This window comes from Colius striatus, chromosome 17, assembly GCF_028858725.1.
Source record: "Colius striatus isolate bColStr4 chromosome 17, bColStr4.1.hap1, whole genome shotgun sequence".
In the NCBI taxonomy this organism is placed as follows: Eukaryota; Metazoa; Chordata; class Aves; order Coliiformes; family Coliidae; genus Colius; species Colius striatus.
This window is the reverse complement of record NC_084775.1, coordinates 10,788,250-10,860,338: the sequence shown is the minus strand read 5'-3', so window position 1 is coordinate 10,860,338 and position 72,089 is coordinate 10,788,250. Positions and strand designations below refer to the sequence as shown.

Sequence of the window (72,089 nt, the reverse complement as noted above, 5' to 3'; positions counted from 1 at the left end):
AAGGGTTTCGATTTTCTAGCTATCTGAGGGCTGGAGAAGAGGATATAAAGAGCCTACATTGCCCAGAAATCAAGCAGGCTGCTCAAAACTCCACTGAAATAGAAAAACAATGGCAAGCTCCTACATACTTAACCTTGTGACATGAAGAAAATGTTTCTTTAATAGTTTTCCTCCTGCAGTAAAAGTTACCATCATGTTGAGAAAAGTAAATGGGTATTACTGAAGGGATTTATTTTTTAAAAAAAGTTAAAAATAAATCAAGTAGTAACAGATTCCTTCATACAGAGAAAACACTCTGAATGCAGTATTTTCTTTATACTGAGGCCTACAATGTTACCTTTTGTTACAGAAATTACAGCTTCTATAAAAGTTGAGTAACTTTCACATGGGAAACAAAGAAAGGAGAAAGAGATATGGAAAGTTATTAAAACAGGATGATAGCTTGAATATTCCTTTTAAATGGTAGCATTTAGTAAACAAATGTGTCTGGGGTGGTTTTTTCTGTTGACCTGAAAGCAAAGTATATTTTTTCCATGGCCTTGTTGACCAAGGCTAAAATTAAGAAATACTGACTACTTCTGTAAATTAACCTAAATAAAGTACTACTAAATTACAGCAGCATTTCTCTAATATAGTGGTTCAAGGGCAAAGAACTGTTAACAGTTGGCAGCTATTGCACACAGCTTCCCATTTTTCTGGAAATATAGCCACATTTTCCTCCTTCCCTTTGGGGGATTAAAGTCATCATGCTAGAAAGCACCTATTACCAAACACTTAGGAAGAAACAGATAACTATGTGACCTGGCCTAGGTGGATCTGCTTTGGCAGCAGGGTTGGACTAGATGATGTCTAAAGGTCCCTTCCAAGCCCTACCATTCTATGATTCCATGATTCTGTGATCCACGGGATTTCTATGCTAAACACAGAAGGAAAACTGAACATTTGTTTCACATGGGAAATATAGAGAATGAATTTGAAAGTTCAAACATTCTTTTGTTTAGCTAATTACTGAGCAGTTCCCCAGCGAACTTTAAAAGGGACAAAGCATCGTGTTCTGAAATACAGTGAAATTTTGAGAAGCATCTTAAAGATCCAAACTTAGAGGTTGGTTTTCAAATTCCACATGCTTTTTCCTCTTCTCAAAAATCTAACTTCTCTCCTCCTTTTCTCAGGAAGAGGCCTGAAAATCCCACAATCCAATGTGTAATTTATAAGTTAATTCAGTTTGGCTGCTAACAGGCCATTTACCAAGAAGTCATAACAAAGTCTTGGGAATATTGCAGCTTGCTGTCCAGACCAGCAGAACTCTCTAGGCACATAACATACAAAAAATAGAGTAGAAAAACTACATTATTCTTTTGACCACATAAGAAACCATGACAGAGGATAAACCCTTTTCCATAGTCTTAGATTTTCCTTTCCACCATCCCTGCACTGAACGTGAAAGCATCAATGCCATTGATCTCCTCATTAGCTTGTGCTGCTGGCCCTGAATAGTGTCCAGCATCAAATTATTCTGTAACAAATCTAAACGTGCAATATATTTCAATTACAGGGCTCCACTGAGCTATTCAGTCCTTCCAACATCACGGAGCTCTGCTGCCTCTTTTTTAAAGTCAGACAAAATAAGTCTCATGGGGTTTATTTTTCCCTTTAGCTTGGAGCAGAGCATTGGCACATGGTAGAGGCAATTTTGCCAACAGGTACCTTTCAAAGACTTCTCACAGCAAGAATGGATGATCCTCACAGCAAAACATTTTAACATTTTCAGACACCACTGCCAAACTCTAAGCTGTTCTTCTTCTGAAACCTAAGGGTATTACTAACCAGGTAAAAAGAATATTAAAAAACTATGTTGCCAAAATATGTCCCATGCCCCTATCTAAACAACTTTTCTGGTAACAAAGATTCAGGCTGAAAATTTATGCAGGAGAAAAAAATCAGGCTTGAAACACTTAAAGCTTGATAGTGCTACAGGTTTTGAAGCTGCAAATTATTTTTTAGGAGAGATTTTTATGCAGCCACATCTATGAGGGCAATTTAACATTTTGTTTATTGTTTTGTAATTTTGGCTAGATCTGAAGTTATTTATAGTTATATTGTACTCAGGCTTCTCTCAGCAATACCTCAATAACATCAGAGATTTTTGCCTAAAGAAGCCAGGTAAAAAATGCCAGAATAATTGCATAGAACTTAATTAAATCCCACACTGCAATCTCACACTAAGTAATCACACCTTGCTAGTTCGACACCCTGGATCATTTTGGAATTTATTATGAGTGGACTTCATAATATCTGAGTAACATATCCTCTTATGGGAGCAAGTGGGTTGTACTGGATTTATAGAGGAACAACACAAATATCATCAAAGGGAAGAGGTATTTTAAGACTTTGGGGGGGGTCAATAAACTGCTTACAAAAAAAGACTAAGATTAAATGCAATGTAGAATCAATGTAGAGGGAGTGAAAAGATTAACATTTTCTGTGGAGTTGGTCAGGTCTCAAAGAAACAATAAACTTACTAGAGTTCCAAAAAGGTGGTTAGAGCAGATTGTCACACATGAGAAAGGCACAGTGCAGAGTTGGTTTTAGCATTACATTTCTGACAGTCTGAGTTTTAAAACTCATGATAGAAAAAAGTCTTCCTTTGGGCTAACAAAACCTCTTTTTTTGCTGAGCATAAACCTTTGAAAAACATTAATCATGTTAACAATAAAAGCAACAGTGAATTTTGTGGAAGTTATATCAAGAACAGATTGTTGTGAGGAGAAAGGAAAGGGCTTCTTTCACGAGCCTGCCCCAACAGAAGCATCCCAGGGGAAAGTCAGCCCCAAATAATCCTGTTCCGAGTACGCATTTGGGACAGGCTTTTGTGGTTAGATTCTGTCTAATGGCAAAATTCTGTGCAGTGGTTTCCTAGACAAAAGTGTTTCTGCAGACAACTACCCATTTGAGAACACAACAGCATTTGTTTCCTGTATTTCCGAAACGCTGTGTTAGACCTTCTGAGGCTTCTTATTGCAGTAAATGGTGCCCATGGAAAACAACACTGATGTGCTTCAAGTATTTCCAATGTGGTTAAAAGACAGAGTTTCTTTTAATAAGCACTGTTTCTTTTTCCAAAGAAACCAGTAGTGACTAGGTAGGCACAAGAAAGTCATCTATAGGGGTTTTTTTGGTGGTTCTGAGGACTAACACTGCAAACAAGGCACTCCATTTCTAGAACACATTCCAAAATCACACTGACATTTTGCAGATCCAATTAGGATTAATTAATCTAGCATGATCCAGAAACAAATCTTATGAAGACAGGTTGGCAGGTCTCACCCAGATAATAACCAAAAAAGCAAGAAGTATATGTACCTTGCTCCAATACAAAGATGATCCCATTCCATCTCTCTTAAATCATGTAGTTTTTTTGAGCACAGTAAATTTAGGTCCCTTCAGCTTTTCTAAGAAGATATTTAGCATGACAGTATTAAGGTCTTTTTTCAGTGTGAGTTCACTGGTATCTAAGCTCAAAATGCAGATTTTATCTTTGGAGGAGTTCTAAAATTTCTCTAATGTCCTATTTACACAGGTTGGTATAAGCTTCTATTTAAGACATTTACTCTGCTGTCAAAGTTCTCTCATAAAGACTTTCAAAGCTTTTTATTCAGCCTCTGTGTTTTAAAACAAAGTCTTCAGTTTAATGTCTGCCTCTTGCTTGAAGTTTGTATCTGTGCTGTGTCTGGTTCATGTCTCTAACCTTCAGTTCCATAACCAAGACCATACGATGTTCATTCAGCTCAAATTCAGTACATTTCCTCGTTTCTATGTTTAAACACAAGACAAACAGAAGTCAAACACAATCAATAATTAATACAGTGTAATCCCTGACAACCTTCTAGCACTCCTTGTCAAGGACCTTTAAATCTGTTCTCAGATTATGAGACAAGACCATAATTCCAGGAGGTAAGTGCTCTTTATTCTCCTGTTGCTAGCAAGGCAGTCGTGCCCTCATGTACATGCAGGTACATACCCATACATGCCATTTAAAATTAAAAGCTTTTCATTGATCCACTCTTTGGCAGAAGAGTACAAATGTGATTGATATAGCTGTATTATTGTCTGTCTTGCTCAATGAAATACCACTAGTCTTTTGAAGATTGCCCTCTCATCTGCTGACAAGAGTGAACTCCCAGGAAATGCAACAGGCAAATGGAAAAAAATTGCACTAAAAAGATGGGGGGAAAAAAAAATGAGGACCCTTATGCAGTGGCAGCTTTCTGTATGACATGTAATTTAACAAGCCTTGCTAATAAAGAGCAACGCAAGCCAAGCCAAAATGCTGGGTAGCAAATGCAATGGTTGCTAGAGATAAAATCTTAAAAGTGAAAAAAGTTCATATTCTGGTTTTATGGCAGTGTAGTCCCCACTCTCTACCCATCCCTGCCTGCATCTCTAAAGAAGACACAGACTCTCTTGAAATTCTCTTACACTTAGTACAAGTCAGTGGAAGAGATGTATGGATTCACGGGATCATGCAGATTACAAAGAACCTGAGAAGCGTCATCAGTCCAACCTCTTGTTTGAAGGAGGGTCACTATGAATTCAGACTAGGCTTACTCAAGGCTTAAGCCAAATTCTTGGGCTGAGTATTGTATGTCTTTCATATTGTTTTATGTCAGAATCTTCTGAAGATACTTCTTCCCAAAACTGAATTTATGGAAACTGCATGAAGTGAACCTTGAAGAGATCAACTTGCCTGTGAAGTGCCCTGGAAAATAAGAAGTTTGCTATGAAATGTCAACCCTGAGCCTCAGAGGGGAGTCCATTACTCCCAATTTTAGAGAACACTGTGTGTGACTGATACTGTATTTCCTTGCTTTTATCATTAGGACAAAGTAGTTTCACAATATAGTGTGTTATGTGTGTAATTAACATTCTCTTTTCAGTTTGTGTGTTATTGTCCATCCTATCTTGAGTTCCTGTCATCAAAATATTGCTGCTTATGCCATAAACTAGATCTGTAAGACATTAATTCTATTTCCCAAGACATATGAAGAACCTATATGATTGCTTTATTTTCCTTTGAAACATGAACTAGCTGTCTGATACAATATTTCAAACCCTTAAGTTCTTAAACGGAAGCCACCAAGGTATTGAAAGTAAATTACTTTTACTGGAAGAAACTCCAGGAACAACTGACTGCTGAGCAGTATTTATTTCCTTTCCAGGTTAACACATTGAGGTGTGCTTTCCTTCAGTCTGACACTTTTAATACAACAAAATATAACCAAGATTGTGCAGATCAGAATAAAAGTAATGCAATGATAATTACTGAGTCTGCCTCAGGTCCATAGTAGTAGAAATCCTTGGGCATACCAAGGAAAATGATCTTTCACTCACCTACTGCTTGTAAAGTTTTTGTTTAACCCATCAGATTGTTCAAGAATCACAATGCCAGTATAATGTAATTGTTTTGAGAAACCACTCAATGTCTTCATTGCAAGAGTAGTCCCATACAAAATCTGAGTGAATAGATTTAGGATTGCAAACAGTTGCAAACCAAGAAGAAAACATTACTAAGTGTCTCATCCTACAACTAGATCAGCGCAGGCACACAGACATGCCTGAGCAGCTGTACTGATACGCAGATCATTTTGGTTGCATAGAGGCAGATATTGGGCTATCTTTGTCTTTGAAGTTTTCACTATTATAAAGCCTACAAAAATAGGAAAAACATCACAAGGCTTGGATTGCTTTTATGTTGAGGCTTCAGCTTACCATGCTGATCAATATTATCTCCTTACGGTGTGGTACTTCCCTTTTGTGTCAAAAGTGCTCACAATATAGAGATAGCAAATATGTTTTGTCTCTGTGTCTTTACCAATAACAGCAGATTTTATTAACTTACCCAGCACTTTGAAGCATTTGTTTTGCCTTCTCCTGTAGATGCAAGCCATATTAATTGAAATGTCTTACGATGTTCAGACTTTCAAGCTAAAAAAAACATAACCATTGCATTAGGCAGAGAGGCATCTTTATGAAGAAGCATCAAAAGATTTTTAAGCAGTTGCCACCAGATTTAGCAGCTCACATTTTTCTCCTCAGAGAAATAATGTTGAGAGTCTTGCATGTAGAATTATGTATTATGAAAAGCAGCACCAAAAAAAGAAACAAGTTGTAAGAATGGACATCAAGAGAAGATCACAGCATGACAGGCAGAACTTTGAAAGAAAGTCAATGAATTTTAGAATAATAACTTGTAATACAGGATGTCTCTTTCATCACTTGATTAGCATTTTCTCATCAGACATCTCTCCGATGGAAGTATTTGAAATAAATCAATGGATCTAAGCACACACCTTTAGGAACAGGTAGGTTTCCCAACTTCATCCACCTACAGAATTGGATGTCCATTATGTATAGCAGAGGCAAGGCTATTTAAACACACGTCAATGAACAGTGGCAGTGAGCTTTTTTTTAAAAAACTTTGGATTCAAGGCTACAAGATTGCTATTATGCTGTTATTGCTATCACTAACAACTTATAAGGAGCAGATCCACTGTGAAGGGACAACAGCTCCACTGGCTTTCCATGTCCCTCACTTGATCCCAGCCAATGTGCAAATGGGGAAGACAAGGGTTTTACTTGAGATGATGCTAAGTTGCACTAGAGAAAAAAACACATGAAGTCACAAATTACATATGACTTTACATTGACTGATTTGAAGGCACAGTGTGTAGCACAATCTGAAAGCTCCAGCTGTTGAGTATAAAACACTTGACATTGCTGAGATATTTGGAAGCCAAACATGGAACACTGAAAGAGAAACTTGAAGATTTTTCATCCAAGAAAATCTGAAGCCTTAGAGGGAAGAACTAACTGGATTTGATTACTCAAACTGGCAATATCAATGTGAAGGCATTTCAGCCTTATTTGACATGTCTATGAATCGTGTGCTCTTACAAAAGATAGTGTCGCTGGAAGTCTTTGCACAATAGTCAGCTTCAAGGTGCAGTGAGCCACAAGCAACATCATGCAGTCTACTGTCCCACTGTGCCATCTGGCACTGGATTAATGTGTCTGTCAGTGACTGCTTTCACACTCCTGACAAGCTATTATTCAGCTACATAACTTGAGGTCAATTGTAGTCTGCTTTGATTTGTAAGCTGTCTATCCAAAATGTACCATTTTTAAAAGTTATACTCTGACTCAAAGAAATGTTTATTTAAAGAAGCATTTTTCAAATGTTTCAGACTTACAAATTTTGCTGCAGTGAGATCTAATTTTAAAAGCATATATGACATGTCCCAGTTACAGCAGTTGCTTATTAAGGACTTCACACAAACTCCTAAGTCCATATGATTATATCATTTCATGCACACTACCAAGGGCTTGATAGCAACATTTCTGCCTATAGGCTTGTTAGACAAACTGTCCATGCACCAGTTGTTCGTACAGTCCAGTAGACTCCATCAGCAATTCTGACTGTAAACCTTGCAGAAGACAACTTCTCTCACCCATACACAAAGGTGCAGTGGCATGGATTTCTGTATGACAGCAATTAATGTTACAGCTCTACCTAGTAAAACTTGAAGTTAATTTTCCATCAAATCTAAGCAAACCAGAATTGCATTCATGGCTCACATCCTACAATGTGGACTGAATGTTCTGCTTTCCATTATGGATCAACAAAACCCCCAGTGACGTGAATAGCAGTCTAGCAAGCAGATGACTCGCTGCACAGATGGATTAATAGACTTAAGAAATTGCTATATGTGAGCATTCACAGGAATTAGAAAGTAATTGTGAGGCAAATAACAAGTAAAAAAAAATCAAAACTAAAAGATAGTAAAGCATAGTCCAATCTGTTCACACACAGTATGATGACAAAGCTGTGGGGGGAGATAATTTTTAGTGGTTTGTACTTTTACTCATTCCTGTGTTTATTCTTACAGATTGTAGGAACCAGTGAACTAAGTTTATTGACATTCTACTACCAGTATTGAAAACAAAACAAGTTCATCACCCAATATAGCTGCTGCCATGGGAGGCTTAGTAGCTCCTCTAATGTGTCCTACCTATCACACCTTTCAAAGTGTTATCTTCAATGACTAATCTTTGGTAAAGCATTGTAAAATTAAGTGCAAAAAAAGGTTAAAAACTTTAGAAAATACTCTATGGAACTGAAGATCACAGAACAGTAAAGAAGCTAATAAACAATACAAACTGCTGGTCCATCTTTTTCCTCTAGGAATGATTAGTAGTCTACCCAGCCCAAATCTTCAGTAATTATTTCTACACAGGAGTGCAGTATCGATTTCTCTAAAGCACACAGAGGGCCAGGAGTGCTATAGCATCATTTGAGAAAGAAGTCTCAGAAAAGCAGTGGCTGCTGAAGAACATTTACTTCATTTTCAAATAAAAAACACCCCACAAAAAAACACAAACAAAAAAAACAAAACAAAACCCCCAAATTGCCAGAGCCATGAAGTTTGCAAATAAGCCTTTTTCCCTAGATTCTTCATTCATTTTATCATTAAATAACAGCCACTAATAATCTATATTTCCTTGTTAGTATTAGTAATAAATATGGCCTCACAATCTATGACAGGTAATGAATGTGTCTTGGGTTAAGCATGCTACTATTTTACATAAGTAACAGAGGCTTTTATACAGGGCTACACCAGGGCAGCTTTGACTTTTGATATCCATATATTTCAAATAATGTAATGTAACAAAAACTCCCAAAAATAAAATTAAAAAAAAGGGCAAAAAAGCAGAAAGCATTTATTTCTTCATATATCAAGTGGAGTTCTCTTCAAGCAGGAGATCAATGACCATCAAGGTTAGCTAGGAATGCTATCACAACATTAGACAAATGGTATTATTCAGAGGAAAAATAAGCTTATTTTCTGTACACATTAAACCTGCTCATCTACGACCTTCTCTTCAATTGCAGAGAGGATTCCTCCCAAAGGCTAAGAGTGAAGTAAATACAAAAAATCTCAAACAAAAAAAAATCAAAGCACATAAAACAATGACAGCTACTATCCAGTAATATACTTTGCAAACAAAATCACAACACATTTCTTATGGAACTTGCGTCATTTATTTCCACAGTAAAAACAAACACAAATCTGTGATAAAAGCTCAAGCATAAAGAATGTTGCTAATTATAAAATGATTACACTTTAAGATAACTTCATTTTCTCTACAAATCTGTTGTAGAGTAACAGAAATTGCCCATTGCACACCTTAATTGAAAACGTTTCACACATAAGCACTTTTGGGAGGGAAAAAGCTGTAAGGAAACAAAGCCACTGCTACAAGAGAATTTGAGAGCACATCTGACATTGAAAGTTAGTGCTACTCATAAGGTGTAAGTTATCCTTTTCAAACACACAGTAATAAAGCACCTTATAAAATATAACAGTGAAGATGGTTTTGAATAAAGAAAATAGAAAGCAAAGAGAAGTGGAAAGGGACAAGCTTTATTTACTGTTTTCCGATTATATTTAAGTGCATTTTTGCTTCTTGCAATCACTCTTAAGAAAGGGGTCTTTCAGCTTAAAGATAGTAACCAGATAAATTAGTCACAGAAATTGGCAGGCTGTGAAATACACACACACAAAACCAAAATAAAACAAAAGAAAAAAACCCTACCAAAGGATACATGGGACTTCTGTGTCACTTGCCAGAATAAGGAAGGTAGTTAACAAATAAAAACACTGTGCTCAAAAGAACAGGGAGGTTTACACCACTTTTTCAAGAGAAAGATGTAAACAGAAACTTTGTACAACTTATACAAGAGGTAAGTAGCACTTTAGATACAAAGTGAACAACTAAGCTATGAATTATAGCAAGCTTATCATTAAAAAGGGCTGGAAATTTCTAACCTCTATGCTGCAGTCAGTCATTAATGCAGCCAGTTACATACTGCAGTCATTAACATACCCATAAATTGTTTACCTAGCTACTGTTATACTGCAATTCTGTATTTAAAATGTGATTCCAATTCAATTGGATTGGAATTACCGTATGTTTTATATGTGGATGCTACAGTGATGGCAGAAGCAGCAATAAAATCTGCTCAGAAAGTCACAATAATTTAGAGAATATCTTCTTCAGTGAATAATTATGCATAATTTCAGTGTTCAAGGAAACCTCACTGGTTCTGTGCATCCTTCCCTAAAGAACACTGCAGCTCTTTTGTTACCAGACACCGCTGAGATAAAGAAGTCTGACGGCAGTGTGGGTTTATGCCAAGTTCCATAATGAACAAACGATAACCAAGGAAAAAAAATTTCTAGATCTTGCCTCCAGCCTGACTAAGCAGAGCAGTTCCTATAAAAATAGCAAACCTACTTCACCAGTTTGAGAGTGCTAATGTTGAGATTAACATAGCGATACTCAAGCTTTCTATTTTTACTATAAAAACCACTGCACTTGTGCTGGTCAACACAATCCTTCATGGTAACTCTCTCATGTGCAGTTTTGTACATGAGAAACATGTACATACAAAAAACTACAGTCCTGTTCTTTTGAGTACATACCAAACCCAACTTACAGCTTCTTAATTACTGAAAAACTGCATGTGTTTCTGTACTGAACTGCTTACCTATCCTGTGCTTTTTCTGCAGGGTCTCTATCTCCAGAGCTTCAGCTTTCATACCTCTCATATGCTTGGAATAATGTTTGATGTGTTCTTTTGGTATGCTGAAAATCCCTTTGTGTTGCTGAAATGTGACAGAAACGGTATTTTCCTTTAAAACCAGCACAATATGTTTTTCTTTCAAATCTACTTGAGAACTGAAAAGTAACGTATTATTATACATTTTTAGCTAGAGATAAAATGCAAAATAATACTAAATGACTGCACTTCCATTAAGATAGAGAGGGGGGGGGGGAAAGGAAGACTGGTATTAGCCTAGGAAAGGCTTGTTTTTAGTTACTTTATTCTTGCTTTCCTACCTATAGGAAAACGAAAATAGAAAGAGTGAGAGGGAGATTAATTTTGTCATTTTTTCTCTGTTACAGCTAGCCTCTCTTCATCACAGCCAGAATAGCTAGGATTTATCAAGGAGCTGAATGAAATGGGCATCTGACCACATAAAGACTTCAAAACAGAAGCCTATAGTAATTTCAGAGTATTTTTTCCTATTAGTAGATATTAAAGTTGAATGTGTCCCTAAATGTGTAAAAAAAAGCACACCCTTTATTATGATTAACAGTTTCCTTCCTGATGATGATATACACATCAAAAACAAAAGGGAAAAAGTTTACTTTTTATGTATACTAGGAGAAAAAGAAGGGATAGGTGTTTTTTGATTACAATGCAAGTTCATAATGCATAATGACAGGCTTTCTTAAATACATTAAAGATCCCTGTATGCAGTCTGCTCATGTTCCTACTTCTTTTCCTCATATATTTAATAACCTGAAAATAACTCCTGCGCTGTAGTCCTGTTCTTCTAGAAACCTCTCTTAATCTGTTTTCTCTTTACAGGATAATTACATGTGAACAAATAGCCTAGAACATTACATGCTGCAATAAACAGCAAGATGCTGCCCCAGGCCTCAGGTTTCATTTTGTCTTCTTTCTCAAAATTAGACACACAGTTTCCCCTTTCCATTTCCTTCCATTATTTTTCAAACCACCAAATTAACACAAATTAGTTTTTAAAGTCTTATCCCCTCCTGTTCTTAATAATTCAGTGGGAACATTATCAACACCTGGTGCCTTATTGTTCCTGGGTGTTCTGGTTGCCTCTTGATTCTTCTACAAATGGCTCAGCTGCCTGGAAAATTGTTTGTTCGCCTTTATCCATTTCACTATTACAGAGATCATTAAAATACTCCCTCCATCTTTCCGTAATCACATTCCTTGTAACTAAGATTTTCATTTTTGTCCTTCATCTGAGTCATACACAGTTCATGTCCTTACCTCAAATGGTGCCATCCCAGTAAAATAGTTTGAAGTTGTCTTATTAAACTGACATTTTTGTCCCATGCTAGCTTCCTCAGGGAAGTCACAAAATCTTCACCATATATTGCTTCCTTTTACTTTCCATTTAAAAAAAAGAAAGTTTGTTTGTTTCCTTGGAGTTGTTTGTTTTTTCTCAGGCTCTTTACTCAAAATATTTCCCAGCCAGTACAAAATTGTTGCACAACATTCAAGGGTGTTCACAGCTGTCTCCTTGGTGTTCAGGGCTATATTTTGTTTCTCAAAGGTGAATGTTACACTTAGAACTTCTCCATTAAAGCAATTCAAGAACTTCTCTCTTTATTAAAAAAAAAAAACCTCAATATTTTTATAAAACAGTAAGCTGTGTCTGAAGCGTCTACTCTTAGCAGATTTGCTCATCTATAGCCTTGATAATTACTGGTAAGATCTGCATATTCATCGTGAAGGATACAGGTGTTAACTTCAGCAGATTTTTAGCCCTCTTTTCTAGGACATGGACTGGCAGGTGGAACTGTGTATGTCTCACAATCACCTAAAAGCAGCATTATAAAATGTACTCTGACTTTGCAGCTCACTTTGAAAGATACTGCAGAAACTCCACATATTATTATTTTCAATCCCATGATATGGGATGAATAATAAAGTGTCCAAGGAAGTTTCTAGATTCCTCCTTCAGTAAATTCACATGGTGGCAGGTATTTCTAAATGCTGACACAACCTCACTTTCCAGGTGCTTGCACGTTGTTTTTCTCACACTATTTTACAGATTTCATTCCTTTGTGTACCATGATGCCAGTAAGCTGTTCACACAGGAAAACCCCAGCTGCTCTGCCTGCATTTATGGGCATCCAGAATTTCTCATAACAAAGGCTATGGATTAACTCCCTTTGAGAGCTGCAAAACAGGAAGTGCTTGCTTAAAACGTTTTATAATAAAATACACAAAACAATGTGTTTCTTCACACTTCTCGAAGGGTGATGAAAATAATAATCCGGAGGTAAACAACAGTGATTTATTTTTGCTGAAACTGTGTCGTTTGGGGCTCAGTAGTCTGAGTTATCAACTTTTTTTGAACTGCCTTTCCCCGCTTTGGCTCTCGAGCCCACCTTCCCCTTCAACATTCCAAGTGTAGCCTGAAGTGAATCCTCCCTTCCTGCTACACCTTCCCACAGCTCTCCTGCTGAAAGCCACCCACACCCGACACACCATCCTGCGCAGCCCCACAACCCTCTGCCTCTCCATTCCTTGGGCTGCCCATCCCGGCACTGACTCCCCCGTGGGTCTCCTCAGCAACGTCACAGACACCGGACGATGGGGCTCTCTGCCGCGCGCACACGGGCCTCCGCAACCTCCCTCTTTCTGTTCTTAAACCCTGGGCACGCTTTTCGGCTGAGCCGTACCACAAAACCGTCTCACGCCGCCCTCCCCCAGCCCCAAGGCGGCTGCCGGCCCCGCACCGCCCCTCCCGGCCGCGCCGCGTTCCCGCCCGCCTGCGCGCCCCCGCCGCCCTTCCCTCCGTCTCGCACTTTCGTCACGCCCGCGGCCTCCCATGGCTGGCACATAGATACGGTCTCTGCATGCCGCGCGGTCCTGCTGACAATGACCCTGTCTCGCTTCGCCGCCACGAGACGCGTTTCCCTTCGGTTTCACCTTCGAGCTCCCGAAACGCTGCGACGAATCTGCCGTTGGCGGAACCCAGCCTTGCCTCTGTTCTGCCAGCGGAAGCGGAAGCGTCGCCATTTTGTTTCGGGTGATGGCGACTGTGGTGCTGTGGAGGTGGGGAGTTTAGTGCGGGCCTGGCCTTCTGAGGGACTCGCTTGTCGGACAGTCGTTGTTATTGCGAGTCTCCTCCTCCTCGCTGCATCCCCTGGTGATGTACGGAGGGGTCGGAGGTTCTCGACGGACTGCAGAAGAAGCAGGCCCGCCGCCCTTAATGTTGTTGTCAGGCGGGGGAGCGGCCCCGGGGCCCCCCGGAGGAGGTGGAGGAGGTGGAGGTGGGAATAGCCGTGTGGAGCTGCTGGTGTTCGGCTATGCCTGCAAGCTGTTTCGAGATGATGAGAAGGCTCAATACCAGGAACAGGGGCGACACCTTATTCCTTGGATGGGAGACCCCAAGATCATGATCGATAGGTCGGTGTAACACAACCCCCAGACTCTGCTGCGAGATCTCCTGTTATAGCCTCTTTCTGTTCCCCCCCTTATGCTGTGGGCGAGTGAGGGCGGGGGATGAACAAAGGGCTCGCTCTGGCAGACGCGTGGGGATCTTCACTGGCAGAGTTGGAGGCAGTTCCTCCTGGTAGAGTGCTCGAGTGCTGCTTTGGTAACTCTGCAGGGCCGCCCCCCAGCATCGGGAACATGGAGTTCCCTGTTCTGGCAGTGCTGGGAGATTCCTCTCCTGACAGTCTGCCTTCGGTCTTTCTGCTCCACTTGTTAGGGTAGGGATTACAGGGTGGAGTGGAGTGCAAGAGTGATCTGTTCCTTTTCAGTGCAAACCACAAGCATCGTCTTTTCTCACGTGGAAACCAAGGGAGCTTTATTGCTTGAGAGTACTTATTAGACATTTATATGTTCTGTAAGTGAGAAGAGTGCAGCATGGGGAGTGAAAAGGTATTTACCCACCTTAGGGGAAAGGGGATTTTCTTATTTCTCCTATGTGATCTGGCTGCAGGCTGTTGGTGGGATACCCCAAAAGCAATTCTTGACCTAATTACTTTTCCTTGTGCCATGATTCACTGTATTAGGCAGCGTGGCTTTGATTTTTGAGTGCTTGCTTTGCAAATTTTCTGTCAGAGATGGCTTTTTGTTGTTGTTGTTTTGCTGTAAGTACATGTTGGTGGCCACAGAAAGTAATAAGATCTGCTTTGATGTTTCTTCTGGTCTCTTGAGTTGTTTCAGCAGTACAGGGTGGGATTTAGAAATGAATTGATTCAGAGTGAGTTTTCTGAGTATTTTCCTGCAGAGAGGGAAAAAGGGAAGTAGTCAGGTTGGATATTTTTGGATGTATCAGTTGGAGCACTGAAAGTGTAATTGGGGAATTGTGCCTGACCCTGAAAACCTCAGTGGGAAAGGTGGAAGGATTTGCGTTTGAAAAGGATCACGTGACATACTATAGCTATTCCCTCCTGCAATTGCATCATTGCTTTGGTGCTTGACAGAAGTTTTCATGTTTTGGTTTAACAGTTGTATTTTGGCTTGAAAAAAATCAGGAGGGGAGGTCTTTTCCTTTCCTTCCGTAAGACTGGATAAAAAAGAACCATCCTTGCACTCTTCTGAGATTTATGCCATTAATCATCTTTGTGATTGAAATTAGTTTGTTAGATTGGAATAGACGCCAAAAAAAACCCCAAAAACCCCTTAGATGTTTGTAGTTGTGTTTCATTTCTTTCTGACATGAGAGTAGAAGTGTTGTCATGCACACTGCTAACCCAGATCGATTTTGTGACAGATCTCATTAGTAGGTAGAGGCTGTTTCTGTGGTGCTGTGCAGCAGTAACCCAATTTACAGGTGTCAGAGAAATTGCTGGGAGCAAAAACTTAAGTATGTGCATGGATGTACATACAATACTGAAAAATCTAATTGTCATGCATTGTTAAGGTAGCTTGCAATTACTAATCTTACAAACTCCTTTGGAAGCTTAGATTCTTTATCTCCAGCAGCAGGAAAGTCTTCATTTTCACCCTTTTGAGAAAAAGCACAATGCTGTGAGAAGACATGGGTTGAAGTTTGGCTGTGGACAGAGCTTGATTAACCAGACCTATGTGTTTCCTTAACTTTTTTGCTATAAGAATATTTACTTTCTTTGTTTTTGGTCTAGCAAGTTGGCACAAGTCAAGAGTTGTGTGTGGGAAGACACCTCAGCGGAGTCGAGTTTACTGTCACTTTGCTTTTCAATCAGTTTCTCTTACTGATGCATCAACATTATCCCAATGCAGTGCTTTTCCTGCAACTCAAATGATTTCTGCTTAGTAGAAAGGAACTGTACATCATTGATCTTGGCCCTTTTTTTTTACGGTGAACCTCCTTAAATTGCATGTTTATGTTACTGTTCCTATGTATGTGTGTCTCTCTATCACATAACCCAGAACTTATTTCCTCAGCCAAATGGCTAGGGGCCGAGCCTAGCCATGATTTTACCTCCAATGGACGCAAGTTTCTATGGTGAAGATCTCTCCTGAGAGTTCGGGACTAGCAGAAAGAAGCGAGGAAATTTCGACCGTTTGGTTCTTACGGATAGGTATTTATGTATTCGGGTTTGTGTGAATGTAAGCTATTTGACTTTCCAGAAAAAAAACGTATTTTGCAAGTGCCATTGATTGGTTGGTTGAAGCACGTACGGTAAGAGCTGTTAAGGAAATGGATCCCACTTAAACTATTAAAGGATACCTATGCCTTTAATTGTAATAATTTATTAGTTTCTTTGAGAGGAATTTAGACTATTTAACAAATTTTTCGATAGTTGGTGACAAATGATTAGCAAAATTAACTGTAACTCCTAAAGGGAAATATGCTTTAACATATAAGTATTTTTTTTTTTTCATTTGTAATGGGTAAGTATTTAAGTAGTCACATAAACCCAAGCCCTAAGTTTTTTGCATTGACCAGCTGTTTCGTCCTGCAGGTACGATGGACGTGGTCACCTGCATGACCTTTCTGAATATGATGCTGAATATTCCACATGGAACAGAGATTATCAGTTGTCTGAAGAGGAAGCTAGAATAGAAGCCCTCTGTGATGAAGAGAGGTATTTAGCCTTGCATACGGACTTGCTTGAGGAGGAGGCAAGGCAAGGTATTATTGCTCAAGGAAACTTCCTGAGTTTAGCACATGTTTAAATAAATAATTATCAAATTAAATTTACTCCTAATTTTATACTCTCTTTTTTTTTTCTGATGTTATCTTGACAGTACCCAGTGGATGTGAAAAGCGGGAGTCTTTGCGTATGTGAGAGGACCTCAGGATAGTTTAAATATAAATCCACACAGAAATTGCCCAGATTCTGAGGGCAGACTGGGATTTGAGACCCAAAAAAAAAATAAACACATTCTGCTTCATTTTTTAGTGTTGTGTAAATGAAAGTCTGTGCTCTTGTATGCATAATTATATTTGAATGTTTTAACCCGCAGCCTTTATCTCTTCAGGAAGAAATAAATGGTCAGCATATATATATATGCTGTGTTTTTCTGTTCAGTTGTTAATGAAAGCTAAACTGATTAGGTAAAAACTTCTAATTTAAAAACTAAAGTAAGACTTTTTTTTCTAAGAAATTAGCTTTTAAATATGTTCTAATGATTGGCAATTGCATTTTTGTTCAAGAGGAGGAATATAAAAGACTGAGTGAAGCTTTGGCAGAGGATGGTACCTATAATGCAGTGGGATTCCGTTATGGCAGTGATTATTATGATCCTTCAGAACCCACTGAAGAAGAAGAGCATCAGCCTGCAAAACAAAGAGGTAAGGGGTAGAAATTAGCAAGGGTTAACTGAGAGGAGGAACATAGCACCTCTGTGCCTCTTACTTGGAACTGGAGGTTGGAAATACGTGTTGCATTAAAATGCAAGTAAAAAACCTTACATCATTGATCAAAGACATTTCAGCAAAGTCTTTGTGGAACTGTGTTAATGAGTTTTTGCAAACTTTGCTCTTGGTGTGCTCAAGTGTTTTTCCTTCTATGGCACAGTCAATAGATACTACAGTAGTCAGGATAGGAAGTTCATTTCTGCTGTCTGGCAGATTCTTATTCAGAAGAGGTGGTAATTAATCACATGGCTGTCAATGCTGAATTTCATGCTCAAGAAGGAGAAGTTGATTACAAACATAGGCATAATAGTAATGAATGAGAATATGTATGGTTTTAAGTTTCAGTTTTGTCATGTTGATTATGAATGAGTCTGTCTTCAAGACATGCCCCAGCCTGTCATCTTAAAAAGTGCAGAATACAGGTTGTCATGTTCCCATCTTTAATTACTCTAACTTTGCATTTTTCTCATGAAGTTTTAAAGGAAGCTTCTGAGTGTTACTGAACTATGTCTTTGTAAAGTTTGCATTGTTTAATTAAAAATTGTGTTATCTAACTAAATATTGATAAGTTACCGTGGTATATACCGTGTGCTTTTTTTACACCAAGGTATGTGTTAAATATCTTACAGGATGGTTTTAGGTGCTAAAGCTTATTTGATGTTATTTGCTGCTGTGTGTGAGAGGTTGTGTCAAGGTTGTGACCATGCCACTTGCACTCTTAACAGGAATTTCTGCTGTAGCCTTCAAAATTTTTGCTGAACTGTGTTGTCTTTGGTTTATTCCTATTTGTCTAATAGGTTCCATAATCAAATAGTTTCTAAATTCTCTTTAAATACAGTTTTTTAATGTTTTTTGTCATAAGAATGTTTTTCATTTGTATAGTTCTGTGCATATATATAGGGATAAGTCTACTGAAAAGTTGGAGATTATAGAGAAATTGGTCACCCTAAAGGGAATCTGCTGAACTTTATGGGGTGTCTCTATTGTAAAAGGCCTATGCAAAACTGTGTCCAAATGTGCCATAATGTTACAGAATCTGTCTTTGATCAAGTATATAAGGAATAAATAAAAATTCCAGTTTCATTTGGTAGAAGAACTGCAATTAATTCTTGCTCCACGTGATTTTTCTTTCCTGGAATGATAAGATATCTAGAATAATGTGCTTTAGCCTTAATGAAATCATATTTTTAGGATAGTGCTACTACAATGACTACAACTTAGTCATTGGCAAAGAGAGATACAACTACTCACTCTTGTCACAAGTTACTATTTAGTTAATATTTGATGCAGCATGGAAATGTCATGCTAAGCTATTACAAAATTCACAGTGTAACATGAGATTTCTCAGTGCTGTTGTCAAAATGTCAAGATCCTCATAGCAGGTCATTGGAACGTTGTCTCAGTTGTGAGGTTTCTTTTATTCTCTAGAAAATTTTTAGTAATGATGGATAATAAAGGAGTGTTTTCTAATAATGATAGTACTGAGAACAAAAGTGAGGTAGAAACATCAATATTATGTTTTACTCTAGTCAAACTGTACAGACTTTTAATAGATTACTGTATGGCAGCAATTTTCAATACTTTAACATTCATTTTTTATAAATCATAATAGAGTAAAATCCAGTATTGGAAGATGCAGATATCAGTAGTGCAAATTATGGGCTGTAGCTGTGAACACTTCAAGTCTTAGCTGGAGCTGCTCCCAAAAGAAACAAGTAATATTCTAGTTCCTCTGCTGCTTCTTCCTCCTTTCCTTGATACTAAAATTTCTGTGTTCCTTTGTGGAGTTAAGCTATTTGATTTCGTTTAAAAAAAACAAAACAAACCAACCTGCGAGTTAACTTTCTTGCATGAGTAAGAGCTTGTGTGCAGTAATTGCTGTGACATCTCATGCATGATTAGGCTGTTCTGCTGTCTGTGTCCAGAGTTCCAGTGGTTACATTTTCATGCCGCTCATGCCATCAAATTTATTAAGATAAACCTAAATTGTTTGTAAAGTCTAGTAGAATAGATAACAGTAAAAATTACTTTAAAAAGCAAACTTTCCACTTCAATTATTATAAACATTTATAAAACAAAATATTTTCAGAGGAATGTTTCTGGTACACCAAACAACAGGGTGTGATACAGATTGGCCTTTATAAAAAAATACCCATTTCAGATGAGTAGTTCATGTGATAGATCTGTTAAATATTTGTATATGTTAAACCTGATATAAAGGGAACCACACCAACTTTAGACTGAACTCACAGATGAATGGCAGCATTTACTTTAATCCGTTAAGGCTGGTTTCTTTCTGTAGGTGATGGGAGTGGATTTTTTTAATTCCTGAGCAACCTTCATTAGAGTTAGGAAACTGATGAAAGTTTTTTGCATAGGCTGAAGTGGTTGATTAACAAGGAACTGAATTCAGACAGATCAGATGTGTGGGTCTCAACAGCTTTAGAGAAAGGATCCACCTAGTGCAAGGAAAATGAGTCCTTTTAATATTGTATGGATTTTGTTGTAAAAGGTAATAGTTATGAAAATGAGTGGGGTTTATTTGATTTGATGCTTAATTGTCTTCAGCTGTATACTCAGGGCTAAGGGTTACAGGGTTTTATTCTTTCTAATACCACTATTAAGACATAATTTTTGCAATCTTAAATAAGCTACTCATAACACCAGGGAGAGCAACCATATTTAAATATAAATATGATAAATATCTTCAGTGCAAATGGTGGTTATTGTTCCATTTGATAAATTCCTTGATTATTTTTAGATATACTTTATTTTAATAAACTTTTGTTAATATTTGGGTACTTTGGCATGTTTTGTACTGTAGCATTTTATTCTGTCATTCCTCTTAGAAACAGCTCAGACAGAAAACGTAGAAGAAAATGAAGAACCTTTTGTTGCCCCTCCGGGACTGAATGTACCTTCTGATGTGGAGCTGGTATGTGTGTACATTTAAAACAACCTACGCTTCTGTCAATTTTCAAGGAATTTATGGTACTATGCTGATTATTTTTTTCCCATTAACTGTAGTGTGGTGCATTTTAAATTTTTCTAAAATAGCAGCTTAATTTCAAATGTTCTTTCTTGAATTCTGTCAACTCTGTTGAATCTTCTTTTTCATGCCAAAATTATTGCAGTCCTTGGTGCTAAGTGCATTTAGTATCACTTGTGATATTATTTCAGATAATGCAGAAAAAAGGCAGCTGTTTTTGGAATGAATACTTACTGGCATGTCAGGGTTGACATATAAAATGTAAAGGAACGTTAAACCAAAAGATTGCTTCTGTTGAAGACTTTTTTTTTTTGAGTCCTCATGTGAAGGGAATAGGAAGTGGTCAAATGTAAAAGCTGTGTTCAAGGAGAAAAGCAGTAGTTTATTTCTAGCAAATTCTGAAATCTCTTTAAAGTATTAACAAATAGAAGCTCTTTCTTTCTTCTGTTACCAGAATTTACTACATGGTAAACTGCAAACTGAATTGCAACTTTTGTCTTTTTGTTGAAGGGAGCTGAACAGTCTTTAGTATAGTTATAACTGCAAGGACTTTCAGTTTATTTCATGTTTCATAAAAGGTAGTGGGAAGGCAGAAATATTCCTTTTCCTATACAGGGCTCATGAAGGTGTTAATTTATATTTGGGCTGCCTTGTCAACTGGGTAATCTTGACCAGTAAAGATTTAAAGCACTTTGTTAGAATAACAAATAGTGAACACAGGGTATTTGTGTAAGAGTATGTTTTTGCCTCTTTAGCTTTTAATAGAAAAAAAAATTAACCTATTCTGCTTTCTATATGAAATACAGCTGTTTAACAAATCTAATGTGCCACTTTTTCTAATTTTACTTCTTCTGCTTTACAATCTTATAATGTATTTTGTTCATGAAGTGCTTACAAACCTACTTCTGTGTTCAGGGAAGGTTTTGATACGTTATTGCCTTTAAATTATGAGTTATACTTTAGTCTTAGGATGAGAACATTTTGTTCGCAGTGAGAAGCTACTTATTTAGTATTTGGATGCTGTTTCCAGAAAATAACTGCTGGTGAAGGAATGCTGTTTTATAGAGCTGCTTTGCTTGAAATTTGCTCTCAAACTTAAGATATTTAAGTTGCAGAATGCAATGTGAATCTTAAGTAATTTCTCAGTCAGCTTTTGAAATCTAGCATATTCAAAAGAACAGAAAGCAAATCTGGGTATATTTGAGTTAGATTTTTAAAAAACCCAAAATGTCTAGACAGCAGCACTTAAAACCTTAGATTGGGAATTGTGAGAGGATTTTTTTCATGAGCCTCGATCATTTGTTGTTGTTATTCTAGTCAAGTCATTCAGTTTTACCATTGAATGTATTTATTCCCTGGTTTTTAATTCAGTTGCTGTGAAGGATAAAAGCCTGGTAAATTATTTGTGGGATTTTACAGGCATGTTTAAAAACATACTTCTCATTCTACCTGTTCCCATTTAAATTTTAAAAAGGAGAGAGAGAGATACATGATAAATTTCCTTGCCATTGTGTTGATCTCTAAGTGTGTACAGTATATTGCTGATGTGGAGATAAGAGTGATGCTCTGGGTTTCTCCTGAGTTTACTACTAATTAATATTCAAGTTAAAAGACATGATACTTGTTGATGGTCATGATGGCACAGTCTGTAAGGTGCAGTTCAATAAAGACAGAGATAAAATAGTTCCTCTAATACAGAGCAATCCAGAATGCAAATGGTGAAGGAAAGTAGTTAGGCAGCACTACTAGAAAAAAGATCCAGAGGCTGTAGTGAGCTGTTGGATGCAGGAAGCTTGAGTTGTGGCAAGGATGCAGGAGGTCTTCCACTGCTTAAAACTGTTGGTATCATTGTTATGAGCAAAGTTGACTATTCTTGACCATTGCATTTTAAGACGTGCATGCATGGATGCTGTAGAAGCGGGCCATAAGAGGACATTATCGGTTAAACTTACAAGGAGAGATTGACAATTGCTTTGTTTTCTTCAGGTGATAATATTGAGAGACAGCATAAGATTTATTTTGCAGGCTTACTGAAGAATAGAGGATAGTTGCTTAACTTGCAGTAAGGGAGACTCACTCATGAAAATAAATTAATTACAGTGCTAATTAAAGATTGGAACAGAGTATCTGACAAGGTGATAGCACTTACGTCATTGGAATATTTACTCTGTCAAGTACTCGTGCTTTCAGCGGTTCTAACAGCTCTCTGTTTAAATGTTGAGTGATTTTATTGAATGTAATAGCAAACTAGAATGTATCTATGGTATCTGTTTGCAATTTAGTATTTTTCTACTTTATAAACTTTCGAAAGTTTTGTAGATCAGTGGCATTAGTAATCCTACAATTCAATTAAAAGCTTATTAATATTCATAGTGCCCGTTTTCCAGAGCTTATAGTAGTATTGGTTTCAAATTGAACACCAGATAGTAATTTCAGATGCAATCTGTTTTGATTTTCCTTGCTGATTTGCAGCTTTGCTTAGTAACCTCTCAGCCTTAAGTGTGTTTTGTATTTTTGCATAAGAACTGCAGAAGTAGAGAAACTTCATGTGTGATCAAGTAGTGAAACTGGCAATGCAGAAAATGTTATTAGTTTCTTGAGAACTTTATTGCCTCTAATTAAAAAAAACCCTTTGATATTGATTTAGAGGGAGAATTAAAAATTGAAACCATTATTTTCCATATTGAATATGTTTTTTTCTAATAACAGCTGAAAACAGCTTTTGAAAATGGGCAGTTTGATCACATTCAGACCTTTTTCCTAAACAGGGCAGCACTGTCTCATGTGCTTCCAACCTTCTGACAAAGATTTTCTAAGGTTTGCAACATACTTCTGTATCTAGACCAAGAAAAATGTAAAGCTGAAATGAATCATTAATGTGACGCTTCAGTCTTTATGAGCATATGGAGTATGTGTTCCTTCACTTTACTGAGCACAAGACAAAACAGCTATCTGAGTGTGAAATTAAAGACAGTGAATGGTGAAGTTCATTCATTCTTTAACTATATTCCTGTTCTTTTCACTTCTTGTGTTTGATATGGCAATGCTTCTTAGATAGATTTCAGGAGTGGGAATGCATTGATGCTGCTTTATGAATAAAAGAAAAATTAATAAAGTGTTCTGTGACTCTTTATGGGAACGTGACAGCACATAAGAATTGCAGTTCTTATGTTGTTCTTAAGATGCAGCATGTCCCCTCTGAACAAGTACATAGTCTAACTTTTTCAGTTAGGGAACAATACTTGGAAATTCAATGATAACAAAATAAAGGGACGACTGATGGGAAGAGGACTGTACATGTTGAGTTTTCCAAGCACCTTGAGATATTGTAAGGCAGAGCCACTTTGGGTTGGCACTACTTTTTCAGGAAACTCATCTGTCTCCTGCTACATGCCAGCAGAAGTGTCTGTGTGGCTATGGAATGTTTCTGGCTTAAAAGAGTTTTTTTGCTACATCAAACTTAACCAGGGTTTGTTTCTCTCTTCTGTCTGGTGTACAATGGTAAAAAAAGTTTTGCTAGTAGAAGGAGAGGATCTTGCAAAATGAAATGAATGAGCAGCTATGGAAAATTGGGACTGGTCAGTGTTTAGTGCTGATATGCTTTTGCCAGTTGAAAGTGATTATGAAACTGAGTTGGTAGAGAAAGCTGAGAAGAGAGGCAGGGAATTGCTGCTCTTTCTAATTTTCTGTGGAGTTCTAACATGCTTTACAAGTTGCTTTATGAAAATACAAATATATGTAATTTTACTCCCACAGCCACCAACAGCAAAAATGCATGCAATTATAGAACGAACTGCAAACTTTGTCTGCAAGCAGGGAGCACAGTTTGAGATTATGCTGAAAGCCAAGCAGGCACGCAACTCCCAGTTTGACTTCTTACGGTTTGATCACTACCTCAATCCCTACTACAAGTTCATTCAGAAGGCTATGAAAGAGGGACGATACGCTGCTCCTTCTGAAAGTAAAGCAGATGAGAAGAAACGTAAGTTGTTGCTTGTTAAAATGGATGGTTTCAGGATGTGAATCGTTGAAACATCCACTAGTCTTTTTTTTTTTTGTGGTAAAATAGACACATGTTGTCAGTGGCTTTCAGTGGCAACGCAGCTGCATTGCCTGCAGCTGAGATTAATGATTAATGATTCAGAATGTTGCTGAAATTGGAGGAGATTTTTAGATAAAAGATTCTTTGGGGAAGCTTTCAGGTACAAGAGCTGCTATAATCTTGGTGCTCTTAGAAACACTTTTATAGCTCTAATGCAACAGAAAGTTGGTCTGTTGCACTTAGATTTTAATTTTATTGATGACTATCAGTATCATCTTGTTACCTATGTTTTTGTGAATAAGCAGATTTATTAAAATGGTAGTTTCTTAAGAATGCATGCTTGGCCTGTACCATCTTGCTTTCCTGATACAAATCATAGCAAAGCCAAATAAAATGCAAACATTGCCTTTATTTAGACTCAAAAGTCAAATCTGAGGAAGAAGAAGATGATGATGATGACGATGATGGAAATTATTTGCATCCAAGTCTTTTTGCATCTAAAAAATGCAGTAGGCTGGAAGAGCTCGTGAAGGTACTTGACCCTATTAAAATTACATTCTATCTTGTAAAGCATCGGTTTTGGTAAACTTTCAAGTTACCTTTTCTCTAGTACATAAACTGATACTTTTCCATTTGTAGGGAATTATATTTCTATTTTTGATGCCCTCTAGTATTGAGGGCATCACTCAAAGATATATCCCACAAAACCTGTATTGAAGCTGAAAAGATTAAGATATTTAATGCCTTCCATGTATAGTCTCAGAGAGAATGTTTTCTTTTTAGATTTTAGAAGATAAAATGTTGACATGAAGTAATAGTTTTACAAAGTAATATTTCATCAGAATGTCCTACTCATTAAATGTAAATTTTGCTAGCTGTTAGTTATTTTTGTTTTCTGAGTTTAATCATTGATGGAATAGGGGAATGACAGATGATTTTACACATTTGAGGCTTTGAGAGCAATGGGTGTTTAGACAAGTCAGATTCTGTGTCTTATCCCAGTCTGAACAGTAGATGAGTAAGAATACTACCCACCTTTTTTAATGTCATGAGTTTCTGTTAACATTAAAGTATATTTTGTTTTGTTTTCCAATAATTTTCAAAAAAGAAGTTGATCCTGATGTGAGAGCTACAAGAACAGTAATTTCAGTGTTTGGACATTATTGATATCTGTTAACTTAGATGAATTAATCCAAATAAGGTTGATGCTTTCATGCTTTGAATATGTATTTAAAATTTTAATTTATTTTTTTTTCCATCCTCAAAATGTTTTTAGCCTTTGAAGGTAGTAGACCCTGATCATCCACTTGCCGCACTGGTGCGCAAAGCACAATCAGATAATAGCTCATCTGCATCCCAGTCAACAGATGGGGCAGCTGTGCAGACATCACAAGCAGAATATTCTTCTGATTGTAAGTACATTGACATTAGGCAGCTGGTGGTGTGTCTTGATGAATTGTATGGGGGAAGAAAATACATTATCTTCATACTTGATCATTCATAGCTAGTATTGTAGTTTAATCAACTTTCAATCTCATGAATGAAGGCACGTTCTTCCACTGAGTATCTGGTGAATTGTTAGCTGCTTAGGAGAAACAGAAATGGGATGGGCAGGTGGGAGGTCAAGGCTCCAGTTAGCACAATATTCTTAATGTTTTTTGAGAACATCCATCAGTTTCTATTAATAAGCCTAATGAATGCCTTTACCATTGAATATAAAATTGTTCTATAAAGTAATTCATGAGGTTCCTACAAAAAAAAGTTTACTGTATTAAGTAGTAAATCTAGTTTGAACTATTTTGCTGGAGTGTCTATAACTACAAAAAATCTGCAATGGTAAAATAATGTAAATTGAAGCATCCCACTGAAGTGATAGAATTGGGTTTTAGTATAATACTCTATTCTAAAGTTGGAAGTCATTTTATGGTAAATAAGTCTTTATTATACAATCAATTCCTCTAATTTTTCATTATTTTACCTTTTATTCTGTGCAGTGGTGCAATGTTATATGTAGAAAATAAAAATCAAGAATATGCAAGATAAAAAGTTAAAATCCGTCTTTTAAAATACAGTTCTCATTACTCTGGGAGAGAGTACTGACTTTTAAATTCAATAGCTACAGGAGACATTCTTTAATAGAGGAATGAATATTCTGTTTTTTTCTCAAAAGAACAACAAAAGCAATGATATATTTAAATTATAAGTGAATGGTGGGGGAAGTTGTGTGCTCAACTGAAATACCAAGACTTTTCCCTATCTCCAAACTATTAATAAATCTTCAATATTAGATTTTTCTTGAACCATTTCAGATAAACGTAAGTACTGTCCTGTCTATAACCTCCTTTAATTAAATTTTTAGCAACATTATCTTAACTTCTCTGAACATGTCTAATTTCCATTACCATTGAGGCTGCTTAATGCAGGCCTTGTACAAAGCCCCTGCAGAGCTGATACTCAAAACAGTGAAGTCAAACTTAATTCAGTTTATGTGCCTCAAATTATTTTCAAATTTCAGACTTCTGCCCTTGATTCCTTAAATGTAGAAATGAACCTTTCCTATATGGAACTTACCATTTATCACTGCTGAGGTATAGTAAAGTTTATATTGCAGCTTTCACTACAATAGGGTTTCATGATATTTGAAGGCAATTTGTAGGTAATGAGTAGTGTTACTTCAGGATGGTGATGCTGCAGTTCTTGGTTTTTTTAGAAAAGTTGTTGAAAATAAGTATCACCATAATGGTCTGAGCTAATTTTGATGCATTATAGGTTCAGAACCTCCCAAAGGATTACAGGTGTTGTCAGAGTGAAATATAGGGAGAGGAATATGGATGAAAGTAATTTTTATTTAAGACTGTAACTTAAGAGAATCTTCATAAAACCAAAACAAGATTTCTGTGGAGAAATGGAAAATTACTGGTTATTTCAAGAATGACTGAAATCAGAATAAGTATCACCATAGAATAATGCTTGTCGGTTTTCCGATTTCTTTCATGTCAGGCGTGAATCCGAATGTGTATGATGCAGACTGGGAGATTATAATTTAACAGCAGTACAGATCTTTATTCTGCTGTCTTTATAGGTGACTTATTATATGAAGAAAGTAAATACTGCCACACAGGAATGTTTATGAAACTTTTAAGAGGATAATTCATTATAATTTAATGCATTGATTAAACTTTGCCTCCAAAAATTTAAACTCTTACTGTAAATCCTTGGAAATATTTTACCTGAGTACTCTCTGTTTATACACCTTTCTGCAGAAAGTCTTAAGATTTACAAGAAGGAACTGCCATTTAAAAGCATTAAGTCAATTAAAGCGTTGTAAAATATTATCATTAAAGAAAGCAAGGAAGCCATAAACCTTTGCAATCTAAAGAAATAAATATTTAGAGAAGCTTCTAGTGTGGAAAACTTGCTTCGTTTAGCTGTTCATTGTATTAGTGTTAAATTGCAAAACCTGTCTGCTTTTTGATGTTTTGGTAAGTAGGTGTGAGTCTATATATAATGGTACAGTGGTTTAATATATATATAGTGATAATGGTGTTTTAATTTCTTGATGTTGGTTTCAAATAAATGTGCATTTCTTTCTTATTGTATATAGTTTTAACTGAGATAAACTGCCAGAGATGAATTAGATTAGAAAGAATGATTTCATATTAGGTCTTTTTTTAATAGGCCTCCTCTGGTTCACTTCTTTATTCATACCTATTTGGCTTCCAACTGATCTTCAGCACATTCTGATTCTAGCCCTTTACTACATATCTCTTTCTCATCCCAAGTGCATTAATTTATGCTTTTTTTTCTTGTTTATTTTTACATAAGAAATCAGATATCATTTCTTAGTGTATTTGTGTGAATTTGGATTCTCAATGTGTTTGTACTAATGCAATAATATTTTTGTTGTTGAGTGATTTTCTCCTAATTAGAACATTCTTCTTAAATATGTCCTTTTATAGCTACTGTGGCAGCCATGTATTATAGTTACTATATGCTACCTGATGGAACCTATTGCCTCGCGCCTCCACCTCCAGGAATAGATGTTGCAACCTACTACAATGCATTGCCTGCAGGGGTGACTGTATCAAACACTACAGGGGTAGCAACAGTACCTCCACCCCCTGGTACTACACCTCCACCTCCCCCAGACACAACTGATAGCACCAGTGCATTGACTTCTACCACAACATCAACAAGGTACCACATATAGATTTACTTGCTGATTGGAGGGGTCTCATTCCTTGTTGGTAGGTAGAATCTCTTTCCTACACTTCAGTATGAAGTGTTTAGTAAGAGTTCCATTACTGGGGATTCCTCAATAATGTTTGCCAGTGGTTATACAGCTTTGATTAACTCTACCCTGATCTTTGGTATTGTACATGGTTATTGTTCCTCAGCTACTATAAAGTTCTCTCGTGGTCGAGAATCAAATTGTTTTAACTGCATAATGAGCCCTGAGAGGAAACCTTTATATAATGATTTTTTTGTTGTTGTTGTTAAAGTAAGAGTCTGAAAGATCTTTACGTTCTATTTATAAAAACTATGTACTTCTAATGTTTTCAGCACAATTGCTCCAGTGGTTGCCATTATACCTCCACCCCCAGATATCCAGCCTGTTATTGATAAGCTAGCTGAGTATGTTGCTAGGAATGGGATAAAATTTGAAACCAGCGTTCGTGCCAAGAATGATCTCAGGTAAGAAAAAACAGGTTTTTAACTTCTATTTTAAAAGTTGATGTTTTCAATTTTTAAGCATATTACCAGGACATGCAGATCTCAAAGTACTTTTTTTTTTATTTTAATGGAAATTCAGGGTCCTACTTAAAGGTGATGCCAAAGCATTATTCTCCAAGTCCTCAGAACAACCAGTCTAACAAAAATGTCTCTAGAAAACATCCTGTGAATGTGTATCCTCTGCAAGTTTAGGAATAAATGACAGTGCTTCCAAACATCAACTTACGTTCCATTTGCTAGGGAAAATTGGGTAGTAGAGGATTGTTGGTAATTACTATGTTCGTGTACATTTTCACATACTCAGTATACTTTTTAACAGATTTGAGTTCCTGCAACCATGGCACCAGTATAATGCTTATTATGAATTTAAAAAACAGTTCTTCCTTCAAAAAGAGAGCAGTGACAACTGCCAGGTATGTATGTTTGTATATACATATATTAGAAAAGCAATGTAAGTGAGAAAAGGACTTATTTCTCTGTTGTGTTACCATGAGACATCTTAAAAATTAAACACTGACTTACAGAGAAATTGTTCAGCAAAGGATGTGAATGCTTTATTTTGTTGCATTTTAGTTTTGTATAGCATTTAAATAAGGTTAGGTGAGGTGGTTGGATATTTAGTTCTGGCTCTTTAGTATAAGTAGGCACTCAGTGTGCTTGTAATATAAAACAGCAACCTGAAAGTCTTTCAGGTTTCTGGACAAGAGAATATGCTTTGTGGAGGTTTAGAGCTTTATAGGATTGGGATTAGTGTTCTGTTGTCAGAAAGGTTAGGTATAGCATTTTAATAACCAGACCTCCTTGTATGCCTCATGGTTCATTATAGCTAGACTGCTTTTCTGACATGCTTTTTTTTGATTGACTGAAACAATATTAGAGCTTCAAAATCTCACATGAATTTCCTACTTGCTTTGCTGCTTCTAGTCAATGTTATAAGAAGATGATACCCAGACTTGGCATCCTTGTTTTTAACTATTCTCGTGTTAGCTAATCTCACTAGATTGTTCTCTTACTGAAAAGAAAATTGCAAATAGTATCAGAAATACCTTATCTGATGTTAACTTTTCATGGGAAAGAGCTATTTTTTTTTTAGGCCCTATGTCATTTGTCATCTCAAGGCTTAGATTGGGGAACCTTAAACAGAAGAAGGTAGGCCTTGTGGGTAAACTCCTCAATCGCTTTGTGGAAAATGAAGAAATTTTATACTAGTTGCTGTTTGAAACACTTGTGTCTAATATTTTAATATTGAAAAATGTGTTGAAAACACTGTTTTTGAAGATAAGCTGTTGTAAATATTATCTTATTCAGATTACACACAAATTCCTCTTGTACCACAATGCTAAGTGCTCTTCCAGAATTTCTTACTTGCAAACCAGAGGGTTGACTTTATAACACTTAAATAATTAATAGGGAGTTGTTAACATTTGGGGGGAAAATTGTACACTAACCAAAGAGTAATAATAAGGGATTCATTTAAAATGTTCAAATGAGTACAGCTAAGAAGCAAGCAGAAACTGGTTTAAGTCCCTTGAGGTCATGTGTAGCAATACATATTTTCCTACTGCATGGTTCTGTAGATAATACCATTCTCTTCAATTTTTTAGAATAATGATTTCAATATTATCTTTATGCTTTAGTAATGTATGTAAAGACAACTAATGCAATTGATTGTTCTCCTCGTAGCCATTAAAGTTAATAAGAAATTCTACTACTGGCTTCAGTAAATACAGGATGAAGTTCCTTGATTTCCTTGTATTTTTCCCCCTCGAGGATCTTCAGAAATTAGTTCTGTTGGTTAGGGAATGGCTGCAGGGAGCAGTGAAAAGATCTCTTCAGTACCTGGTATTTTGACATAAGGATACTTAGCAGCAACCAGTGGAAAGCAACCAAATGATTTATTGAGAGAGGCTCATTTACATGTTAAATTACTTAAGGTGGTTGCTTGACTCATAATGTAAATATTTTTAATGTTCTACAATATCCATCCTAAAAATGTATACTGCAAGTTTAGGGGTCATCTTGAATAATTCACTCATGTAATAGTACAACCAATAATTCTTTACCCTTTTGAAAATCTGATCACATCTGTACAGTATCAATTTAATGCCCCAAAAAACATTGATAGGCCCAGTATTCTTCAGCAAGATGTTGGAACAAATCAAACACATTAACCTGTGTTGATCCCTGTAAAGCCTGGTTTTGTAAAGAAGGGATCATACAGTTGTACTTCAGGAAAAAAAATGTCATAAGCTTTCATTCTGTCGTTGTGAATTAACTTTAATGGATTTTGTCCTGGGCCCTGGAGATCAAGACCTAAAAGAATATACTTTGGAAAAAAAGTATATGCTTTCAGGGTCTAATTTTAAAACCATATTTTTTAAAACAGTTGTTGGCAAAAGCATACCAAATGAAGAGCACTTTATGCTGCTATAAAGCAACACGTTCTTACTGCAGTTCTGTAGTTTTTTCAGCCTATGTGTTTTCATGAAGCAGTGAATTATTTATAAGAAACAGACTTTTTGTCATGAGTGCTTATTGATGTAAAATTAGCTGTTATGTGATTTATTTCTTTTTTTAAAATGTCTCGCAAAATTGCAGCTCCACAGGCACTGCATCAATTCTTTCCTGAACTACCCAGTTACTAAGCTTGCACATTTCTTTTGAAAAGGGAGTATCTTCATCTGAAGATGTTCCAGCAGATACTGCCAGTGATCTACCAAGTGAGACTCAACTCTCAGAGGAACATGCACCCGAAGATGCATCTGAGCCAAGTGCTAAGGGAGTTTCAGGAACTAAAAAAGATGTTCCTCCTTCTAAAACTATTAGTGATGGTAAATTGGTGAAAGGTACGTTAGCAGCATTTGTTGGGTGTAGAAGTATTTTGTTAGCATATGCTTAAGGAAAAAAAGGGTGGGAGGAGAGTCAGGGGGAAACGAGGGAATTTCACTGTGCAGAAAATATTTTCACTTGGAAGCATCAAAAAAGAAATAAGTAATTTGATTGCTTTTGTATTTGTTTCTTATCAGACTATCAGGTATTTATGGTCTGACAGAAAAAAATGTTTTATTTCAGTTTTGTGTAAAATTGAAGGCTTTCATCGGTGACCACAATAGAATCTTATTTTTATCATTTTAAACTTGACAGTTAGAAGATCTGTGCAAGAAAGAAGTCAGTTCTGAATAAAGCAGTAGTCTCATTTGAAGCCATACTTATGGAGGAAGTACGCTAGGGTTGTTACTCAGTTACTCAGCCCTCCTGTGTTGGATGTTAGTCATGCTGGAAATGAAGACCCTTATCATGTCTAAGTGAGATGTTTTTTCCTTTTGTAGTCATAGCAGCAGAGGGACAAAATAGGATCTCTTGGAAGCCAGTCAGTCAGCTAACATGCTATTGCTGTCCTGAGTTGGAGAAGCAATTCATTATACTTGGGAACTGATTTCCTGGCATTTCAGGAAAAGATACGTTGAAATATCTTCTTTTCAGTGAAAACTAGAAACTTTAATCTTTTAACTACAACTAAAAGCCACTGGAAAAAAAAACAAAGCAACAGGAAAAACAATCTTGATCTGTGTTCCCATGGATAGGTACTGCCTTCGTGGCACTTCAGTGGAAAACTTATTGCAGATAAGTTTGCCTACTCCTGACCTCTTAGAATTCTTCTCTCTTCCCCCCTCCTCACTGCAGTTATTTGCCTCTGTGGGCTACAAGCTCCACGCTCTTTGCTGTGGTTATCTTGCTGTCCATACCCTGCAGTTTCTTCCCTGGGCAGGTTTGAGTTGCTTCCCTGGGTAAAAAAACAATCTTTGTGTCTTCAAAGATGCCCTATTAAGAGAGTGTAATATACAACAGTAAATTACACCATTTCTTGTTGTGTTATTAGTAAAGGACAAGCTGGAGGAGCCCCTGCTTTAATAACAATAATGTGCTCAAATTTACGTGATGGAATGTAACCAGTGTGTCATTTTATTACAATCCTATTCCTGTAAACTTATTTTCATTTTCTCTAATGTGGTACAAATCCCACTTTCTTGTAACCTAAATACAGTACTTGGCTGCAAGATGGACCTAACATTCACATGATGTAAAAATCTCATCTCCTGCCTCTGGGGAAGTAAAATCCCATTTTAGGATTCATTTTGTTATATGAAAAAGTTGGAAAATCACTATTATAATATCTTTTGTTGAGTTCTTTATTTCTGAGCCTATTTCCTTACCCTAGAATTACAAGATGCAAAGGTTATACTTTATAAACCTTGGTATGTAATATAATTATTCTATTTAAATTTCCCCAATTAAAATCTCATATATATTTGCAAAAGTCATCCCAAGGAAGACAAATATTGCAGCATACCATATGCTGGTAGATTGGTTTACTTGAGATGTGTGAGACATTCCATTCTTTGTTAGTAGTAATTGCATTTTGGATATATGGTTTAGCAATTAATTCTGAGTTGGGTTGTTTTTTGAAGATCCATTAATACAACCTAGCCTTAAATTATCCACAATTTCCTTTTTATTGCAGTATTCTGTATTTTTTACAGATATTCTTCTTCCTTTGTGTGTGCTGGCATGAATGTGTTTTGCCCTTTTATGTAGAAGTAGTCGGGGCTGCTTGAAAGGAACAGTTGTCCACCAATCTTACTAGAGCAGGACTAGATAAGACATTTGGGGAAGAGTGTTTACCTTCTGTGTTTATATCTCCTGTAATAAAAAGTTATTTACTCCCCAAATCAACTAATTTTCATATAAATGGAAATAAGTCATTAAATACTGTTATTGTTGTACAAAGCATCAATGTAGGATGAAGGAAACATAAGGTACAAGATCATAGTTTAGTGTGTTCAATAGGAGCCTGAGCATAGAGTGTTTTCATCTTAAGCCTGGAAGGTAGATTGATAATTTGGGGAGTGAAGTAGTACTGAAACTAAAATTTATTTGGGAAAGAATACAAAATTATTTGTCTCATCTCAGGAAATGTAACTTCTGGGATGGTTTAGAGTACTGTTCTTTTTCCTTCCTGCTATTGAGGTGTTAGAAAAACACTTTGAGATAGACCTTTACAGGGAAAATGAAGCTTTCAGCATTTGTTTAAGAAAAATTGTGCTGTCCTTTTCCCCCAAAATAATTAGAATAATTTAAGGATGATACAGGTTTGGAGGTTTTTGTAGCGTAGTCTGTGTGAGTAAGGAATAAAGTAAAGAAATTCAACCTGCTTTCTACTGTAGTCTAATGATGTGTAAAATCATACCTATTCATTCACAGCATCATTTGCTCCAATAAGCTTTGCAATCAAGGCCAAAGAAAATGACCTCCTTCCTTTGGAGAAAAACCGTGTTAAACTAGATGATGACAGTGATGAGGAGGAAGAGGAGGGTAAGGAAGGCCAAGAGAATACTAACAGTGCTTCAAACCATACTCCAGCTATTCCCGCTCCTTGTACTGCTGCTGAAGAGAAGAAGCCTCAGCTTACACAGGAGGAATTGGAAGCTAAACAAGGTATCCCATGTTACACTGAAAACTAAATGAAAGATTGAGTCCTTCAGAAAAACTACAAAATTGTGATGTGAATAAGTACAGCATTTTAGTTATTTTCAATCTTCACTGTCATGTTAGCAAGAAACAGTTCTTTCCCTACAGTTTCCTGCTTATTGTTAAGAATGAGGTCTTCATTGTTTGCTCAGCTAAAATGGACCTTGTAACACTGAAGTTGAGTCATTTGCCCTAATGCATGATCTTTCTGAATTTTATCTTTGTTTTTCCAGTACAAGTTCCGAGTAAGACACCGATGTGCTGGTATCCAATTGCATTAACAGCCCAGAAAAAGACGTGTCCGTTTCTCATGTTCTTCAGAGAACAATGAAGTGCTTCAAGCTGTTTTTCAGTTATATAACACTCCCATATAGACTAATATCACAGTGCTGATGTTTTCTCACTCTTATAATGCAATGCCATTAAGTCTTTGTATGAGTTTTTCCCGTTACTGTGTTTTATGTATGTAAGGGCAGAAGGGTATGCTGTGTGAGTTTGAATTAAATGATATTTTAAAGGGATGTAATTTCCCCCATTCCTCCCCAAGGCTGTTTCACAGCAGAGAGTGTTTGATAAAGTGGAGATGCTGTTAGTGTTTACCAGCTTAAAGCCTTAATATTTCTCTTACAGCTGGGAGTATGCCACAGGATTTCAATTTTTCATTTTCAAAGTGCTTTTTTTTTCTCCTAAGTAGCAGTTCCTTTGTAATCTGTAATAGCACAAAGTATGCTATGGTGATACATATCTAAAGCAAATATGAAATATTTTGTATGATAATAAAAATGAAGTGTATGTGTTTGAAAAAAAGTTGTCTGCTGGAAAAACTCTGCAATTGAATAAAAAAACAGTTGTCTTGTACATGCACAGAGCACAAAAGTGGAAGTGTAAGATAAAACAAGGTATACAAAACACCTATTAGGTACTCAATTAAATTAATTGGCTTTTTCTGTGATCATGTAACAGTAACTGTTGCTTGTAACAATGGCGAAACAGTTTCTGAAAATTCCTGGAGCAGCTCATTTTAAGATGTATAGAAATAGGGCTGGAAAATATAAGGTAAAGATCAGACCTGTGAAAAGTGCAAAATGGAGAATTTTCATCACTTTAAGTAGTGTAAGAAAATTCTTCTGCATTTACAGCACTGCTTGCTTAGATAGCTTTTGTAACTAGAAAAGGACATGGATCCTGAATTTTCAGTATTGGATTTTCATGTCATCTTCTTTAAGCTTAAACATTTTAACTTCACCTGTACTGCATAAAGCAAACAATATCTCTGTGAATTAAGCTGCTCAGAATTTCAAGCTGGTGCATCCTTACTATGTCTTTGAATACATCTATTAGAAAAGTTTGAGAATGGTTGGAAGAACTGTTTGGTTGGTTTTATTGGTGTGTGTTTGTTTCAAGGAAACTAAGTTCCCCAAGCATGACACACTCTAAACTTTATGCTTAATTGTCTTCTGTAGCAAAGCAGAAACTAGAGGACAGATTAGCAGCTGCAGCAAGAGAGAAGCTTGCACAGGCCTCCAAAGAATCAAAAGAAAAGCAGCTACAAGCAGAGCGCAAAAGGAAAGCTGCACTCTTCTTGCAGACCCTGAAAAACCCTTTGACAGAGGCAGAAACTGAGAAAATTGAAGAGAATTCCTTCAGTAACGAGGTAAGCAAGAAGTAAATTTCTCTTTAGCATAAAGCTAGCAGGAAACTTGCCTATGGAGTGTGAATCTGACGGTATGTTATGAAGTTGACTGAAGGGATAGAAGCTTTCTAAATGGCAAGAAGTCTGAATTTTAAACAGTCTTTTCCAACTCCATGTCTCTCGTGTCATTATAGAACTGGTAGAGATACGATGCATAATTCAGAGGTCAGTTAGCCAGTTACAGAAAGGAAAATGTACTTACAAGTTCAACTCTGTTCCAGCGGCCCGTGAACTGGAATTAGAAAGCTGACCTTTCAAGATATATGTGTGATATTTATTTATTTAATGTGCATTCTGATGTGAGTACACATTTTCAAGTTCAGAAACAATTCATAGGCATCTGAGCTTCCTTTAAGACTTACTTTGCACCTATTCTGCTGGGTTTTGTTGTTTGATTGGTATCAATTTAACTGACATGAAACTGAGATGTGAATAGTTAGCAAACTGATCTACGTGTTTTAAGGTTTCTAGTTGGGACATCCTACATCAAGTAGGCAGATACATAGATGGCAGAAAACTGGACTATTTAATGGTTATTCTTCATCATCTTTCTGTTCGTTGAGTATTTCATATGAATTACATAAAAGCTTAGAATGCTAGGATGGTTTTCTCTCTAGGCCCAAGTTTAGTATGGGAGTTCTAAAAGATTTCAGTTTGATATAAAGATATGATTTTTAAAATAAAGCTGAATTTACACATAGTGGCACAAAATACATATATGTATGTTGTTCAGTGGGCATAATCAATGAAGAATCAAAACAAAAAACTCACAGTGAAATAAGTGAGGAACCTAATTGTTTTCCTGTCTTCCAGAGAACTGGGAGTAGACACGCTGCATGTGCTTACTCGATCATGAAATGACCTAATTCACTGGGTTCGTTAGCAGAATCCCTTATTTTGGAGAGTAGAAGCAAGTATCTTCCTGTAACAAATAGATCTGGTATTAGTATTCCTGCATTTCTTTCAAAGAACAATTTTGGATAGTCGTGTTAGAAATTTGAACCCTCTGCTTCTTGCTAGAAAATTACTAGAAATAGTCATGTGGCAGAGGCAGACTGCGCTCCATCTCTCCTCTGCTTTGTAATTCTCGTGTCTCTTTGCGCCTATTTTCGTTGTTTGGATGGTCAACCACAATATATAATAAAAGGGTAATGTCAATTTGAGGGCTTTTAGAAGCTCTGTTTTGAGTTGGTCATCATGATATTGCACTCTTGGGTCAAATCTGAGAGTAACCTGGTTGTTGATGATGACTTCTTATGAGATTTTAGGAATGCAATAAAATTGCTAATAAGTTCCCTTGCCATTTGACTGTTTGGACTACTGTTTCCAAAAGAAATAAAAAGCTATTTTCTCATAGCCATAGGTTGGATTACCAGAATTTTTATCACAAAGAGGAATAAGAGGATTTGTCATGCAGAAGTAACTGCTGATCAATTAGTTGGCATTCTGTTCTGCGGCAAACAGAGCTGACTAGTTATAATCAAAATGACAGAGCCTCTAGAAATCAACTTTATAAGTCTTAGACTTTTTGAGTGGGCAAGGTTAAAGAGAAATCTTGGGCCAAAAGACTTCAGTAATGAAATACAAACCCAAACTCTAAACCCATCTGTACTGATTAAAGCCACACATTTGGGTTTTTTCCCTGCTAATAAATAGAAAATTATGTTTAAAATAGCTAAGAAATAATGTGGTTTAACAATTCAATAAAATAAATACAATTTTTAAAAGCCTAGATGAGGAACTAGAATTTCTTATATAGGAAAATCCTTCAATTATTGATTTGTTCATGCATTGTAGCACTGTCCTGAACTCCATCTGCAGTTTTGGCAGCAGAACTATGTTCTCTATCAAAGAGTCACTTTCTCATTTACATTGTATATTTTCCAGTGAAGTTCCTAATTGCTTAACTTCATTCACAGAGAAGAATAAGCTATTTTCCTACTTGGTTTCTATTCTTTCTTTTCTCCTTGTTCCAGCTTTTTCTCTGAGCCACTCAATTTCTGTCAGTGTAGTGCTTGGCTTGCTTAAGAAGTGAAAATTTTACTTCTAGGAGTGTCACTCATTTTTATTCAGCCTAAGCATCATTTTATCATAAGCACATGCCAATCCAGTGTGATCTGATGCATGCTTGCTAAAAGATGGGGAAGTCTGTATTTCCAGCACCTGTGCAGACACCTCCAACAAGTCCAGACAATCTCTTTTCTTAATGGAAGAAAACCTGTCAAAACCCATTTTCAACAAAGTCACCTTAGACCTCTTCACTGCAGTAGCTGTAAACAGCTATGGGGAAAGAGTAGGAATGTGATTTGGTGTAGACTATGTAGTTTTGTGAACCTTAACCTAAACAGGGATGAAAATTTATGCAGCTTGGGGATAGTGTTGCAGGATCATTCACAAACCAGATTAAAATGCCTGTGTCTGTTTAATGCTGCTGTCAGACCTTCCATGCACACTACAAATAGAAATAACGTTGGGAGGTAGAACCTCAGTTTCCTGGTTTTGGAATTTGGAATTTAGTGGCACTGATGCCAGAAAAGCCACTAAATCACTCTTGATTGCACTAATCAAGCAAAACTTCATCTCTGGATACTGAAATGAAATTTCAGATATTTATCGTGACAGACTGGTTGCCAGAGTGAATGCCATGACCTCTCATCTTTTCCTTTCCCACACAAAGAAATTCAATACCTAACAAGTAATTAGTTGCCCAGTTCTTGATTTTTCCAGTTGAATCTGATTCTATGATTATACCTCAATACCTTTTCAAGAGAACAGACAATTGAAATAAAGATACCTGCAGTTTAGGCAATCCATATCAGCATAGAATGGCAGATATATGAATTGAGTGTGGTCATATCCTAGAAGAGATCCTGTTTGGGATTCTTACTGCTAACAAATTTTCTCTGGCTGGCACAAGTATTGAGTACTTTTTTTCCAGTTACATATTGAAGAGTGAATGCAAAGAAACAATGACAGTGCAAAATTCCCCAGACATGCAGTTCTGCTCTCCTTCTCAAGGGGATTTGTCAAGGGCATAGATATTTCTAAGTTACCGTTCTTTTGATACTTTTCTTCAAGAGAGTGCCCGAAATAACTGGTAACTCTTCAGTAACAACTATCTCTCCCAGAAAGGCAGATGAGCATCCTCATTCACATCTGAACACACTGATGTTCTAAGCTGAACTTACTAAAAAGCAAGTGAATTTTTCAACAAAAAATGCACCTTAATCCTTCTTCTCAGTAAACTGATTTGCTGAAAACTTCCTTTCTCCCGTGTGTGTACAATTTCAGAGAAAGCATCTCTTTTTCTCACACAAAAAAATCCACTGTACTTAAGAATATTGAAGTAAACAATTTCACTGCTTCTTACCAACAGAAATGGTTTAGAGATGCTTTATTAAAAGGATTTATTTGGAATTTCAAATATATATTTAAATATTACTGATGTGACCTTGCTTTTCGAAATAAAAATGAACATTCCAAAATGCTGTAATATCTTTAAGTATAGTTTGCTTACAGTCACACACACACATACATATATATGTTTATATAGAATATGCATATAGATTGTTGCATATAAAAGTTTGTTTTGAATCATGAATGTTTTTCAATCTGTTGTCTTTTATTTGCCATATTTGAAAGAGATTCTATCTACATTCATTTCAATGTATAGTCTGCCTTTTCTCTCCTTGTCTGGTTTGCCTAACAGCCTGTTTGATTCAAGAAATTTTATTGGAAAAAAGATAAGTGGCATCATATTGAGGATTTGATAAACTCTGTGTATTCACTGAGAAGCCAGTAATCTGTATCATGATATCTAAATCAGTTGATAAATAAATTCATAGCATAGGAGGAGTTTTAAACTTTTTTAACCATGTTTCAGAAAGAAAAAGATGCATTTGAAAACACTGATTGCAAATGTAACAGGAAACAGTTGCAGTGGCTGTAATTAGAAAATTAAGTCAAGACAGAGTGTAAAATTAGTTCTATAGTTTGGTCAATGGAATTAATATCAGAAATTTCAGAAAACAAAGAAAAGAAGTTAAATATTTAACCGTGCCAAAAATATCATAATGTATTTCATCTCCCATTCTGGAGGAAGATTTCTGTGCAGTGGTCATAGTGTTAATGTTGTGGAATGATGCTTGTAGCTTAAAATATATTTCAAAAAATTACTTTGAGATGGCCTCTCCCTAATAACTGTATAAAAAATAGTCATGTGATTTATGTATGTACACAGTGTACGTTTGTGCTGAAAAACCGCTTATCACAATGTGTGCAAACACATTAAATGAGCAAAGCTTTTTTGACGCCTGTGGGATTTTCCTAATACCTAGTATTTCTTGAAAGAAATGCTGATACTGAGTATATGTTACACCTTTGAACAAGATTGATTGTACTAACTGCATGTAAAGGACAGTCAATACCACAGAGCACAGTGCTTTTAAGCTTTTTCTTTACTTCAGCTGAATCTTAAAAACAGCCAAATCTACTTTTTCTGTAACTGAATTCCTTCTTTTATATGGCTTCCTGTTTTTCCTTCAAGTGAAATCAAGCAAGAGGAGCAAAAGGCTTAAAAAGGAGCTTGAGCAATGAAGCAGCCCAGCTTTTCACAACTGGTTCTTCACCATTTTTGCATTACAATACAGTTGTGTGTAATATTTCCTTGAATCAGTACTTATAAAACATGTAGCTTGCCTTGGTTTCCAAAACATATCAGCTACCAGTAACATTGTAGCTAATGAAGTCTTTGCCCTCTTTCAGGTCACCAGTAAACAGAAACCTGGTGATGTCTTCTTGTATTTACGTATGTAATTCATATAGACACTTTTGTAACAAGAAAATCAGCCAACTGGCATATCTGTCAGGGATTGTTAGTAAAGAGAGGTTACAATCATCCTGCAGCCAGCAGTAGCGAACAGTGTCTTTTTACCAACTGCACTACAAGATATGCAGAGCTGGAGTTATCTGGAATCCTGCATTGTAGTGTATTTTTATTATTAAATAAGGTGTTTCATAGTCTGAAGTGCAAACTTAATTCCAAAAGTATTACAATTAATTTAAAAGTTTAAACTTAAGACAATTTTTTATATAGATATATATTTTTATATATATTTTTATATATATATATATATATATATATATAAAGGCTAGTTGTGCACATTGAGATAGAATATATATATATATGTATCTCTTTCAAAACCTGAATTATGTAGGTTAGACAGTGGGAAAGCTCGCATTAAGATATATGTTTGGTTTATTTTCTTTTACTTTTTTCTGTTGTATTGTTTTGTTTTTCCAGCTTAGTAAAGCAGATTAGCTGCCTGTTGACAGAAGCTGAATTGTGAATCCAAGTTTCACCCTTGGTTGCAGTCCTTGATACAGTACACTTGGAATAGTATAGCTATAACCTTTTTGCCACCTTTTCAGAGGTTAAAATGCTGTTTGTGTGACTTAACTAAAAGTGTGTCTGATGGGTTTATAATAGAGATTATTCCAGATTCTGCTAATCTCTCATTTTATCCTGTGTCAGAAATGCTTTAAGGGTAATAGTACTTTGATGTGCATGTAACACACAGTTGGTTATACACAAACTGTTGCCTGTATAAGCCATTTTATCTGATTTAAACAAGGAGACAAATCCACAATTGTAATGCTGCAAAAAGAGACAAACATGTGATTTGAAAGTAACTCTATTGTAATGACTTGTTCCAAATGTCATCCACCATTGTGCTTCTGAATATAAAGATTCTATAGCACAAAGCAAAAAGCATCTGTTGCCTCTTTCATCTTCCCTGTTTTGAAGCCGTGTTTTATCATTTGTTTCTTTAGATGACTTGTCCTTACTTTTGTCCTATATGTAACAAATGTTTCTTTTTCCTGTGGAAAGTAGTCTGTTTATGAGTGAAAGTGTGCCATGTTTAAAAATAAGAAGCTATTCAAGTTTTGCCAAGCATAACAGGGTTATCAACAACTGTAGATTGTGTACGTCTTTCACACTTTCTGCTGTAGTTGATCCTGCTTTTTTTAGCAGTGGATTGTAGATATTTCTGCCTGTCTGTTTGGAATAGTAATGGAACATAATTTGGACCATAATCTTATTTTTGCATCTTAATTTTATGAACAAAATGTAATTGTGTAGTACAAACTGTCCCATAAGTATTTAAAGAGAAAATGCTCTAGAATATTTCAAGTCTATTCCTTTCCTTCTTTACTGGTGTTTTTCTGTTTGGGTTTTTTTTCCCCAGAATATAGGTGTCTGTTTCTTTGTAGCATGAAAGTGGAGGTTGTAAATTTCCCTTATTTTGATTTTTCAGCAGGACAGATAAACACATTAAACAAATCATCCCATAGTAATGTGGCATTTGAGAGGTGGATAGCTTACTGGCATTCTGAAATCTTCTTGCAAGAACCCTACTATCAAAATCTACTTAAGAGTTTTAATTCCTCATACTATAAATACTTAATAATTAATAGAGGGGAAAAAAGGTAAATATCAGGAACTGACATCTTAATTAAGACAAGTGAGACAACTAAGAATAATCTATGCCTTGATTTTTAGTCATCCAAGTGCTCAAGATACAAAGGCATATTGTTCCATACAGCAAACAGATTCACAGCCACTCATTTCTTTACAACAGGCTCTTCAAAACTGAGAATGCAAAATTCCATCTGGTTTTGATACTGGTAATAGCCACGATTCAGTGCAGCAGCTAAACTCTGATGAAACTGATGAATCGCTGAGTATTTAATTTGTTCTGTAGGAACTGATTCTATAAGAGAAGTTTTTTATCATTTCTACCTAATCATTTTGGGCCAATTTATTGAGGCTAGGACTGACCAACTCTTCTAAAAGTAACTGCTCACTTTGATGCACAGAGCAATCATACACTTCCATTGCTGGTAGGCAGTTGCTTATTAATTCTCAGTCAGGGAATACTTCACCATAAGCTTAGGGGTACCTGTAGTAAAAAAGGTACAGTGATAGAAAAGAATCTGTAGTATTTTCAGATTTCAGTGAAGTAAAAGAATTCACAGTTCTGACATTCTTCACTCTTTCTAGTTTTGATCTAAAGTAGCATTGTAATTATTGCAAAATTCAGCTGTTCAGAACAGAAATATTAGCCAGTTTTAAAAGCATTAGTAACATAATAATGTTATTTACAAGTTGGTTTTGTTTGTACCAGGAACAATACTAGTGTTTTGTTCTGTTGCAATAAGCACCTTTTGGTTCACTTCTAATGCTGGCTTCGTGTACTGATTATTAAGTAGTACAACCCCACTACAACTAATGTGCGTTCTGGTCTTATGAATCCTGCAAATATGCAACCATGTTGTAATGAACTGTAGTGTTCGTTTCTGTTCTCATATAACTATATATTCTTCCTTATACCAAGCTCTTTCCTAACTCCTTCCTGTTAAACAACAGTTGTTGAATCATTTTTGTGTTGCAAAAAGGCATCTCTGAAACACTTTTTATACCAAGTGTTTATTGTAGGAAGTGTTATTTTAGTTGGATTCGCTTCAGTCATGCAAATAAAATGCTGAAGAACGGCTCTGCCAGTGAAATTGTCTGACACTGTAGTGTTTAATGAGGACCAAAAAAAAATGGGCTGTTGCCCAAAATGAGCAAAGAAGTGAGATTCAAGGAATGCTGTCTGTATGTTTGCAGTGTAACTTCTCAGAAAAGCACTCACAAAATGTGTATGTCTCATCCTGTGAGATGCCTAATGAAATTCATCAGGTAACCAGTTTGTTGCCATGCTTTCCAAAACTGTGTTCTGCTGGCCTGCAGATTTGCAGAGCCTGGTCAGTGAAACAAAAAGGTTTCTGCCTTTTTTGAAATGCTTAATAATCTCCCCCTATCTCTGCTTGCTTTGATTTTACTTGGTTTGGTTTGGTTTTTGTTTTTTTCTGCATTTGTGCTTCCATTTTTACTTCTCATTACCTTAGTTGCCTCATCAGCTTTCACTAGTAAAAACACAAACCCCTGACAGTTTCTTCTATTCCTCAGACATACAGTTTATTTATTTTTCAAATATTTTTATTCAACAGCATTATTTATACACCTAGAAATGTCAGCTTGCTGACATTAAATACTTTCACTGAGCTCTGTATTCTGCTTGGATGGTGAATCAAGTCGTTTTGCTGGTCGTCTTTTTTCTTGAAGGCAGTTAGAGTTGCCACTGAAGGAATTGACACAGTTGTTCACAGTCAATCATATTGTTGTGGCTTGGTAACTGTCACCTGAGCTCCTGGTTACAGTGTTGCCTTGGGTAGGTTTGGACTGGTAGGTGACTTTTCCTGTATGTGGGCTGTTGCCTTGTATTCCAGAACCCACATACTCACTTGGGTGTAGCTAAAGTTACTTCTGGATGATTTTCCAATATGATTGATTAGAAACCTGAAGCAGTGCTGTCTGAATCTACAGCCAGCCAGCCTGCAGCTGTGCTTTTCTCAGAGATGCCTGGACAGCACTGTTACTCTTTAGTGGAAGCATCCTGAAAGTCAAGGAAAGCCCACAATTTCAGTGCCCAATGCTTTTGGTAGATACATAGGGATGCTTAGCACTGTGGGGTTCTTTCTGATTGCTGAAAGAATCTCTACATGTGAGCTAGAAGTAAATGTGTCATTCATTTATTAGCTTCCTCTTTTGATAGTTAGTGTTTTATGTGGCCAAATAAACTTGGGCACTGAAACTCGTTGTTTTCTTCCCTTTGTTGTTTTTAACTCTACTTTGCCTACAGCTATTTTGTTTCAAGCTATTAGAGGTGTCTACTTCAAGGCAAAGTGGCCTATTACGCATTCAGTAGTGTTCAAAGTAAAGACTTAAGATACTGTATAGAGAGATGAATTACATTGTCAAGGAACAAAAGTCGGCTGTGGTGGTCTCTTGGGAAACTCTGAAGTTTGGAGATGAGATGTCTGCAGATCCAAGTGGATTGTGAAGTTTGTGAAATTGTAAATGGGCCTCTGGTAAACCATTCACACAAATTATCGTGGTATAAAATGTTTATGATCCTTGAAGCAAACTAATACTGCTTTAGTGCTATTTTTGTAAATATTGTCATTGCAGTTAGCAGTTAAAGCCCAGAAAAGTGTCATGGCTCTTTAACTTGAAGCAAAACTGGCTTTCTGATTATTTAAATGTGATCAATTATTACCTTGACATATTCACAACAGAAGAAGGGTAAAAAGAAAGGAAAAGATCATCTGTTTCTCATTTGGTTATTTCAAGTTTTAATGTATTACTTTTTATTCTGATCACAACAAGCATCTTTGTATCAAATGATGAAAGTGTCAGACCAGGTGGAGTAGAAATTATGACAGAGGAAAACTGATTCTCTGGTTGCCTTGAAATGGCAGCTGGGGGAATGACAGGCTTTGAAATGAGGAGCATATCTATAGTGTCTGACTCGAATTGTTCTAAACAAGGTATTGAGCTGAATTCTCTCAGGTATAAGCTGATAATTTGAAAATTTTGTAAAGTATGATATGTTTTGCTTAACTGACTGCAGTGAGAATTGCTCACTGGGTATGAATGGCACATGGACCTGTTGTAGCTTTGAGATTAACAATTTCTGTGATCTTCTCAACCCTTTATATGCAAAACATGTATTTCACAAAGTACAGAAATAGTGTGAATTGTCACTAATTCATTTTGTTGTTTTCCTTGAGATTGTAATCTAAACAGCACAGCTAAGGGATGAAAGTGACATTAAAACTTACCTTTGAATGTCAGTACTTCCTGACTCTATATTCAAGTTTGTCCTTTTTAAAATGAAAGGAATAGACAGATGAAAAGTTATCTCATAGTTTCCATTTTTTAGAACACATTTCTCCTAAAAACTGAAGATGAAAACTTGAGACCTATGTCCTAGTTAAACTGACAGTCTTAGCATGCATATCCCAATTTCCATATATATCTCTGAGGAATGCTGTAGGCCTCAGTTAAATACTACAAGATGAGTGGTTTTGAAGATGTCAGCCGTACTCACACTGTGAGTTTTTAATGTGTTTGTCAGGTGTTGTTATTGTTTTAATAACTACTTCCTTAAGGTGGACTTATTTCTCACACATTGTCATGAGTCAAAAATTGTAAGGTGATTGTTTGTTTTTCTTTTTCTTGCTATTGTACTTGTTATGCAGCCTCTGTTTTATAATTGCAAGACTACTAAGAAGTTTCTTTGACAGAATGTGCATGTATGTGGTATGCACAGGAGTAAATGTAGTCCTCTATTTAGTCTAAAGCACTGGAGATGCTTATGTGTTGCCCACACTTACATTAGTTTCTCACATTTGCATACAACTTTGAAAATGAAACACTTCTTTATTTACCTGTGATTTCAGAGTGTCAACAGTATACCGTGTCCTGTGGCTGCAGTCAGAACTTTACCCACCTTAGAAGTTAAACAAGTGGAAAGGCCTTCAAGCAAAAGCAGAGATCCTCCTAGGGATGAAGAAAAAGAAAAGAAAAGAAAAAAACACAAGAAAAGATCTCGGTCAAGATCTCGATCACCATTCAAGTATCATTCATCATCTAAATCCAGATCTAGATCCCATTCAAAAGCAAAGCACTCACTTCCCACTGCCTATAGAACTGTCAGACATTCAAGGTGGGTTTGGAAACCAAATGTATTGTTTAGAGTTCTCTGTGGGCTAATACTTAAAAACTTCTTCCACTGTTTAAGCATCTTCGTGCCCATTACAAAGGGTATAGTCACCTTGAAGAGAGTACATAAATATCATCAAGTGTGGAAAGTCTTGGAAAATTTTAATGAAACAATGAGTTATTGCTTTCTAATTACATAGTATGAAATGTGTACAAGTAAATGCCTTTTCACTCTCATCTGTGAAATACCTGGCAATTATTGCGTTTCTATATATTATAGCAGGAAGAGAACTAATAAGTCTGTGACTGTTGCTGGAGTAAGTAACCAGATGATACTATGATAAGAAATAGAGGTAGAGAAGCAGGTGGTTGAACAGCAAAGCTCAGAAGGAGCAGATGAGACCTGTTAGTCTGAATGTGTCTTCTTCTCTATAGCATTTTACAAGAACATGGTTAGATCTCAACTTCTGCCTAAGGACCTGTTGTAATTCAACTGTAATTAATATCTTTCTCCTGCATCTGATACTTAATATAGTGACTGTATTGGTTTACTTTAATGTAGTCAGTAAAGACAAGTAAGTCTTACGCAGGATGCATCAAGTGTCTTGTCATGTGGAAGGTGTTGTTCTGTTTGGCCTCAGCTGGAGTACTGTGTCCAGTTTTGTTGATCCTTTAGAAGGAGTTAGACCAGCTGTAGGAAGTTTAAGGGAATCATCAATAAATTTTGGAGTTTTAAAAAGACAGGGTTGTTATGGCTGTTAGGGAGGACTTGAAGGAAGATGAAATGAGTCCATGTACACCAAAAAGAACAGTCTTCTTCAGTCCTTGGGGTTTGGACGATAAATAATGGATTTAAATTGGTAGCAAAGAGACTAGAAAGCTGTCCACAGTGTCTCAGTGGTATAGGTAATTAATACAGCCTATGAATGCTCCATTGTGGAAAATTCCTATATCAAACATTATAGTTTGGAGAATATTGAGTACTCTTATTTCTTGGAAGTCTTTTCTAGCCCAGCCTTTCTAATTAGGATCCACATGACCTTATGTTATACAGGAAACAGAGATGATTGAAGATGTTTTTGCTATGGCTTACCATACCGTATTAAAGCTTTTGCTCCTGAAGCTACTGTAGAGTAATCAAGAGTGGGAGGCTGATTCATAACCCAGTCAGATACTGATGTGTTTCGTCTCTCAAATATTTAGGCAAAAATAATGCCTTGTCTTAGTAATTTCCAAAAAACAGCACATGCTGTTGCTTACCTAGAAGATGTGACATTTTCTTTCTTTTAAAGAAATGTATTTATATATTTAGTGTTGATTCACAGAAGGTTATTTCCGTGCGTTGTCTTGTGCTATTCAAAGCATGCCACCTTTCACATCTCTTAGCTCTTCATTTTTTTCCAGTGCTTCACGTAAAACAATAGGTTTTTTTTCCTAGATTCCCTAAATATTGAATGATGCAGCTTACTGCAGCTTACTGCTGAATGGTTATGTAAAGAGTCATGCTCTCCTGGGATAAAGTGTAAACTATTTCTAGAGGTTAATGTGTTGATCTTGTATTAAATGGTTGACACTTAGAGAGAGCCTTTATTGTGTGGACATTGATGCTAAATTGTACTGGAACTTCCCTATTTTAACTGTTTTATTTGCATTCTCAGTCTGATGCTATATGTTTGAGATTTTTTTGCCTTATTTTATTCTCTTCAGAATTTATATTATAACTTACAAATCTCAATATAAAGTGATTGTTAATGTTTTGTTTTACCTCAGTAATGGACTGAAAAAAGCTGTAATTTTCCCTTTTCTGTGGTAATTACTGCTACAGTTCCTAATAATTAAATAATTTAGAATAGCAAACAAGATCTTTTTCTTAATAAACAAACTTTCATTATTTTCTTAGAGTAGGTTATTAGGTTTGAAGTACTTGCACAATGAAAATAGGTATTTTAGATTTGAAGTGATTTAAACTGTTATATTTGAATTAACTGCAGCAGCCAAAAGAACAGCAATACCTATTCCATACTTTTTTGTTAGACGATAATGAATTATATTCTCTAAATTGGAATAGTGACCACTCAACACATGCTCTGTATTAAAGCCTTAAATTTTGTAAGGTTTCCATATAGACATCAGTTGAGCTGTTATTTAGAAACACTTTGAGCAGTTACTATTTACGGGTGTAACTTGTTTCAAAAAGTATGTGATGTGTTATTAAAAAATGAAGTATAGCAAGTGTGCAGCAACTTCCTTTGCTCTTTATGCAGGTGATGTTCTGTACACTTTTCAAATTCTTCCTTTTTAGTTTGTGTGTCGTTTAAACTTTTTTTTTCCCCCAAAATGCATATGGTGCTTAGAAATCCTACAGATGGATGTCACAGTGTACTTCTGTGTATACCATTTCATATCACTTGGTTTTCATTTATTTTGCCTTGTCAGAGGCCTAGAGACCCTGCTTCATTTTAAAATAGTCTTTGGTGGTAAGAAACAATTTTTGTACTGTAGCTTTTTTTTTTTTTTTTTACATTTTCAAAGCACCTTCAGCAGAATTAAATTCTGTTCAGATCAGTTGGAGTTGATCCAAAGCATGTTTTGCACTTTTTGGGAGTAGCACAACCAAAACTGGAACAAGTTTAAAAAATGGTAGCTATTAAAAAATGGTAGCTATGTAAGGAACCCAGATATATCAGCGTAACTATGGCATGTGGTGTGCTAATGCAATTCTGTGTTTAAATACATTTTGTCTTCTGGAACAGAATTTCTGTTAGTCCCATAAAGCTGTAGCTATCCTACAGTTTTAATTCTATACCAACATAGCAGATTAAAGTGAAGCAAAGGTCATGACAACACTAAACCATGTCCAGAATTGCTGTAAGATGTTGCAACATGCATTGCTTTGGAGTTGTTAGTCCTAAAGAGATCATCAGTTATTACAAATAAGTACTTACTGTCAAAGATGGGGCACATTTCTTAAATCTATGTTGGAAAACAAACAGCCTTTGGTACTTTTCTGTCACCTGTAGTAAATGCTTCATCAGTGTCCTTTTTTTCTAATTGACTTCAAAGCACTATTAAAAAGTTGGATGTGAAATGTACCTAACAATGATGTTCTTCAAAGAAGTGTAGACTGTCAGTTGCTGGAGTTTTCAGTGTACTGAGAAGTTAGAATTCAGAGCTGGTTAGAAATTAAGTGTAAATAATGAGAATGTTCATGTGAATCTGTGTTTTACCAATATATCTTTGTATAGCTGATGTAAGCTAATGGTGCGTTGTGAGTGTGGTTCGAGTGTATGAGAGCAGAGGAAGGCAAGCAGAGACACTCGTTACGTGCTGAAGAATTTAGTGATTTGATTAAATGAAATTCAGATGTTCATTTTGAACTAGAGTAGAGATGGAAACTCTAAAATTTCTCTTTGATGTTGATCATTTTTCTTCATACTGTCTAGCAGTAGAGTAGTACTAAGTCACACAATTTATCCAGTTAACAAATAGTAGTAGTATATTTTATCAACAGGTTACTTTTCAATAAGTTTGGGTAGAGTACACTTGTGTTTGTGTGAGACTTTTTACCTCAGTGTTAAGAATTCAAAATACCTTGAAGCAATTGTTCTTTGTAAAAAAGGTTGGTTAGGGTTTTTTTTCTCCTCCTGAATCGATTTATTTTTTATTGCTGAGGCAATGTTTATGCAAGTAGCTTTAATTCCTAGTTTGTAATGGGACACACCAAGCTTCGTAACCCTTTGAGCTTCTGGGACCCTACTAAACACAAGTGATGTTGACTTGAAAGGAATAGAGTGCCTCTTGAAATAACAGTCTAATGAAAGTAATAATTGCTGTATTGAAGTAGAACTGTTAAGCTATTTTTAATTGAAGCTATTGGCCAAAGTTCTTAACATTTGGTGCTGGGAACAATGTTGTAGAAGCACAAATGTCACTTCAAAAAAATGAAACTAATGCCTTTTTTTCTGATTGTTTGGACTTTTTTTAGGCTGGTCCAGATAGGCATGTTTCACTAAGGTTCAGCTTTTGATTAAGGGACTGAGCCTTTTCAGGATTCTAGTTAATACCAGAACTAGGACATTTTATTCTGACTGTGAAGTGTGTGCCTCCATATCACAGACTCACAGCATCCACAGGGACACTGAGCATGGATCCGAGTCTGAGCAACTCATCAATGGCAGCAGCAACAGAGCGGGAATATTATCAGGCAACTTCAACAACGAAAAGATTTGACTGCTGGAGCTCTTTTGAGGGAATTCCTGGTAAAATGTCAAGGTGTCTGGCTGACAAACTTTATAATCTGTTGGTTTTTTTCCCTTTTTAATCCTTCTGAATGGCCTGGTAAAGATCAGATTTCTAAGTGACAAAACAGTTAATTTGCAACACTTAACTGACAATTGTGATTACTTTTTTTTTCATTTTCAGTTGATCTCTTTTGTTGTAGGTGTAAGAGAAATGTCTTAGGAGTCTGTGTGTGTCTATATATTACATGGTATGAGTCTGCAGAAGATCAGTGATTTCTCAAATGGTTTGTCTTTCAGTCACTGCAAATTAAGTATTTTCAAGAACATGAATGTTTGGTATACATGGAATGACTTACCTATAGTAAATAAATAAGAAAGGCTTTAAAATAAATAAGCAAAAATAAGTAAATTTATTAAAACTATATCGTTTAGTGAGAACAAAACTAACTTACAGTCAGGGATTTTGGACGGATCTGGGGTTTATTTTGATCTTTTTTCCAAACTGAGTCTCTGAATTTGTGCCCTTGTCCGTCTTCCTCCCTCCCCCCATCTCTCAGGACTTTTCTCATTCCATTTATTTTTCAGAAATACTGAGGTTTTACTTGCACATCCACTTAATTCCAAATCATAGAGAAAAAGAGTTGAGCTCTTAAATGGATCTCTGATCTTAACTAGGCATGCTTTCTTTTTTCCCTTTTGATCTCGTTTTCTCTCTCTCAGTTTTCTAGGAAAAATATCTCAAGTCAAAGTGCTAGTGCCAAGCAACACCAGTCATGGGTTGCTGATCACTTGCACAGGTGAAAATATTGGTTATGCTAGGATTGTTCTGCAGCATCAGGGACAAAATTTCCTGGACTTGTCAGTGTTGGAAATGCACTGAAAACAAAAGCTTGTATTTATCTCTGAGATGCAGCAGTTTTACAAACATACCACTAATTTGAGAAGACAAGGTCAGGCCTGAGAATCGCAGGCTTCAGGCCAAATTGGACTTCAGCATACCAATGTTAGTGAACTGTTGCCAGAAAAGGTGACTGGACGAAAGTCAAACTTTCCCACCTACTAAAATAGAAGTTGATATTAGCACACAATGCCAAAAATTAATTGGAGGGGTTTTTTTCCCCACTGTTGGGAGTGAAAAGCAGTAGATAACTCTATTCTAAGTATCTTGGATGGGTAAGAAATGTTCATGTAGCTGACAAGTCACGGAAACTGAATACCCCATGTTTGTATAAAGTAGGCCTTTGAAAGGTGTTATATTTACCTTTGGTGGCAGCACAATTCCACTGCAATAAAAGTACTAGAATAAGTAACAAAAAGCAAACTTTTGGATGTTTTTTTTCCTGCTCAGGTCACGATCAAGGTCACCTAGGAGAAGAGCTCACACACCAGAAAGGCGGAGAGATGAAAGAAGTGTTCCAACAGCTTATCGCATTAGTAATAGTCCTGGAAACAGTAGAAAACGCCCACGTTCCAAGTAAGTACAGCCAGCCCTGGAGAAGGTTATGTCCTGCCAGTGGAAGACACTTTAAACATTGGCTGATGTGTCCTACCTACTCCCTAGATAAAACTCATGGTTTTTGATGATCTGTGACGTTATTTTAATAGACAAATACTTCTGCAGAGGAAAGCGGGCTGGGGGGAAGATAAAGAATTTGTTCTTCCCCCCATTCTTACATATATTTGGACACTTAATGCATGACCAAATCAGTGAAGGGTAATACACTGCAGTCTCCCAGCTGTGAGAATTCAGGTTTTATTCAAGCTTTCATATTTCCTTTTTGTTGGATCATTTTCTCATGCTCTGCTTGTGCAAGATATTTGACCTCTGCATCAAGATCTTATAGTGGTATTATTATGTTATTGCTTGACATGGTATGGTATTGCCAGATAATATCTGCACAAATAAGAGGAAACGCCAGTTTAGCAAATAATGTGACTTATGTTCCGCAGTTATTTTACTGGTGGAGTGGAATATACAATGTGAACCAAGAGATGCCTTTTTTTGTGAGCACCTTGCATATAGTAGTGTCTGAACCTGTTGTAGTCAGAATAGCACACCAAAAATTACTTCAGCTCACCAACTACAGAAAAATAAAATCTGCAAGGTGTGTGTCCAGAAGACTTTGAAATGTTTTGTCTCTAATGTTTACTGGTGTGTTGTATTTTCAAGTGCAGGGAAATGAACATTTTCCGTGCTTGGATGTGTACACCCAAAGTGTAAACAAAACCCAACACATGGATGTTTCTGAGCATACAGAATGTTTCTCCTCATTGGTGATGACTTAGTCTTTTACCTATTTCTCTGTATCTCTTGTGGGATAAGAAGAAAAGCCATCACTTTATGATTATTAAAGAAATTTTGTTTTACCTTAAGATGACTTTCCATCTCTTGACAGCCTGTAATTGGCGTGTGGTCTGTATCACTGAGAACTTCATTGTACTTCAACTGGTTCAGTTTTTTGCATCCGTCAACTCTGAGATAATAGAAGCTTTTGTGGAATTTAGCATGCAAATTTGCTTAAGCAGAACAGATATGGAAGCTTAAAATGTTTCTGTTCCTATAAACACACACAACCCTGTGCTGGTTTTAAGCAGTGGTGATGTGTCTGGTGCTTGACCATCTGACATTTTAAGCTATAAATTCTTTTTTGTTAAGACACTCCAAGTGATAAATTATGATGACAACTGTGAAATTAATTAGATTCCTCTTTAAACAATATTGTTTATATAGGTGGAAACCCTAAACTTTTGTTAGACATCAAATAGGAAAGCAGACCACTGCACAGTAAAATACAGATGGCAGTAAGTGTAAAAAATGTAGACAGAAGAAAGAATGTTGTACTTAGGTGGGGCTGTTTTGCTGCTCTGATTGCAGAAAGCCTGCTGTTTCAAACCTGTTAGGACTGACATGTTAAATTTTCAAGTAAAAGTGTAGATGCTGTTATGGACCAGTTTTCGTCTTCAGTTATGGAGTAATTCTTCACAGTGCTGTAATGGAAACAAGGTTAAAAGCTAATTAGTTACTTGAGGTTTCTAGGAGTGAGTAACGTATGTTTTGCCTCAAAGCCAAGAGCAGGTTTCACTCTTACATGGCAGCAGTCAGCTGAGAGGTTTTTATTAACCATAGTTACACTAAGAAGTAGGCAGGCTTCAGAATCCAGCACTGTCAGAGGACTGAAAATTAGAATTAATAAATACTTCAATGTTTTAAACTTACTCGGGGCATTAATCTGATATCAGCTGTGATGCTGAATAGCTAGCATGGCTTGTGAATTTTTAGGTATATTTACCTAAGAAAATATGTAAGAGCTAGGAAGCTATGCTTTACTTTATCTTCTTTGGGAATTACTGCCTTCCTGCTTGTACAGTGAGGTGTACTTCAGAATAACTATAAAAATTGGGTTTTTCTTCTACTTATTTTGCGCCTCAGTTGCCATCATAGTTATTTTAGAAAGAAGTCTAATGCAAATTAGTGGTTTAATCTGACTGCAGTGAATGACTTTCCACAGAGAACAGGCAGAGTTCTTTTATACTAGCCCTTGTACCTAGAAAAATATTGTAAAATCAGCCTAGTTTTTGCAAACAGACTGTTCCAAAACTAGAGAATTGATACACATTCATTCAGCTGTTATGATGTCTGTTCATCATGATCTGAGATGAAAAACACTGAAGAAGCTTACTGTAATATATTCTTTTTGCATGATGAATGTTTGCTGAGATTTTCAAGAATTAAGTATGAAATGTTTCCACAGCTTGATTACATTATGGTGTTTTTAAGAAACTGAGCAATTACAGCACATAATTAGCCAGTCAAGGAATAACCAACTTTGTAGCTGATGTTTCTTGTATAATCAGGAAAATGGCAGAGGCCAGCAGAGCTATGAGGTTTTGCTTCTGTCTCTTTAATGATTCTGTAAGAAAAGTGTAAGGAGGGTTTTTTTAAGTTTAAGTCCTAATATTAAATTCTATGTAAAGATTTGGTAATTTTATGATAAATTCTAAGCATCTGAGGTGTACAGTATTTATATGGGTATTTAATATATTAGAGCTGCTTTAAAAGAAGAAAAATAAGAAGAAAATAAAAATAACCAATAATGCAATACTGTAAGATGGCTGAAAGTTTAACAGTGTTTCAAGACTGAAAAAAATTAACAGTCTTCTGAATAGACTTCTAGAAGTGCACACTGGGGGGAGATGCCTACAGTGAGGTATTGCTTGACTATAATTAGGGCATTAGTCTAGTAATTCTAATTACAGTAAAGTACATCCTGGTATGTAAATCATACAGACATAAACTCATAACCATGTATAAAGATTTTGGTAGTTCCATCTCTAGTTCAGTACTAATAGAATTCTCTTTGGGTTTAATGAGGAGACTACCTCTGATTTCCTCTTCTGTCAATAATGAACACATCAGGCACCCCTCAGTCCTTTGTACCAGCTAATAGTCACAAACATTTGTATATGTAATTTCCAAGTCATAAATGGTTTCCACTGAAAGCATCTTGCTAGGTCTGGGTTTGTTTGAGTGGCTTACAAGAGCTTGTTTGTAATTTTGAGCCTGTGGTGTGTTGGATTCTTTGGGATCACAAGGAAAAGGGCCCTTTCATTTATGAGACAGGAAAATTGTAAGGGATACATTTCCATTATATTCTAAGTGTCTAGCAAAGTTATTCTCCAAATCTCCAGTGAAACACTTTTCACTGTCATCCTTCTAAGTATCAAATACTGCCCAGTTTCCTGTTTACCCATGTCATGGTATTCCAAGTGAGAACCTCAAGTACTAGTAGTTGCCCAATGTAATATGTTAAAAAGAGCTGCTGAGAGAATTTTGCACAACCATAGATGTTCAGTATTGGGGTAAGACACTAATGCTTGCTGAATACATGAGAAGTATCCTGTGGAAGAGAGCTATGTAAGCTTTTAGAAGTGTGAAAAGTAACTGAGATAGTGTAATATTGCTTTAAATATCCTTCAATAAAATATCTTCTTGTCACAGAAGTCCTCATGAAAAGAAGAAGAAGAGGCGATCTAGGTCACGTACCAAGTCCAGAGCTAGGTCTCCTTCACCATCCATGTCACCAGGAAAACCATCCACACACAAAAATTCTGTACATTCAACTAGTGTCTCTCCTGTGGAGAGCAGGGAATCCAGCCAGGAACGCTCCAGGTACCACTCTCTTTTACTGTAGTATTGCAGTGCCAATGTCCCTTGACTCTGAGTGTGTCTTGATCTAACTTGTATGGTGAGGAGCTCTGTATGTGTGCATATTAAAAGCAGAAGACAGTGGGAGGACAGCACTATGTTCATCAGTCCAATGAAGACATTGTATCTCTGTTGCCTACTTGAGTAAACATCTTGACCTCTTACAGGAAACCTGGTGCAGAGAATTCTGCAACCTCATTCTATGTTAAAAATTGGAAGCTCTCACTAAATGGGATAACTCTTTGAAGCAGACTTTTAATACAAGGGTTTGAATTGTAATATGTATGCATGATTCATAATGAACTTCTACAGAATATAGAACAGTCCTGTGAAAAAATTCTAGGCTAGTGTTTGGATTTCTGGGTATCAGTTGTATGAGTGACTCTTTTGACTGTAACTTATCATGGTTTCTAGTTGAATGAGAGAACTGGTGACTGACACAAGAGGCTTGTACAACAAAACGCAAATCATGAGCCAAACAATTTTTTGAAACATTTAGTATCAATTACTAATGTTAATTTTACTTTTTTAGGGGAGTTTCTCAGGAAAAAGATGGCCAAATCTCTTCAGCAATTGTGTCTTCAGTGCAGAGTAAAATCACTCAGGTACAAATTATTAATAAATTCAGAGTGTGTTGCCTAATTAAGTGTGCCCATCATGTCATTCTCTTACTGCCTTGTACAGTTCTGAGTTGTGAGAGACATGTTCTTTGTCATTCTTAATTTGTTTGCTTATGAGGAAAACAGTTTTGTTGCTTCTCTAGCTGTTGTCCTTTCAAGTTTAATCATGCCTCTAAAGACCAAGCTAAATTCATTATGCTGCAGTATATCCACTGTTAAGATATGAAAGTCCACATTATGCTACAGTACCCCAGTTAGTGATAGCAGGTACAACTGAGCCATCTTACCGTGGAGTGCTCTTAACAAGTTTCATGGAAGAAAGAAGAGAGGAGAAAGTTTGTAGTGTTGTCAGTGGTAAAAAATGTCCTCTCGAAACCTGAAGTGTATGCATTGCATCAAGCAGTATCTTCAACCCACTTATATTACCCTTGTTGCTGTTTATGTCTCTGAACTATTGTTGTTATGATTTTGTTGATATATCCAAGTTTGCTGTGAATAGTGGCCTAGCAGGTATGTGCCTCTACATGCCGTGCAGTCATCTAAATGTATTCAGCTTCCCTAACACTATTTTAAGATCCCCAACCACTGTCTTCAAAGAAACATCTCACCCTTTAAACCATACACCCTTCAGACAGAGGGAATTGATTCATGCATTTCTTGGGTTAAGTATTGCTGATGACATAGCATTTTCTTGCTCAAAATGCAGCTGTAAGAGGAGGGAAGATTATCATACTAAAATACAGTTCTTTTTTACCACTTTCAAATAGTAACTAAAGAGGAATGAAACTTTTGTGAATCTGCAAGATTCAACTCAGATTAATTTAACATCTTCTTATGTTTAAGACCCCAAAGAAATGTAATTTACCTAATTATTAGTAAGATTATTTTGCTGACAATGTGCTGGCTGACCCTGACCAATTCAGTATCTTCTCTCATTCAAATCCTTCCATCTGTAAAGTGAAATAATGATGCTGAATTCCCCTATGAAGTGTTTTGAGAGCTTCAGATGAAAAATGCTTTAAAAGAGCTAAATATTTTAATTCATTTGTAGTGCATTTGGGAAGAAATGCTTTAAGTAACTTTAATTCATTACTGATACTTTTTGTGATCATTTTTTCAACCCAATTATTCAACACCATTTACATGTCATTTCATTTCCTTTTGTACTGCTGTGCCCGTTAGATATTCAAACAGGACTGAGAGTTACTGTTTGGTTTTGTAACAGTCTAGTATTTCAGTCACTCTGTCATATGTGAAAATACCACTGTTGTGTAAATTTTTTATTCAGGTTTACAAAGCAAACAAAAAAAGCTTTCTGTTACGTAGTGTTTTTTAGCCCTCTCTTCTGTCTCTCCATTGTAGTGAAACTAGACTTCATTTGCTATTATAGAAACTTTCCCCAGATTATTTCATTCATTTAGCCTAGGGACTGTTACTGTCTGATGATTGTGAATCTAGGTATTCTGTGTGACTGAAGCGTAAGCTAACCCTTGCACATACATTTTTACAGTCACATGATTTAGCTCTGTTCAAAGCCCACACATCTGACCACTTTTTATTTTCTACAGGATCTTATGGCCAAAGTGAGAGCAATGCTTGCAGCTTCCAAAAACATACAAACTAGTGCCTCCTGAGACCTGTTGAACTGACCATCAAGGAATTGTGTGAAAAAGAACGATATAAAAAAACTGCCTCATCTCAAATGTACAGCTGAGCTTAGCTCACTTGGTTCACAGCTCGTCTAATATTACTAGAACTCGAGGAGCTAAAACCGATCTTTCTGTACAGAAACGTCTCCTTGAAATTTCATTAAACTTTTTCAGCCAGAATATCTTTGGAAACTTTTTGGTTTTTGTAAATTGATTTTTTTGACTAATTCTTCAGTAACATTTTATGATCAGCAGTCTATATGTGTATATTTGTAAATACCATGTTTCTGTGAAAGGAGTATTACACAATAATAAAGGAAACATCTTTCATTAGCTCGAGTTTTTGTGGAGTCCTTAATTGTTTGCATTTGACTTTTGTTACAAGTGAATTTTCTTTTTCTTTAGTACTTTTTGCTTTGTAAAGTAACAACTGTCTAACCTACCTGAGCACCCTAAGCTGAGAAATAGTTTTTATCTTCTTTGTGCATGAAGCGGTCCAAGAAGTGTACTTGTTTGCTTGGATATTAGTAGTGGGTGGTTTTTGGACAAAGGACATCATTTATAAAGATCTCTCAGCCTCCATTTGAGGAGGTGACTCTTTGAGGTCAATAACTAATGATCAGTAGCTCCTTTGTCTTTAATTGCCTTGCTCGCTCTAGTTAGCTACAGAAAAGGGAGGATATTTTTTGTTCATTCATCAGGCTTACTCTGTAAATAGGACACTCTTCTGATTTAACATCTTTCATACCATTGAGAAAGATGCTCACTAACTTATGTTTTACTGACATAGGCAGTTAACACTTTTCAGAAAGCTTGTGACCTCAGTATAATTGCATGTTTGTTTATTATGCATTCTTTGTTGTACACTGAGACTAGTTAATTTTTTAATTGAAATATTCTTAGAATGTGTACAAAAAAGCATGTGTGAATTTGTCCCCAAGCCTGCTGTAACAATGAGGTTTGGTAATAGTTGGTGTGCTGTTATGGTAGTTCCATAAAGGTGGAATCGGGGCTTTTAATGACCACGGAAAAACTGTGATCTATAATCAGAAAGATTGTTGTTAGAGTGACTCATGTCTCAATTTTCTCAAATTTTGTAGAGAGTAGGTGGAGGTTGGAGATAGATTAGAGAAATGAATGTATTAAAGTTTGCACTTTCTCACAGACTAGTTGGTATAGATTAATAACTCCAGTGGAAAATCTTTGTTGTTCAAAGCAAGAGCAGGAGAAACAATGCATTGATATAATTCAAGCTCTGAGTAACATGAGGGTCAAAAGTTGGTGTTCACTTGGTATGTGAGAAAAATATTGAAACTACTGGAAACAATAATCATTCAGCTTTCTTTTCTGTTCTTGACCAGTAATGTTAACAGAGTTTACACTCCTACAAACAATATGAAATGCTGTGCCTGATGCTGAGAAATTTCATTGTACACAGAAATGGTGGTGAAACAGATCCATCTAAATGGTAATCTAGAGTCATGTTATCCACTACTTACCTAATTATTTGAAAGATTTGTAATGTTTTGATCAGGACAAAAATAACTTTAAACCAGTGCAAGAGAGACAACATTTTCTCTCTATATGTTGATGAAACAGTACTAGTAGAGACAGAGATACAAAAGGACAGAAAGTAGATTTCATAGGCAGCTGTTGTAGGTTGTTGTGCAGTGTTAAATTCACAACAACTATATTTTTCCTTCCTAAATGGAGTTAATAGTCTCACCATGGTTAAATAATTGGCAGTTTGGATGCTAGTTGTTTGTCATGTAATAGGAAAAAAGCCCAGCTCTGCTGAAATAGACTGGGCAGCTTGTTTTGCTGCTGCTTTGCAGATTTATCCTCTTTGGGAAGGTTGTTGCTTTAATGACTTTGTAAAATATTTTCCCTCCCTGTGAGCAAGTCTTTTCTTTCTTTTTTGGTTTTCTTTCTTTTTTCTTTATTCCCTTTTGTGGTATGAAGTGAGATGGAGCGTTTAGCTCCAGGAAAATTTAAATTAAACTGCATTTTTATACACTCTTTATTGTTTACTGAGGTTGGTTTGCATTTAGCACTCTCTCATGGGTACTTGTATTCTCCAGAACTTAAAAAGTACTAGTGTTTTTATTGTGTTATTTTTTCTCTTTCCAACCAGAATGAATATTTTCATCATATTAAAGGGGGTTGAACTGCTTTGCCAGAATAATTCCTTTGTATGTATTCATATTTAGAAATAGATGCTGCTTTTTTGGTCCGTCTTCTCCGGCACTGGCTGTGTTGTAACAGCTTTTAAATACATCATGGAGCTTGTGACACGATCAGTACAATTTCTACTGTCTGGTTTATCAGGGGACTGTGTAGCCAATAGCAGGAAAATGGCTTAAGAACTTCAGCCCAAATTTCTACCATTTCATGATTTTAGAAGATGAGGAGGAAGTGGGCTTTGAGAAGTTGTGAGGAAGGCACTGGGGCACCTCAGAGTTGTGAGCAACTAGTTTGAATTTTTCAAATTTCTCCTTTTTGTGGAAATAATGAAAGATGAGATTGCTTTGCTTTGCATTCGGTCAGATTCAGTAACTGTATTGTAGGTTTTGTATCTATAGCTGCAGGTACTTTGAATTATTTCCTCCACGTGTGTGTAACAAACCAGAAGTGCTTTAGAAGGGCGTTGTTGTCTGTAATGTGCTAACTAGTCTTTCCTCATTGTCTCAAGAGTTCCAGATAGTAGTTTTAAGATGTTTTGGAGGTTTTTGTCAGGTTATACAACAAAACCTTTTTCTCTCTGGATTCATGCAGAGTAACTTTCTCTCAAAAAACCAATTTCCACTGACAGAAAGACAGTAGGAGCTGCTCAAGAGCTATCAGTTTTTCTCGACAGAAATAGGGGTTCAACGGAGATGTGAAAAAGTTACTTACAGCTCTATTTTGAACCACTAAATCTTTTGCAGACTTTGGTATTTATAGGAGTTTCAGACATCATTTCTCAGTGCTGGAGAGCTTTATGAAACAAAGATTATAGGACAAAGTCATTGCTACAGCGAAGATAGTGTGTGGCCTGAAGTTCTCCACCTTTCTTTGCCAAATGGAAGTGAAATAGATAAGTGTTAGATGCTTGTATACATCTGTCCTCCTATCTCTGTTAGCAGTTTCCTTCAGAGCTTATTTCTCAGTACAAACTTCTGTCTCATCAGCTTTCCTTAATCTGCTCATCTAGATATAATATTCATAGTTCAAGAGGTGAGTTCGTAATAACTTGTATTAAAGATGCTGTAATTTAAATTCATTAGATGTGTGCAGCAGCTTCTACTTGGCTCTTCAGTCAACTAGTGGGTAACTTGTTAATAATAAAGTTACAGTCTTTTGTCCATGTCAGAAGGTTTGGTTTTCTACAGGTGAGGAGACTGTACTTCCACTTGCAGGGCAGCTTTTATCGAACCAAGCTAATGGTTTGGCATTGAGCAATTTGGCTCTGTCAGGAAGCTGACAGACATGGAGATGTATCTACAGTCTCCTGGCATTGATCACCATTTCACATCTATTGTCACTTGTAACTCCTTGTATCATAACATTTTGTTTGACACCAATTATTTTGAAACATACACTTTCTCACTTGTGAATTTCATGCATTATTGACGATCAAAGCCATGCCCTCCACTTTTCATTGAGGCAACAGGTGATAACATTTAGAATACGTTTTCTTGGATTTAAGGCAATTCCTGTTATATTTTGTGAAAAAAAAAATATTGAAAAATCCTATTCAATTAAATTTCTACTTAATTAAGTGGCATTTATCATCTGTTCCTCTTCTGCCATCTCTCCCCAGCAACTAATTATACAGCGCAAAGAAGTGAAAGACCTGGGGATCGAGGTTAGTAAAATGCTACAGCTGCTTCTTACTAATTTTTCTTTCACCTTGTGATCTGAAAGCGTGAAATATAGCATTGAACTGATCTAGCAGAGTTGTTTTCATCTTGTAAATTAACTTGGCTATAACTTTATGAAAGTTTGTTTGAAATTCTCCTAAATGCAGATCTTAAAAATTGAAGGCTCAGTGTTTGGATTTTTTTTTCTGATTTAAATATGGACATGTTCTGAATATTTTTGTTTTGCTTTTAGACAGATCCCTTCAGCACCAAAAGTGTAGTTCAGCTTAGTATTATTTATAAAAGGAGAGACTTTATTGGAGCAGTTGGTTGGAAACTCTTATCTACCTGCATGCTAATTAGGTTTCAGTCTTTCTGGTGGCCCGGTGGAGTGGTATTGCTTTTGGGAGGCTGTTTGAACCATTGAAGGATTTGTGGTAATTCTTCATGCAGAGCATGTCTTTGATTTTTTTTGCCTTCATTTTCCCTGCACTGAATTTCACAGGAGAGGAATATAGGTATAGAAATACCCCACTGGATTTTGTATCATCTTAAAGCAAGTTCTGACTGTTTATAACAAATCCACTTTTACCTTCCAGTAAACTTGAAACTTCTGTGGTATTAATATCTTCCATTTGAATGAAGATTATAATCTCTCAGCAACAATTAATCCTGAACATGTAGCATGAAAAGCATTTCAGAAAGCTCTGCCAGACCATTTTGAGAGTGATGGTGATAATCTACCATTTCTGGATCAGTGCCAGACTCTCCTCGGGAGACATGCTATCACTTGTTTTCTGTGATAAGGACAAAATGGCTGCACATCTAGATGCATGCTGGCAAGCTCCTTTTTCTCTTTAGACTGAGCATGAAACGGTTGATCTCAAAATAGAAAGTGTGATGACTTCTTGATGATCTTTGACAGTGTTATAAATACAGCTGCATGGTAGGGTAAGAGAAATCCCAGTGTGCAGGGCAGATGCTAGCTTCTCTAGACAACATAGAGTGGCAGATATGATACCTTAGTTCAGTGACACTGGTGTCATTTGAGGATCCAAGCTTTTCTGTCCTGTTTCTGGTGAAACAAATTCTAAGGATATATTCTTCCAGGGAGAAGTCCCATGTGTGCTCATATTTCTGCTATTAAAAAGCAGGAGGATTTGGTGTTTCTTGTTAAAATGCAATCCAAATGTGTTTATCTGCAACTTTATTTATTAGGATATTGTAACCTTGGTTAAATTATTAATTGTTAAATAATTCCTCTTGCTTGCTGCAACAGCTTTTTTCCCCCTTATGAAATGCTAAAGCTTGAAAAAAAAATAACCTGTACTGATCAAAAACCAGGTCAGAGGGTTTGGCATCATAAGGAAGGAAACAGAAGTAATCTGTAAACTCTGCTCCTCCTTTCTGAAGCTCAAATAATCTAATTCATTTCCTAAGGAAAAATGGAAAGGAAAAATTGATTTTGTAGGAACTGATGAAAAGATGAGTTTCCACCTTGTGTCAAGTGAGTGTGAGGAGATCTTTCAACCTTAAATTATTGAGACAATCAAAAGCACACTGCCCACAGGTCTTTGAGTGCTCTAGCTAATGCACCGTGAAGATTATAATTCACCAAATTCGATGATTAAAAGATTTTATCGAAATCATAAGGTGTTGCCTTAAAAAATGATGAGATGGGTGAAGCCTGTGTTACACTGCTACTGTTACAGTCTGTTTTCAATAAGTTGTATGCTGCTAGAGAAGTTAGGTAGCTATATGACCTTGACTGTACCTAGAATCCTTCTCCCAGTGGATACTCAACACAAAGTGAAAAGGCAACTACTCCAGACATGTCTTTCTAGCAGGAAACCTCATATTCCCTGGGATTCCTAGGGTGGAATATGTGGAATTTAAGTGTAGCGCCATAAAGATGACAGACAGTGGAATAAAGGTGCCCCAATCTATTGTTTTATATTCCCAGAACAAAACATTTCCTGTATTTGCATAATAAGAAGCCACCAGTTTACTCTGTTGAATTGTGAATTGTGAAAGCCTTTCAGTTTGTAAGTTAATAGTTTTCTCAGAATTGTCATTGCAAACAGAGAATAGACGATCATTATTCTTTTGTGCTGGTCCCTTATCTGTTTGGGTTCACACTGTCCCTGTGAGTTGTGCTGCAATTTATCAGCAGGAAGATATTTCTAGCTCATTTATGTTGTCTCTGTCAGGGTCCTGAATGCAGTATTAGACCTTAATGGTCATGACCAATCTTGCATGGACCTTTCACCCCCAGCCTGTGAGAGGTGCTCACTGTGGTCTGTCTGTAGGCCCGTTGCAGCCTGTGCAGGGCTATAGACCCTCTTGGCCTGCACCCTGCCCCCCAGCCTGACTTGCTGCTTGACCTCAGAGCTGCCTTATCACCACATGCCTGTCTGGTGCTCTGGATTCCCTGATGCTGTTTCTGGGTCTGCTCTTCTCCTTGGGGTAAATGGGGCTGTGCCCAGGCCAGTGAGGTCCCTCCCCAGTTTCCATCCTTCAGGGAGCAGTTGGCCTTGCTCAAACCTGGAGAGACTGTGGAGTCTCCATCCCTGGAGACAGTCAAAACCTGCCTACACACAGACCTGGACACCCTGCTGCAGCTCATCTTGCTTTTCAGGGGTCTGGAACATCTTTCTTATGAGGAAAGGCTGCAGGAACTGGGAGATCTTGGTAATATTTATAAGTATATAAATGATGAGTGTCAGGAAATTGGGGCATCTCTTTTGTCTATTGTATCTAGTGACAAGATGAGGGGTAATGGAATGAAGCTGGAACACAAAAAGTTCCATTTAAACACAAGGAAAAACCGTATCACTGTGAAGGTGACAGAGCAGTGGAACAGGCTGCCCAGGGAGGGTGTGGAGGCTCCTTCCTTGGAGATCTTCAAGACCCATGTGGACATGTTCCTGTGCAACCTGATCTAGGTGGACCTGCTTCTGCAGGGGGATTCAACTAGATGATCTCTAAAGGTCTCTTCCAAGCCCTACCATTCTGTGATTCTCTGAGAGCTTGCATGCAATGATTTCCAGGGGTCTCAGCCAGCCTCAGCTGCACTGTGGTTCATGTTTGCTAATGCTCCAAGACTGCCCATCTTAACCAGGGTTGAAATGACCAATTTTTGTCTCCACTCTGCATATTTTATATGAAGCTTTCCCTTGTGTCAATGAAATAGCTTTGCAAAGGTATATTAAGTCCAAAGGTGAATGCCCTTTATCTTAGCACAATAGGCAATAGAGATTGTCTCCAAGACTGAAAAAAGCCATTATACTAAAGCAGTTTTATTGAACTCCTTCCCCTTCTTAAAAGATACATTTAAGAACATGATAATATGCTATGTAATCTGGGAAACTGAACATTGGCAGCTTCATGATCCAATTAAAACACTCCCTCAACCGCCACATCCCGTTGCCAAAAACTTCTTAGGCTTTAAACCTTTGTTAACGATTTGTCTTCGCTTGCATCTTCTGTTTGTGCTTCTTGAATGGGTGTACGCTTGTCGTGGGGTTTTTTAATCAGGAAATGGTAGAAATTGACAGCCTCAAGCTGTCATTGCCCACAAAAACATTGAGACATGTATCTATTAATCCTGCAGAAGGAGCATATTAAATTCCCACTGTTGGTAATCTCCCGTTGGAACCAATATTGGCTAATGACTTTAATGGTATCACTCTTGGCAAAAATTAAACACATTTTTCATCCTTTCCTAAAGCTCTTTCTGTTTTAAAGCATTGTAGATAAGGAGACAAAATGGGCAAGGAGTGACATTATATGTTGAATTTAAGAGAATACTGTAAAAATGAGTGAGCTATGCTGGCAAATCTGATGGCATTTGTCCAGTGTTTCCTAACTGGCAAAGAGACATTCAGTCAGTTCTGACAACCTAATGATTTTGATGACACTGTGATAGTTTTTTGAGCTTGAGTACAATAAGTGATGTTGAAAAGCTGTGGTTCTTGTACTGTGACAGTAAAAATTTGCTAGGTTTTAAGACGAGTGCAACTTTGCCAACAAATGAAGTCTTGTGTCTTTAGAGGCAGAAGCAATTCTGTGTGTCCTACCCAGGATAATGACCACTTTACATGAGGCTGAGGATAACAGGCAATGTGCAGTCAGACTGCTGGCTTTACAGAAATGATTGAGCTACCAGCCTTCAAAATCATTGAACTTGCTTCCTCTTTTCGACAGTCCTCCAAGCCTCAAGCAGAAGTTACAATTTAGGAATATGCTTCTGTTACATCTGAGTTTGGTAGGTCCTTTTTAGAGGACAAATGAGTTGAATACCATTTTCTAAGTAGGGGTTTGGTTTAATTGCCTGTGTCTCTGAAGCAATAAGCAGTTTACTCTTTCTGAGGATAAGTGGGCAACATCTCAGAGATGGAAAAAGAAGCAGCTATTGAGGATGTGCACGGGTGAGAGACCTTTGCTCTATGGACTGGCTGCTTGCTCATGATGAGACAGGGAATACTTAAATTCCCCAGCTGCTCAGTTTAGACTGTCTTGCTGCATGCAGCATGCTGAAGCTCACACTCTCAGAGGCACTCTGAAATGTCACTGGAAGTTAGGATTTGTATCTTCATAACTTCTCAGTATCTTCTTGTAACAATGTGGAAGAGCACAAATGTGATGGTCTTACTCCAGCTACCAGCAAAGACAAGATATCAACTGTTCTATAAAAGAATATTCTCTGCCCTTGTGCTTTATGAATATGCAGATACAATAAATAGTACTATTTATCTTCAAGGAGTTGAGAGAAATGTCCTTCCATCAGTGGCCTGTCTGCTTGGGAAGAGACAATAGAATGTATTCTAAATGTCAGTTAAAATAGGGTACAAAGTTAAAAATGGCAAGAATAGATTCAAATGAGTGTTACAGACTGCTTGTGGAGACTTGTTAGGGTTCAGGCAAATGTAGCTTAGATCTCACAACCGGCATCATTCAGGAAGACAGATGATGAAACTGAGCCAGGTAGGATGATGTCCGGTTTCAACTGCAGTTCAAGATTATTCCACTACTGGGCTTTGTAAAAGCAAGGTCAGTATCTAACAATAGCTGATGTAGTTCTTGATGTATTTCACTGTGTTTGGCTGATGTTGCTTCCCACCGGAGAGTGAAGAAGGGGAACGGTACTGTGATTGAATGTGTTCACAGATTTGAGAACTGAGTTATGAAAAGCGAAGTCGTAAGAAATTAACAGCTTGGCTGAGACATCAGCTGAACACTTGACAGGTGATTCACAATGACTTGAAATGTCAGACCTAGCCTTTATTATGTACACTGTACGTCTCCAACCGGTAGTAGGTGGATGGCTGAGAGCCCACCTGGGGAACTATATCTCCATGGCCTGTGGCTGTGTCTGAAGGTAACACTTGGCTGCAATATTTCATGCTTCAAAGTTGTCCCTTCCCATTTCTTCTTGCTGGAGATCTGGAGAACATCTTGTGAAGTCTGAAAATAATGACAAGTTTGAGCAGCCATCAATTTGATCCTCTGATGTGTACCTTCTTGGCCACTTAAAGGCTGGTGGCCAAGTATCTCCATATAGTCTCTGTAATTTATTGTTCTGCTTGTGAGTGGATATCTGATGGATGGAGGCAGCTAGTCTCCAGCTTATAAAGCTCTTTTTTTCCCTTGTGGTATATGCTTTCTTCTTGGCTACTGACTCATTTATGACTGGCCCAGCTTTGTCCTGGGTCTTTTGAAAGTTCCTGTCTCATGCCAAACCCACAGCATTCACTGATGAAAGTAAGCAGTTGTGACCCTGTGCTGAATTTTTTGTGTTTCTAATAACAAGCACCTCAAAGCTCAATTCTAACTCTGGACTTGACAGCCCATTCAAAACCCATTTTTTCAAGGTCTCTCAACATCTGAACACTGGAACTTTCAAGACCAAAGTTTTACAGCTTTTAGCCCTTTGCTAGTAATGAATTTTATGTCTTAATAAAATCTATCTACAATTTCTGTACAGTCTCTGAAGAGTCACTGATTTCATTCAGACATTGTCAGCAGTACAAAAGGATCTTCTCAACAGCCTTCTATACGTAAGCTGTTAACCTTAAGAAACACCTTCCCCTTACTTGTTCTTATATAGTTACTTTTTCTATCTGTGTCACAAGTGTGATTTCAACTGAAATCTTGTTCACTCTGTTATAAAAAGCTTTCAATACCATTTCTATTGCCTAGACATAAATTACCAATGGGGAGGTTTTACAGAACCTCCATGAAAATGCATAATCTTTGCAGAATAGACGGCTTGTAAAAAGTTCCTCACATGGTTCATACCAGAGGCCAGGACTGCAAACCATCTGCCAATAAATAAAAATCATATGTCAATCACACTTCCTTTCTCCACCTTCTTGGGAGGGATACTTCAGCTCGGAGCTGAACTCTCAGCAAAGCATTCCAGATGATCCCTTACTGTGTCAGCTTATGCTGCATTGGGTAGATAGATGGCTATTTGCTGGTATGCAGTTGTAATTCAAGTTTATTAGATGTGGTTTCAGACAATGACAGGAAAGGAAGGAAGTATTTTATATTTAACAGCCAAAGCAGCATGAAAATAATGGCTGAGAAGTGCCAGTTGGGGATGGAGCCACTCTCTGTCAGTCACAGGGCTGGGGAGTAGAGGGGACAGTGCAGTGTTGTCCCACTGGCAACATTCCTTGTTTTCTGCTTGCTCCCTGAGCACATCTGCTGCTTCACATGGGCACTAAGCCCTTACATGCCTGATGGAACAAATAACTTCAGGAGTGCTTTGAGAAAGCAGCGTTGACAACCAAAAGATTCAGGAGACTTTAATTGTTTTAAGAAGGGAGCTAAGGGTTAAATCTTCAACCACTTAAGCCCGATTTGAATGTGTGACTGTAACCACAGCTCGCTGGAAACCTGTTTTTATGAAGAAAATGAAACACTGTCATTGCAATATAAAAATGTTCCTTTCAAAATAGTCAGCAGCGTGTAAATGGAGAGGAAGTCAGCCCCATGAACAACAAATCAAAGCGAATGGGTTTTATTCTGCCAACTGTTGGTGTCATGAAATAACAAGGAAAAATGCTGTAAACAGTGCTGTATTGAAACACTGAATCACCGAATCTAACTTGTCTTTTAATTGGACTGTCTGGAGGATAAGCCTTTGCAGTGTCTAGAAGTACCCATGAAAACTGAAAAGGGAGAAAAGGAATATATTAAAGCAGCCAATTTGCAGCATGGTGCCAGTCTGCCCTTTCCATTCTTCCTATCAGCAGAAGTCATAACAGGCTAATTCTTGCTGTAAAATGTTCTTTGTTATTGGTACATCTGAAGCTGATGGCATCCTGCACCGAGCGGGAAACGGGGAGAAGGGCTGGTGCTATCAGCAGAAATAATAATCTCATTCCCTTGGAGCAGCACTGAAAGTTGTTCTGCAAGAATGCTCACCCACACCAAAGGGAGGGAAGAGCTCCTGCTGTCACTTGAAAAGCAGAGGAATTTGGCTTTTCTAGTTAGTATTTTAAATTATATTGCTTAGATTTTTAGTGACAAAATTTGGTGAGAAAGAGAAGCTCCAAATTTCAGAATTTCCTGTTATCTTTGTCAGCCTGTGTCTGTAGCAAAAATGCAAGAACTTTATTGGGGAGGACCCTCCAGGCAATGGAGTTGATACACTGCTGCCCAAGGATTGGAGAGTCCTGTGAACCCTTCCCCTGCACCTGACAGGGCTATAGACTGGGTTATTGTCTTGCAGTGTGAGGTGTTCAGCCATCTATGTCCTTCATCCTACATCCTGCAGCCCCGTTGATGGAGGAGGACCATTGAAAGTGTGTGAAAGGTGTCTCCTTTCAGAAGGGCTGCTCCTGGCTGGAAGGCTTGTGTTGTGAAGCCATAGGCAACAATAGCAATGCAGAAATTATAAGTTAAGGCACAAGGAAGTGATGTTCAGAGATGTTCTGTTGCTCCTGTATTGGCTGCTACAACATTTAGAAGTTCTTCAGGTTTTGAGTTTAAAAATAAAGCCAAAACCAGGTAACAAAGCAATCCTTCCACAACCAAAATATAACCTGAACCGCAGGAGCACACAGCTCTGCTGCCCCAAATACTGCTGGTCAGAGAGATCTGCAGGAAGTGCCCCAAAGAGTCTGTGTTATAGCTTCAGCTTTCATTTATATTCATTACAAGTTCTATCTGTGCACAATTTAGCCCAGCATTGTGAATGTTATTAGCTGCTGGCTTTAATTGTCGGGATTTGTACAAAAAATGATATAATTTGACTAATTAAAGTCTGGCCAAGTGCACAACATCAGGTCTTGAGCTCTTCTACTAATTGTGCTGGGCTTTCTACCTGTTAATTTATTTGGATAAATATTATCAAAAGGCTTTCATAATTAACAGCTATTCATGAAATGTGCCTCTCGCCTGTCAGCATCCTCTCAGATTGCATGTTTCCAGACTGGGAGGCTGAAGCGTTATCACCTACACCAGTATATTAACATGCCAAGCAGATCACCTGAAAGAGGAAAAAAACGAAGCTGAAATTGTTGATTCTCTGGAAGTCAGATAGAGTCTTGGTTTGGTCAGAGCACGGAGCTGACACTTGGTGGGAGCGTGTTCAGTTCTGAACTTTCCAGCCTTTTCCTTACATCATCTCATATATATCAGTTCTATGTGAGAAAAATCGAGGTAATTTCACCTCTTTGCTTTGTTCAGTCGTGTGAAACCTTATGCTTAAGCCAGGGTAGTGTTTCTGAGACTTTTGAGCATAGCTCAGAGGTGACAGGAAAGAAAAGCTTAAACTGAGTCCAAGAGGGAGATGAAAGGACAATGCTGCAGCTGTAATGTTAAAGACTGCTGCTCTAGGCTCTGAGCCCCATATACATGTTGCACTGTGTAACGGGGCTACAAACTTCTGGAGACTGCGCAGTAATGCAGGTAGTAACCCTATACTGAGATGTCTGCACCCTTCCTCTGCCACCACAATGTTCTGCATAGGCAGGAGTTTGATAAGAAATGCACCTCCAATAACATGGAGATGGACTGAGATTTCCTGGTGCCAGGGATGCTGTATAAGACTTCTCTAACTTTTTAAACTGATTTTTTTTTCCCCTTTCCTAGAGCTTAAAACTTAGCCAATTTTCAGCTGCATTGTAGCATTAAAATTGGCTTCAGAGTTAATTTTAAACAGATTAAATTCTTGACTATTATAATCTTAAGCAGTAAATGCACATAATCTAGTGTGGCAATTTTCTTTGGGTTTGCATCTTAAATACCTTCCCATAGATAAGGCACTAGTTTGTACTTTTGTTTAAGAAAATGAGCTCAGAGATGATGTGGGAAGAAACTTTTCTTGCCTGCTCCCTTCTGATGTGTGTGCTTTTGCTTCTTTCTAGCAGCTGAAGGCTTCCTTGACTGATGGGTTCACTAAGGACATCTCGGAGGTAGGTAGTGAAGATAACTATTGACTTAAC

At 36.9% G+C, this 72,089-nt stretch overlaps 1 protein-coding gene across 6 annotated transcripts; it reads left to right on the top strand.

Annotated features, from left to right (window-relative positions):
• The first annotated feature begins 13,705 nt into the window (after positions 1–13,705).
• SFSWAP (splicing factor SWAP) lies at positions 13,706–59,122 on the top strand. 6 transcript variants are annotated; one of them, XM_062009662.1, is made up of 19 exons: positions 13,706–14,086; positions 16,576–16,745; positions 17,271–17,408; positions 20,324–20,409; positions 24,220–24,445; positions 24,922–25,037; positions 25,782–25,917; positions 28,465–28,702; positions 29,069–29,200; positions 29,559–29,652; positions 31,908–32,085; positions 34,502–34,735; positions 36,232–36,422; positions 46,812–47,077; positions 51,190–51,332; positions 52,663–52,788; positions 56,314–56,484; positions 57,053–57,125; positions 58,709–59,122. In XM_062009662.1, the coding sequence occupies exons 1-19, from the start codon at positions 13,830–13,832 to the stop codon at positions 58,725–58,727; spliced, it is 2,994 nt and encodes a 997-aa protein (XP_061865646.1). In that variant the 5' UTR covers positions 13,706–13,829; the 3' UTR covers positions 58,728–59,122. The 6 variants fall into 6 exon arrangements, with proteins under 6 accessions (XP_061865646.1, XP_061865644.1, XP_061865647.1 ...); XM_062009660.1 differs by having other exon boundaries at positions 51,190–51,345; XM_062009664.1 differs by having other exon boundaries at positions 13,996–16,191; positions 16,576–16,698; positions 51,190–51,345.
• Positions 59,123–72,089: the final 12,967 nt, after the last annotated feature.

Bases quoted from the DNA above. Each gene is read 5' to 3' on its own strand.
- SFSWAP (XM_062009660.1), top strand. From the start codon at position 13,830: ATGTACGGAGGGGTCGGAGGTTCTCGACGGACTGCAGAAGAAGCAGGC. The intron at 14,087-16,575 runs GTCGGTGTAACA...TTCGTCCTGCAG, and splicing joins CCCAAGATCATGATCGATAG to GTACGATGGACGTGGTCACC. The intron at 20,410-24,219 runs GTATGTGTGTAC...TTACTCCCACAG, and splicing joins TACCTTCTGATGTGGAGCTG to CCACCAACAGCAAAAATGCA.